The following is a 72089-nucleotide window of genomic DNA, read 5'->3' as shown; positions in this document are numbered from 1 at the left end:
ATACTATGCTCTCAGCCTTTCTGTGGGCACGCCAAACAACAGATGTCATAGGTACAGGCAGACAGCCAAAAGCTAGTGAGTCTCGAGTCTGATTCTGTTATACTGAAGAAGTAGGTTTTTAACTGAGTACAGACTCTTCAGCCAGCTTTCTTCCAAACCTGTCTCGGTCCTGTCTTTTTTAATGGCAGTTTTCCCTGCCACCTTCTCTAATGTGGTTCCAACACACGCTTCATTTAATTCCAGTTCCATTCCGCTTGCTCAGCCACATCCTTACTCTGTTAACTATAGTGAGAAGCAGCTCCTTTCTCCTGAATCCTCATCCAATCTCTTTTCTTGCCTGACTCATCATTGCGATTCCTGAGCCAAGATTTTTCATTAATGTCAGAGACAGATGGGTTTTGATGAGTATGCAGGATACAACTAAACTGGTTTTAAAACACATTTTTTCCCATTTTAAAAGGAGAATAAAACCTCACAGCTAAATTAACAATGCCTAGAATTTTCAACACAGAATGGCAGACTGAGGAAATATTTTTAAACAAGAGAGACATTTAATATAAATAAAGAGTCTGATACTGTGCTTACAAAATGTATGTGTTAAAATTATTGTGTTCAGCATCAATTTCAAATAATTTATTTATTGTTATGACCCTGAAAAAGAAAAGAGACAGAATAACTTGTGTTGAACTGAAATTGTGAAAATGCACAATCACAACTGACATCACTAATTTAAGTTACTTACGTTGATGTAAACATCATCACTGCTGTTTTTGTGTTGCTATACTGGACAGATTGGAACACCAGTGTGAACATAGTTTGAAGAGACTATCACTTGTGCGGAAGTCCATGTCTGCACATGTGACAGATACTGCAGCTGCTTCAAACCCTGCAACAAGCATTGCTCCACTGTGGGCTCCTGTCTCCATGGTGCCAAGGGTCCTGCCAGGTGCCTGCTCCAGAGCAGGCTTGCCATGGGGTCACAGCCTCCTTTGGGCATCCTCCTGCTCCATCATGTAGTCCTCCCTGGGCTGCAGCTGGATATCTGCTCCACTGTGAGCCTCCATGGGCTGCAGAGGCACAGCTTACCTCACCAGTCAGAAAATATGGATGCAGGCCACATACAACACAAAAAAAAAAAAAATCACTTGTGATAGTATAATCTATTTACTATGTTGAATAAGCATCCACATGGCAATAAAAAGAGACCTGCCAGCTTGTAACTGACTAAACCCTTACCAGCCCAGTGGCTTTGAACATATTTATTGACAGGAATGAAGTCCTTTTCCTTTTCTAATACAGACAATACAATGACATGTTAGACAAAGACCTAGCAGTGGTACAGGGTTATGATAAAGGACTGATTGATGTTCTCTTATTTCTTCATTTACCTTTTTGTCTTCAGTGTATATAGTGCCATCTGAGAAAGAGATACCATATACTCCAGCGCTTTTCAATCAATCTTACCTTTCTTCAGCCTCATTAAATCACTCAGTTCACTGCTGTGAAAATGATTCAAATGTCTCCATTTGTTAAAATCTATGATATCCCAACTGTGTAAGGTAACAGTTTCATTTTACTACAAATTGGTAGCTACTGTAGACTTCATTAATTTAAAACAAATTGTGTGTGAAGGTTATTTACTGCTTGGCAGATTGAACACGTTTTGAAAGGTTTCTCAGACTGCCTTATTTTGCCACCAATTTGTACTCAGAGACATGCTTTTGGATAGTTTGGTTTTTGTTTCTTTTTTTAGCTAAGAAATGACATAATCTTATCTTCACAAACAGAACCTTTGTTTAAAAACAACTGTAACTGTTTTCTATATGTCCAATCAGAAGGTGATTGCATGTAAGGATTTTACAACTTTTGCTACCACCTGATCAGAGACATAGAATGTTCCCCACCTAACATTTGTCTCTCCACACAAATTGCTCTATGCCCACATGCTATTTATGCTGTGAACAAAAGAGAACTATCTCAAGAAAACAGGAATATTCAATGTTTTCATGTATTCTCGGGTGCACCTGTCAAGTGGGCAGGTATTTTTTTTAATAAGTTGCTGTAAGTGCTGCCCAGCAAGCATTAATTCTTCACTACCACAAATACTGTAGGTTACAAGGAATGATAGCACAACCCCCCCCCCCCTCCCCCCAAATATTAGAAATGTTAATTTGGTTCATCCTCAATAGTCTGAATGTTTATACTGCAAGCCTAACAACCAATAGAAAAGTTATATAATACATGTAGGTGTTGGCTCAGTGGTATTAAGATATAGGAAAGAAACTTAGCTGGGAAACCAGTTAATCCTGGAAGCATGTTTTTTTTAGAGTTAAGTTAGGAAGTAAGGTAGGGAGGTATGGAGCAGCTGACAGTGAGTACTAAACTGATAAGAATCTGAGAGGGCTGGTTTTATTGCGAGGTTTTGTTTGTTTTTAATTATTGTTTGCACAGTTTATAACAGAGTGGTCCACAGACTCTTATAGAGTCTTTCTGTACCACACAAGGAGGGCAGTGTGCTCAAAAAAGAATACAGAGATTTGAGAAACTAGATGTGTAGAACTCCTGCACTTGTATTAGGCTCATCCAAGGACATTTTAAGAAGGGAAGAGAACAGCTGGGTTGGGATGTTTCAGTGGAAGGGGGAATTTGATTAATTGCTCAGTAATGGGGGTTCACTCAGTGTTAATAACAGAAGAAATCAAGTAAGCTGCCTGAAAATGAAAAAAAATATAAAATGTAGTGAAATACACTTGGAGTGCTGCAAACAGATTTATATAGTAATTGGTGTGTCATAGGTACACATAAGACACCATAGTTATCCTGCAGTATTAAAAAAAAAGACATTAGTAAATGTAAAATGATCTGACATTTCAAAGAATAACAAATCAGTCATTAATAACCAAGCAGGCCCTTTCCACTTTCCTGAGGATTGAAACACAAGTTCACCATTAGCCAGAGTATCTGCAGTTTGGGAGGATATCCAAATTTGAAATATTAATCATTTTACTGCCATAAAGAACATTTAAAAAACCATCTTATTCAGCCCTACAATATATGAGGCAGTGAAAGATGGTTGCTTAAAGTATAAATCTTTAGGTCTGTTGGTATGATTAAGTTTAGAATTGTATACATCTGTTTATGTAACTTTACAAACTTTCTGATAAAGCTATGCTAAACAGATCAGTGGCACTGTCTTGACCTGGTTATTGCTGTAATCATCAGCTGGAGTGATTAGACACAGACCGTGCTTTGTCTCTGCCAGCTTTAACACCCCCTCATAAGTGCAAATCCAAGAATAACAGAGACAAAACACAAAAAAAGATCTTCTAGTTCATCTAGTCTTCACCCAGTGCCAAGTTTGGTAAATCCACAAATGTGTGGAGACTTTAAACAAGGTTTTCCTATACCTTAGAGAAGAGGCCTTGGGTGACATGGTTTTGTGTGAGGTGTCCCTGCCCATGGCAGGGGGGTTGGAACTTGATGATCTTAAGGTCCTTTCCAACAATAACTATTCTATGATTCTATGATTATGCATGTACTCTGCCTGGAGATCAAACATCTGGGGAACAAACATCTTTGTCAAGAGCTGTTGGGAAGCTGTTCCACCTGATCTGCATTGACCTGGGAAGATGACTTTGGGGAAGTCAGGGTCTTGCCTCAAAGGTGGTTTTGCAATTATGCTATTGAATACAGCAGAGTATGGAGAGTCTGTATTTCATGTGTATTTGACTTGTGCCTTGGATATTCTTTGCTTTCAAGCGCCATTGAGAATTCTCCTGCTTATTACAGAGCAATAAAATAATTTTGAAGTAATAAAAAAAAAAGAAAGACAAAAACCCCAACCAACCAACCAAAAAAAAAAAAAAAAACAAACAAAAAAAAAAACCCAGCCTTGGTGCTGGTTGAAATGTTATATAAACCATCTCCATATAGAGCTGGGAAATTAGCCATTACAAAAAAATCCATGTGTGGATGTCAACTACTACCATTTCAAATAAGGCCTCTCTCTTTTTTTAGAACCGTGCTATTCTGTGTTAGTATCTGTCACTGAAGAAATAGGACAAGGCATCTCCTTAATTGGTGATTAAAACAATCCACATAATAGTTGACTAATAATGATGCAGAAAATGTTTTTTACAGGCAGACAAACAAATCTTTCCTGGGTTTGTAAAGCTTATTGTTGTGTGATTATTAAGCTTTGCCTTTGAAACTCCACAGCTCCTGCCAGGTGTGTAGGAAAGAAAACAACAGATTAGGAATGATGCTGGTTTGAGAACTATGATTTCAGGGTTAGTGGTTGGTCCAATATTGTATCAAATAAAGTTAGCAAAGATAGTAGTATTCAGCTGGGAAGAGGCATTTTAAATTGAAGTATTGACGAATGTTCAAAATAAATGGTTTTTATTCAGATTTCTCAACAAGGGTCAGGTCCCAGTCTCTCTTTTTAGAGCAGAGCAGTGGGATTCCCACTTTCTGAATAACAACCTTTTTAAACAGAATTTTCAGACAGCAGTGCAACTGGGAATTGAATATACATTAAAATGGGAAGAAAATATATCAGTGAAGAGGGTAGAGAAAAAAAATGATTAACAAAGGAAAGAAAAAAGAAATAACATTTCTTTCGAATCAACACAAGAATCTGCTTTTAGGGAAAGGAAATGGTTTGTGTTACATTCTGAAGCCAAAGCCATAATGAGCCTCACCTGTATTTGTGCAATCTGGCATATGTGAATTTATTGCTAAGCTAGCCAAAAAGTAGGCTTTCTTCCTCATAGAAAAATCACCCCTCCAGCAAGAGGGAACAAAACATCCTAATGCAGGTATAAAGTTGCCACTGATGTTTTAAAGGATAGAATAAGGGAATATGTGTAGAAATGTCCAATGCAAATTCTTTACCTAGAGAAAACAAGAACTATAATGATCTTAAGTTCTTAGTTCTACAGGCATGACCAAAACCTGATCTTGTGAGCAAAGAATAGGAGTTGGGTGCTATAAACTACTGTATTTTGTGTAAATCACTGAAGGGACAGCAGTGATTATTGCGTTAATCAGAACACTGTAACTAATCTGCTGGATATGTAACTGTTAGATTAACCTCTCACTATGTCCTAGTGGAGAAAAAGAATCTTTTTTACCTGAGCCTGCATGAGAGCAGGAACTGTGAAATCATTAAGTCAATATTTTAGGTATTATGCTTTTTTTTTTTTTTTTCTTAGAAAACCCCCACAAACCCCTAAATACAGTTCAGACTTTGGAAGCTTCTTTGCACTCATATTTCTCATTATGATGCCTCACATCACATTTTCAGAACTCAGAGTGAGCTCTTTGAAAGTTTTTTCACTACATGGAAACAAAAATATTTCACAAAGCAGCTAAATTGCTGCTTTCTAAAACTCCTGACTATAATCCTTACTACCTTTTCACAAAATAGTAATCTTTATTTCCTACTTTTATAATAAATCTGATTTTGATGTGAACTTCTTAACAGAAGAGTGTTTTCAGTTATTTATTACTATAATGATGTACACAGTTATTATTTCAGCTGTTACTCATATTTTCATTTTTAATTTTTAAAATGTTTGTTTCTAGGTGACACTTTTATTTCACTCTTTCACAACACTTACAAGAGTTAAAGTTCAGGAAAAGAAACTGGGGTAGAAAAGTCATGAAAGCTATAAATTTTGTATCTTCAGACTAGAAATGATAGGGCAAATCCTCTTCCTCCTTGTTATCACATGATTATGTTGCCCCCAGAAAGTGTCTATGTGATCTCTATGGGTGAAAGTATTTCTCTGTGTCTGCTCAGGCATTTTGAATGACAGGATGGACAGTTGCTCGCACATGAGTTAGGCAACCTAGAGGCATTCCTCTGGGAGACAAAAGTGTTCAGGGCATGCTCAGGGAGCTTTTAATCTCATCTATGTCAGATGTGTACTTTATAATTAGACAAAGCACTTGCTAGAAGTTCATAATTCTCTCTATAAAGGGAGAATATGCAATTGCATCTTATATTTGGTTGGGTGAATCCTACTTCAGATGTACAGGCTGGTAAAATTCGATTAAGGGTCTTGCTTTAGGCATAACCTGTCGCCTATTGCAGCAGGCATAGGAAAGGAATCACAATACCATTTTAAGTAAGAGAAAGTTTTTCTGATACCACAGGTGCATCTGCAGCTTCTTCAATATGTTATTTCTGAAGAAGTTGCCTTTTACAAGCACCACCTTCCCCAAATGGCTAAGGTTATAGACAGCAAGCAAACTTCTCAGTAATACACACATGGGCTTTTCTGTCTTCCTATGCAACCTCACTCTTTGCTCCACCACAGTCATTCCTTCTTGCTCTGCTGCCTTTGGTTATACCTTGGGTGGAGTTGCAGAAAAGATTCATTACCTGTAACAAACAGTTGTCTTTTACATCTCTCTGCCACCTCTCTCTGCCCAGCTCCATATTTCTCCATAGCAGTAATGTTATTTGAGCTAATTCTGTATCTCTGGGCATAAGAAGATCAGAAAGCATACTTATGTAAGTTATCATCATAGGCAGTTGCTAATTCTACCTATGAAATAAATTGGCTCTTAAAGTTATCAACAAATTTGCACCAGTTTGCAAGCCCCAGGACACCCCAAGAGAGAAGGAGCTGTCTGCTCCATCCATCAGGAAGGTGGAGGCCAGGCACAAGCAGGAATGGTGTTTATCTTCTTGCTTGGAATTCTTTCCTGTTTTCATGAGCCTGTGTCATCCTCTATCACCCTCCTGCATTCAGGAAACAGCAAAAGAAGTAGTCAGTACAGGCATGAGTTAAAACCAAGTAAAAAATATAAAAAATGCAAATTAGAAAACATATTTTTATGAAGCAGAAATATCCCTTTCCTTTCAACACTGATTTCAAGTATAAACTATATTTTATGGTACAGATTAACAAAATCTCAAGAATTATACTTTCTTTTTCATTTCAAGTTTTCAGAAGTGTACATTGATAATTACAGCTAGATATATGTTACAGCATGCTAGGAACGAGCAACAGCTCTCATCTTTCTGCTTTGTACAAAAAAGTCATGCAAGGAACACTAGCAAAATTACTTTTATAATTTTAAGACATATTTTAATTTAAACTGCACAACACAGTAAGTTTTTGACTTCTTAAATGGAGTACTGCAATTAAAAATCACGCAAGGACAAATAGCTGGACCAAAAATTCCACCCAGTTTCAGAATTACTCTGAAGTCATGACCAAAAATTATATATAATTACACATAACTACAAAAGTTTTTCTACTGGGTGCCACTTTATTTGCTGCTTCATTAGCAACAAGGCATATTATTCCTTAAGAGACAGTACAAACTATAATTATAGGTTATTTTGAGGCTTTCCTTAGAATCTCCTTATGTGCAGATAAATTTCAGAACAATCCCTCTTTGGGGGTAAAATTTTCCAAGTTTGGTCTCACCTAAATGTTTGGTTTTACTTGCTTTTAAAGGTATGAATATTCCAAAGTAAGTAACTCCAGGTGTTTTGGAGGGGAAAATAAATCTAACTCTTCAACATCATTATAAGCTGCTTTTTTTCTTAATAAACAGATAACCAGGAAATAAATGCCCTCCTAGGCCTTGTGGTTTGGAAGTGAGAGTTTAAAGAAATCAGAATGTTTAAACCATTTCTTTGTGTGTTGGCTATGCTGAGATGCTTTGCAGCCCACCTAGGCAGCATCACTGGCCATGAGCCTCTGGCAAGTGAACACATTCCTCTGGCCTGCTTTCCATTCATAACAGTGAATCTATCTACACTGACAGTTTTATAGCAGTCAGTGTCAAGAGAGTGGCTTCAGCTATCAGACCAATGCTCCAAGGTGGTTGCATCCATGTTTCTCAAAGCCAGCTCCCTGAAAGCAGGCAGATGTGCCCTTCTGGCATTGGCTAGAGTCTGTTCTTCCTTGCTCCCTTCCTTGTTTCCTTGTTTCCTCCCTTTCTATCCTCTCTCTTTTTCCTTTTGTTCCTACTGTTATTGTGTCCTCCTGAATTCTGGGTTACTCCTGCAAGGATATTATTCAAAGGATTTATGAGGCAAAAGGGGCAAAACCTGAGATTACACGGTCGGCACAAGGCTGCACTGCCTGTCTGTATTCCCAGACATAAAATACTCTGAAAACTGCACCCCAGTTTATATTTCAGTGGGAACCATGCAGTTCAACTAGTTGAGTAATAGAAAATAAATGACAAGGCTTTATACAATTCACAGAGTCCCCCACAAGCAATGTGAAGGGCAGCATATCCTCCTCATTTCTGCTTCTGTCTGTGGCACCAGGCATAAGACTGGTTGGTCCCTTGCCCTGAATCACTGCCACCAATTCAAGTCATGTCAGTGCCACAAATAGACAGAGGTCAGTACGCAAACAGCAAGTGGCATCACTTTCCAAGATGTGACAGGATTCCTCTGCAGGTATAAAAAAAACGTCACAAGGTTGTTTTTTATTTGTACAGTGCAGAGTTCAGCTTTTACTAATCCCTAAGTGACAGTGCAGGGCAAGATGGAGCACTGTGCAAAGATGGTGATTGAGTCCACAGTAAAAGAGACAGTCTTAGCTGCCCAAGAATAACACAGTTATTCCAAAAGATGTCTATTACTTCTTGTGCTGTTGTTCTTTTCCACTACCAAGCTCAGTTTCACAAAGATCTCTACCACAGATCAACCTTTATTCAGCTTAATTTCAAGATGCATTTGGGCAAAAGCTGTTTAGAAAAGACAGGTAATTAGACTGGCATGTCACATAAATTATACTGTTCTGGGGCAGGAGCTTGCCAGCACTTCCTCTGCTGCCTTGGCTGAGGCAAAGAAGGCCACACTTGCCGCTATCTGCTCCCTGAGAAAGCATCTCTCCAATATTGCTGTTACAAGGCAGGGGTTGTCAACTATAACACACATAGCCCCAGGCAGATTCATGTGGCCATTTAAAAGCTTCTGTTAGTGCATATAGCTCTCCCACTCCTTTGCAGGGTTGTTTCAACTCTTAAGTGGCTGTCTTAGGAAATGTATGCGTGTTTTTAAAGCCAAAGCTATTACAAATGAGGGTGAACTAACATCATAAAGATGATTCTCTGGAAATAATTACAGCCTCGTTTAGTCTTGCTCCTTTTTAAAATTGTCATATTGATGATTGGGCTGAAAGAGAAGGTATTATTGTATCTTTTAAAATACAAAATCTTTCTTGTATCATTGTTAGAGCCAAGAATAGAATAGGTCTGCACCTGAGATATCTGGAAAAGTCTAAGAAAAGGACTGTGAGTCTAATACTTTGGGGAAAGCCAAAGCCAAACCTAAGGAATGTTTGGATGCATATTTTGCATTTTGAGTTACTTTGCATATCAAGTACTATACTTTTCTATCTACACAAAGTGCTTGAATTCCTGAAAGTGATTTATCTTGACAGCGCCTGCGTTTTGTGAAACTCTTCCTTCACAGGAAAGCTAGGTTAGGCTTCATTCCCCTGTGACTTTCAGAGTTATCATGGGGAGCTTCTTGATGCATCTGACAACAGAGCACTGAACTATGGGGTTTCCTGTTATTTGAGGACATGTCTGAAGATTGGCAGAGAACAACAAAGTGTTCTGTTGTAAACTGTTACAAAGTCAAAAGTCAATAAGAATAAAGTATTATGTTCTTTGACCTCCTAACATGGACAGGGGCTTTATGTCCCATGCCTCCTGCCCTTGAATCTCCCAGCTTGTGCTGTACTCATTTTAGGTGGTCCAAATCCACCAGCATGATGCTGTGCCCCATGTGATCTCTAAGTCCTGTAGGAGCAGTTTAAGGAGTCTAGCATTGAGTATTTAACATTTTACTCATGACCCAAGGTATCTTTAAACTGCCATGTAACTTATAGACAGTTTTGTTCATTTATAAGGTGTATTTTTATAAGGGGTGGTGGGATAGTGTCAGGTAGTATATATGTATGATTCAAGAGGATTTATTGGAAAATTGCTGCAAAGAAGTTGTTAGTACTTTTGAAAATTTGTGCCCAAACAATTCTCATCCTGCACCACATAGAAATCTCTGGGTTGTTCTGATGTCCTGTATGAGCTTGTAGGGTGCATGTAGGTGGGTTGTTCCAGCCTAGAGCATCCTCACTTGCATGGAAATCAGGTGACATCTTGCATGGTAGTGTAGCCTTGGCTTATTTCATCTCTTTTTAGGTTTCCATCATTGTTACAACAATATTCACTGTCATTGTAATAATTATGATCTCATTAGAAAATATTATAAGAAGATACAAAAAGACTTACCTTCTCAATGTAGTCTGGTCCTTCAGGTCAATATGTTATCAGCATGTACTATTAATATCACGTGCAGAGGGCACTGGAAAGGCTGTTAATAAATCTTCTGGCAAAACAGTTAAATATAAATAAAACATGTTTTATTTACCTGATATATAACCTGTCAGAGATGTTCTAGTCTACACATTGTGAATATGTGTTCAGGTGGATCTTATTATTTTTAATTGTGTATTGCAAATATTTCTACTTTTAATGACTGACAAATTGATACCAGTTAAATACCTCCAAAGTTGTGACAGATGAAGTTCAGAAGAACGCTGGCCTAACAGTGACCTCATCTTCTACCTGAAAACAACAGCCTTTGAAAGTGTTGAGAAACAGTTCATTATTCATTTCTTCACAGGTTCACGTCTTGTTTCAATTTAAGTTGTCATGTTGGCTCTGCATGGTGATATATTCCTTTTTATGGCAGATGAAGAGACTGAGTCAAATTGATTTTATGAAGGTCATCTTCAGCCTTGAACCTTGATCTCAATAGTGGGATGCAAGTATTTTAATCACTGTGTCAGGTTGCCCTTCTCACGTACTGTGGTAGGACATATTTTTTTTTAACTGAAGTCAAACACTTCTGTGTCTGATGGCCTACAGTAGCCTGTCATTGGTCTGTGTATTAAAACTTTATTAAACAAGAAGCCAGAGCTGCCCCTAGAGCTTTATTGCAGGTAGCATATTCAGAGAAAACAATCAAAACTTGTTAAAACGTACATAGTGAAAAAATCTAGAAAGTGCTGGTCACAAAACAATGTTTCCAAATTAAATGCTCCTATGTTTAAATTCCTGCTTTTTTTCTTTTTTCTTTTTTTTTTTTTTTTTTCAAATTAACAAGGATGATAACCCATTTTAGAGGTGGCCAAATTCATCATGGAGAGGATGTCACTTGGTAGTTGCAGCTCTTTCATGTTGGTTCTGAATACGGCTACAGTTGTCATTTTCCATTTAGGCCATGCGCTGTGATCCACATGGGAGGTCTACTGCACCATTTCCCAGTTTGTTTCATTGTACTCTGAGTTACCAGATTCTTTTCTGCAGAAAGGAAAAACAAAACTATTTTCTTGGCTGAAACTAACTGCATTCTGGAACCCTGCTGCCTCCCATTGCTTTCAGAAGGTTTTCTAGTTTTTCATCTACTCAGTTGGTCTTTATAATTTGGTTTATTTTGGTGTTAAAGAGGAATGTGAAGCACATTAGTATTGTCTCCCAATTTTTGTCAATTACTGTTGACAAGCTACTATAAAATTCTGGTATTTATCAAAAATAGTGCATACATTTCAAAGCAACAAGAAGTTAATCGTCATATAAAATGCACTAAAGAACACAGGAAAATTTTGTGAGGAGAAAAATGCACTGGATTTTAGGATGTTTGTGTTTAATTTTTATGGTGTTATTTTAGATTTCCATAGTTTTGAAAACTGTTGCAGGAAATAAAGCAATAATGCCATTGCACCATAACTTAAATCAATCTTCTATTCTAATGCAAGAATCCATTAAAGTATGTGCACCCTTTAAAAAAGAAGTCAGTTTTGGCCTCAGAATAAAATAACACAATTTACTAATTACAATTTTATTGACAAATGAGAAGCAGAGAGAAAAATAGTCTTCCATGTGACAGACCTTCTTTTAAAGGAATTAGAAAATCAAACTTCTGTTCCTAAATCTTCCCCAAAACTCAGATTTTTGACAGTTTTAATGTCTTCTGATTTTTCTTTATAATGGAATATTCCAGATCCAAGGATTTAAAAAATACTGGTGTAATCAGAAAACAATAGGTCCAGCCAAGCAAGGAATGAAGTCCTGCATTCTGACTGAAGAAGCTCACCTTTTGTTTCAGAAAATTTCTTTTTCTTAGGTAGAGTTATTGTATGATTAGGATAGTTTCCAGTACTTGATTGTTATATTCAGGCATGCCATCACGATCTCAAGTTCTCTTTCTAAAGAAAAAGAGCAGGGCACAAATCCCAAAGTGACTGACTATTATGTGACTTCATAACTTGAATTCATGATTAATGTACCAGCACTGAATACACTGAGTGCACTGAAAAGTGTAAGTTAACTGCATTCAGGTAATTCAAACATCTGCCTTTTGGATGACCAAGTTAATAATAAATGTCCAGGCATATATATTTAACAAAAACCCCAAACCCACAAATTCAGACAGTAAAACCATCTAGCTCTAATAACTGCTAGGGTTTCCAACTCAGATATCAGCTATCGATGCTACGGAAAGGGAGAGTAGAGAGAAATATTCTTTTATGACGTGAAACATGAAAAAATATATAATTTTGATTTTTCTGGAAAGAATTTATCCTCCTTTTGTCTTGTGTGACCATAATGTCCTATATCACATGAAGAATGTCTTGACATAAAATGAATTGGCAAAGTACTTCTTGTGACAGAGAGGAATAGTTTACATTTGAAAGAATTTCCAGACCAAATATAAGCAGATGAATGTAGGCATCATTAGAACTATTTACTTGTTGGTTAATTAAAACTAGTTAACTGGACAAAAAAAAATCTTGTCCCACCTAGAAAGCTGGAGGTGTTTCTCCAGGAAGTGGTTTATTTCTCTAAAAGGATTCGATACAATCCCTTTGGGTAAGGAAATGTGAAAAAAAATTGATTTGCCTGCTGCATAACTCCTTTATTTGAACATGTTGTTGGGGTAGACATGAAGATCTGTAAGCAAGGCTGGATTTCTTTAACTAAAGCAGAAGTGCACCCGATACTGTGCCTGCACCAGAACTAAGGGCTTCTGTTTTTCAGACTGCCATAGATGTTTCTTGCATTTTTATTTTTATTTTTTTTTCACTTACTCACCAATAGTTGAGACTTAACCTGGAAAATCACTAAAACTTCTTTTGAGATCAGTGATAATATTGTATCCACCACACATCCTTTAAAAAATAGAGTCAAATACTTTTAAAAATCTGGGCATCCTAAGAAATATTTTATATATTACCAGCTTCCAAGCAAAGATGGTTAAAATCCAGAAGAAACTTTTCTGGGATACTCAGTTTTCCCTTCTGGGTCTAGAATTAGAAGCTGCAGAGTGTGAATGGCATTTATATGAATATACCTTATTACATTTACATTGTGTTTAACATTTTGAGGTGTATTTCTTCTGTGAACTCTTAGCCTAAGGCTGACGGCTGAAATGAAGATATGAACAAGGGAAAAACACAGGCTTCTTTTTCTGAGTAGCTGAAATATGTCTTTTTGCTTATTTGCAGTCTTTGTATTAATAAAAACTTACCAAAGAAAGCAGGCTTACCAGTTTCAATAGGAGAAAGAAAAAAAAACCCCAACAAAACAACCCAACAAAAACTCAGTGACTACTGTGAATAAGTATTCATCCATAGAAGCAAGATTTGCACAGTCTAGTTCAGTTAATAGTAAACTATTATAGGCATTTATTGACTATCTTTTGTATGATTCTTGGCCAGAAAGCCTTGAGGATAGAATACTCTGCTTTTCTTACTGGGGCAAAGAAGAGAAGCCAGTTCTGATCAGCCTTATTTGCATGTAATTTACCCATCATTCCACCTGCTAGCTTTTGATTTTTTGATTTATTTGTGCCAGCGGGTGGTTTGGCACCTTACTGCTCCCAGGAACAAGGAAGGTATAAAGTTGGTTTGGAAGCTACCTTTTCCTCTCAGCTGTGACAAGTGTAAACTCAGCACAGTTGAATGCTCTTAGTTAGCCCCACAAAAATACTTTGGCACTTAAAGTAGCATCAAAGTCCAACTTCAGTTTCTTGCTGCCTAACCTTGCAGCTCCCTCCATTTTTTGGGAATAAAAGCTTCCTGATGCTTGTCTAGATACTTAAATGTCTCCTTGTGGGCACTCCAAGAATTACCCACATGCAAGCTGTGCTGCTCGTTCGGTGCCTTGTTCATACCTGAGACCTAAAGAGTTACAAATTTGGCTTTTCTTTGACTGTTTCATTGTAGGATCTGCTTAGGAGAACGTGCTGTGAGCACAGTGATTAGTCCATTAACAGATACTGTGAGTGGATAGCAAGAGCCTTAGCTCCTGATCACTCTCTTCTCCTTCCTTTCTAGCATGCTGTCTTTACCTACATGTTCAGAGAGGAATGACTGAATGGAAAGGACAAAAGTAACAAAGTTATTGTTTCTACAACTAGGCACTGGAGTATTTATCAAAGGACTCAGAAGTACAGGGTAAATTCTCAGAGAATGGAAAAAACATTTCATCCCATATGCCAGCCAAACACTGTTGAATAAAATAGGAACACCATCAAGAGCTGCTGGCATATTTTGCAAGACACATGTGTGTGGCTTAGCGACAGTTTTCATAACTGTGAATTGAAAGTGGAAGGAGTTGCCTTCTTTCAGCCGGAGATTGCTGCCTAACTCACTATGAGTGGCTGCTCTTAAAGCTCTGTTTGAGACTGTGTCATTCAGCAGTCTGGCTTCCATGAAGCTGTTTTGGGCAGCTAACTCTGACCCTAGAGGCAGATTAGGGACCTAATTTAGGGTTTCAAGGCCCTTACCTTTGTACAGCCAAGTAGTAAGGTTACTTACTTATCTCGAGACACGTTTTGCCTCACTGCCCTAAATAAAAACAAGGTTTCCTGTTGCAAGCATTAGTAACGTTGTAACAGTTCAAATGTAAAGGTTTATACTGGAGAATTAGACTCCTCTAGTCCCCTAAGACATTCAGCTGCCAATTTTAATTTCCATAAAAATGCAGTTTCATAAACCTTCTATCTTCAAGAGAATACACTACATATAAATAAGTATTTGCTTTCATTATCATCTCTATTTTTTTTTCAACAAAAGGTTGTCAATATGGGGTTTTTTAGGACGTCATTGACATTTTGTTAATGGTTGCTGTGGCAAGTGGGCTAATATGTGTGATCATTTGGATAGCTCCAGTACTAAAGGTGGAAGAACAATCAAGAAATATTTCAAAAGTTAATGTCCTGCTCACCCAGATAGTAACCTAAAAAAAATCCATGAACAGTACGTTAAAAAAAACACAGGGATCAATATTTCTACAAGACCACATCTTGTCCTGCTCATACATTCTCCTCTTCCTACTGCTTTCTGAGGATTTTCAGCTGAGGCTTTGCATAACTTTGGTTGATCTTAAGTAAATGGCGCTAAATCCATTCACTTAGTTTTAGAAATAATTCTCCTTGACAGATTCAGTCTGCTGAAGACTGGGCACTGATTGTAGATTTTAAGTGAAATGGAAAATATAATTTCATTGAGGAGAAAACTGCATGCACAGAAGGAGCTTATTCCTTGCAAAAAAAAAAAAAAAAAAAAAAAAAAATCTGCTATGTACATCATGGGAAAACTAACTTGTTCAATGGCAAATCTGGAAATGGTCATTAGTACAACATTGCCTGTTTTGCTGAGTTTACACTGCTTGCCCAATTTTACACCTCTCTGATTTTCCTCTCTGCCTCATCAGTTGGAAGAGAAGGAAGGAAACTATGAGTCTACCTTATTTTGTGCATGAAGTTAAGGTGTTTGTAGTAGGAGGTTCATATTCTTAGACTTCCTTTATCCTCAACCTAAGAAAGATTATCAGTTAGATGATACGGAGTAGGAGCTTAAGACACTCAGATGTGTCTTCTGGAGAGTCTGTTCCCCATCAGCTGTAAGCAAAGCTAGAGTTTCTGTGCCTCTTAAGCAGATGACTATGACAGACACAGAACACTTTCAGTGTCTGTGGTTCTTTAAATCTGGAAGTCAATTTGTATGCCTCTCTAGGTTATCCCAAAGCTTCTTTTTTTTTTTCTTTTTTTTTTTTTTGTCGTTTGTTTTGTTTTGTTTCAAAATGAGGCAGACCATATTTTGATGTAAAGTTTAATTTAGAAATAATTTAGTATAAAATATGTTTCTTGTATCTGCTTATACTACAGGCTCACAGTATAGACAATTATTAACTATGTTTGCATTAGTTTTGTCAAAACAAAGAACTGCAATGGTCAAGCAAAGGGAAAAAAAGAAAAGAAAGCAAAACACAGTAGAAAAAATAATATTTAATTAACACAAAAGTTATTGGACAAGTTATTAACTCCAGTTCACTGTTACTGCTACACTTTTTGCACAAAAAATATTAAATCAAGAAAAGAATCAATGCCTTATAATATTTTTTTTTTTTTTCTTCTCTTTTTCTTTTCTTTGGGAGCTATACACATCTAGTAGGGTTTTTTAGGGTTTCTCAAGAGCGATCGGGAACCCTGTTTTCAAGGTCGGCTACAAGTTAGTTGGCTGTTTTTTCTCTTGTAGATGATCTATCTGAATAATAATGATTTTATTTTTTTAAGGAAGATACATCTTGCATCCAGTCTGCATGTCAGTTTGGAAGTTAAAAAGAGGCTTTGAGCAATTTGACTGCACAGGTATGGGCTTTATGTGAGCATGACAAAACTAAGCAGTAGCTGAACAGTGATTTGTATTGGTCACTTTAAAATGGTAGATGTAAGTGCACCTGAATCTTTTTGTGAATCTAGCTCTTTCAGTTGGTTTTGTGAATTTAGCTCTCCATTGTTAGCTATTTCAACTTGAAAAAGCACAGACGTATCGAAGAACCAAGGATATATCTAAGGATACCAGAGAATGTATTTTATATATATATATATATATATTAAAAAAACCCAAACCAAAACAAAAAAAAACCACACCCATCACTATATAGAATTTGAATTACTTTGTTAAAAAAACAAACAAAAAACAAACACAAAACAAAACAAAACAACAAACAAAAAAAAAAGGACAGAAAAAGAAGAGAGTACTTACTTTACAGTACTTTGGCAATAAAAGACAGAACTTTTAGTTTAATCTCAATATGCCTTTGTACATTGAGTGGACAATAAACAAAAAATAATGCCTGGAGTCACACATAAAATGAAGAAGACAAAAGGAAACGTTCACCTGTTGCTGGGGTGAGATAAAGGGCCAAAGGGGGGGCGGGGGGGGAAGTATACCATTATGTTATTAACTGTTTTACCATATGCAAATATACTAGTAAGAGACCTAATGTTGTCTGGGCAACTCTAATTTTGGCATTTCTTAACTTTTAAATGCCAGCTTTCCAATATAAAGCACGGTGCAATATAACTAAACATACTAGTTACCAGGAATCTGTACATGCAAACATCGTTTTGAATTTTATGTTTCTTGACTGTTTAAGATCAAACAGTGAGGTTTTAAAAGATACTTACATTATAGCTGTACTTGTGTATATTAGAGGATGGATCTCAGGTTGAAGGGAGAATTGAAAATTACTTTCATATGCAGTGATGAGGTGTGGCATAACAGTATTTCTCCCCTGAAAAGATGTAGCTGGTGCAGAGATGCATAAGCGTATGCCAGTTGTATCCATTCCAGGGAAGAAGGAATGACTGTGAGAAAGGTATACAGATGGCCAAGGTATTTCAGCTCAGCTAAGACTATCATTTATATCAAACTGTGATTTGGGAGACCTGCATTGGTACTGACATCACATATGAATGCTGAAAAGCCTGAATAGCTCATTAGGGAAAATAACCTTTGATGACCTTGTTGCTACTTGGACTGCAGTTCTGCTTCAGAGGAAGGGTTACGAAAAAAATGGGTTTCTCTAAGCCATATGCATCCTTGGCCTCAGGAAAACTCACTAAGGGCTGCCTGGCTGACAAATTGATTTATTCCCCAGCATCCTTTCCAGGTTCCTAGTGATTACCATGATTTTTTTGTAAAATCATAAGACTTGGCATTCTATTTTATGTTTTTTAAAAAAGATATTTTGGATATAGTAGAAATGATTGGCTTGATTTTTAGCATGGAGCTTTCTGTTACACTTCAGTGTACTTTTATTGCTTCTGTTCTTAATTATAATTTCATGTCGAAGAGCACAGAAATAATTTTCTCAGCACCAGACTCACCTAGCATTGGACATTACAATGTTTGAAAAAGGAATTCTATGTGCACGTCACTGTACAAAGCTTTACTGTGGGTACCTGGCAGTATCATGACTTTTACACTCTAATTCATGTACATTATGCACCTATACACTAAGCACTTAGTATTTTCATTTGATAGTTTTGGAAACTGAGGCCACAGAAATATAGCACCAGAACTTCTCTAGAAAGCTGGGATTAAAACTAGCTCTGAATTAATCTCTGAGTCACTGTGCAGTCAGTGCCTGCCCTGAATCAGCCGAAGCTCACAGCCTTTTTGAAGTGTGTGATCTCTGTGGGTTTTGAAGAACAGCTTTTCAGAGAAAAAAAAAGGTGCATGTGTGACTAAGGATTGAAGGCCAAGGAACAAAGAAAAAGCAAGCTTTTCTTTCAGTTAAGCCCAGAAGCAAGTTAGAATATTGAATAGATATTTATTGATATTTATTCATAGAATATTCCCTGAAAAAGTGACTATTAGATATTTATTGATATTTATTGACAGAATATTCCCTGAAAAAGTGATTATTGAACCCATATTATCTTGGGTCCTAGATGTGTTTGAATATAAGTCACTTCCTCTAACTATTAGAGAAGGAGAGAAAGTGCCAGAAGACTGCACAGCCTTTGTTTGTCCCTACTTCATTTGGTTCTAAGCTTGTACTCCGTCCATGTAGGGATTATCAAAGACCATTCTCAAAAAAACAAACTGCCAGACAAAATTTTTTGGCATCCTTCACAGATCGTTTCCATTCCCCAGCTAAGAAGAGCCTCAGAGAAGTGAAGAATTATGTGCCACTTTCTCCAGCCAAAGCACAACTCAATTTAGCTTTTGCTACACACACTTTCTCTTATATCCTTGTTGTCCACAGACGTTACTAATTTAAGAACTGACAAAATGTATCTCTTCATTGACACCTGGCTGTGCAAGATCACAGTCTGAGGACCATGACAGCAAAAAAAGGGTATGAGCAGCATTTAATAGATTCCAGTGGGTTTTGGATAAGGACCAGAGAGAGCTGGTATTCTAATGTAGTTACCTTGAGCTAGACATTCTGTCTGTCTATCCTTCACAGTATGCTGTGAATTGGTTATGAATAAAGCTATGTAAGTCACCACAAGTAATTTTTTACTTCCTAGCTAAAAAAATTGCTTCCTAAGGAGAAGATTACCCTCTGAAGCCAAAGTAACTCAGGAAGCACAGATTTCTACCTTCTTTGTGAGGTAGAAGTCTGTGCTCTTGAGGCTGGATATCATAGATTCTGTTTACAATGCTGAATGCATAAGGTTGCCTGACAGTCTTCCTGTTCAGAGATGAACACAGATCATTACAGTGGTAAGGATAGTCTTGTTTCAGAATTCTTTACTTCAGTGTAGTACATCATATCCAAATAGAAAGGAAAATTAACACTCAAACTTCAGTTTGAATTTCTCAGACAGAAGGCAAGGTGCAGTCTGACATTAATTCCATACATTTTCAAAAAGTTATAAAAATCCTCTTCACCTGTTACTGATTCTGCTGCTCAGCATTTCTATGACATAAAGCTTACTGTATAATTTCACTGATCTGACACATCTTCCTTTGGGTTTGGGTATAATGCTTTTTTTAGCTTTTCTTTTTTTTTTAAATAATGATGGAAATAGAAGCAGATTTTAAAAATTACTGCCATTATAATGGAAAAAATTACACACCATCTGGTTCAAACTGTATGCAAAATATGGCACAAATAAATGTGCCAATTTACAATGTGTTTCTGTGATTTGCTCCAACAAATAATCAATGAAAATTAAACAATTTGGGAAATTAGTTTCATTTTTGAACTTGAGTTCTAGGTTTTATTATTTTAAAACCTGAAAACTCCAGAGCACCATGTAGTTTGAAAGTTGCTGTCAGAGGCTGACACAAGCATTTTCCAGGATGACATCCAATTAGTGGCAACACAGATACGGTCAAACACTTTCCTATTGGTCCATCTATCTGTTGTATTTGTTTAATGACTTCATCTGTCTGCTGACCCCTCACAGTACAGTATCTGAGTGCCTCCAATTTAATGCCAAAATCTAAATAGTTTAAAGATTCTTTTTTATTGTCATGTGTAGGGAGAGGGTCCCAAAAGAGCCTTCAAGTGATGCTATGATATGGATGAAGAAAATTATTTACAAAGCCTGAAATACAGAAATAAATTTTGCAATTCCTTCTGAACTATTTTTTGCAAGAGTGGGTCTATTATCTAGGCCCACCTCCTCTGAATGTTTGTCTCATGCATTAGTCATCCCTTCATTTTTCAGGAGGAAAATAGTTGTCATGAGATGGCTTGATCCATTGACACAGATCAGATGCAGATCTTTAAAAAGAGACATTAGTGTTAAAGAGAGCTCCAGCTTTGATTTAAACTTTTCTTGGTTAAATTATTCTTTGCCTCAGGAAAAGTGGCAAACTTCTGAATGTAAGAAGAAAAAAGAAGTTGGAAGTCTTTTGATATGGGTCCCAGATGTTCTACATTGACATTTATTATCAAATGAAAGTATAAGTCAGCAGAAACACAGGTAACCTTTTTTTGCTGTCACAATTTTCATGACTGCATGAGCAGATGAAATTCTTGGAAACAAGTTTCTTGCCCTGGTCTCAGGGCCAACCAAGGTGAAGGAAGAAATGCAGTTTTCTCACAACAGATTCTCAGTACTGTGTTTGTTTCTGGAGTTGTTTGCATATTCTCTACCCTTCATAATATGTATATTAAAAGCTATGAGCTCATGCCCTAGAATGTGGATGTGTAAGTATACATATTGTTTTAATTTTGGGAGTGGTGTTCGGGTGTAGGTAACCTTACGGTATATAGTGCTTGATAGCTAATCTTAACAGACTTCTCGTATGTATTTGCCAAATTACTTCTCCAAAGGTCTCCAAGAAATTATAATATGGGGAAAGTAAATATTTATTGTCCTGGAAGTGTGGTTCATTAGCCCACAATCTAACGTCTATTATTTCACACATAGCAGATGATGATTTTTCATGGCAAGGAAATAGCTAACCAAATCATCTGCTATGTGGTAGGTTGAAATCTGTCATCTCCTAAAAATAGTGGAAGTGTTTTGACTGAGACCAACTGGTATGAAAGGCTACCATGGGAAGGTCTTTCATCAACAGTTCTGAAAATAAAAATGTTGTCAGGAGTTTGTGTAATGAAATGGAAGTATTGATCCTGTAGCTTACAGAAAACATGTAATGCAGGATCTACTTGCACTGAACCAAATAAGACTGGAGCCAATAGAACTGGTCATATATCAATCATACATACAGAAAGTGTGCTACCTCTTTAAAACACACCAAGGACATTTCAAACAGGCTAAAAATAAGCATAAGTTTTGCCTAAGAATAACTTACTGTCTGCAACACTGGGGGAAATGTAATGGCATAAAAACTCCAGAAAACACAAAAATAAAGCATTTTGAGGGAATGTTATGAAAGCAGTGATATATCCAGTACTTTGCAGCCATGTTACTAAGAATTTGAAATTTTGTATGTTTTTACTCAAGCATATTGAACAGTACTTTTGTGCCACAAAATCAATTTGTCAATGGCATATAATAGAATATTTAAAAAATCAACTTCAGTCATGCTGCTTCTGTCTTATTAGCAAGTATGTAAGTGAAAAAAAAAGAAAATAACATAAGTGCTACACATAGCAGTGGGTCACTGAATTTACAAATGGAAGAATTAAGTGAAGCGATGTATTCAAATATCTCTTAAAGCCAGTACAAATGCATAGGTTTAAGAAACATTTGAGAAAGTAATGAAGGAGCACAAATTTGGAACAGGTTAAAGGAAAACAACAAAGATACATGAATGTTGTTTCCTGCAATTCATAACTACATTATAACAAGCATCATCCTTTTAGATGACCCCTTAATCCTTTATTTCTAATGAAAAAAATAAAATCAGATAAGCATGGAAAAGAACCATCATTCTGCTTACCAATATTTATTGTGTTAAACAACTTGATATATGTTCTTTAAATACTTAACTAATATACATGTGTAATTCATTTACATACTAGCAAATGGCACACTGGAACAACATCTTAGCTTGACAACCTCTAGGAACATATGTGGTACTTTGCATATAAAAGCATGTTTCCTCTTGATAATAAGAATACCCTCAAACACATTCATTCACCTCTCATTTCCTTATAGGATTAGTAAATGAATTTATGTAAGGTCTAGTAGATCTATACCAGATGAATAGAAATAAATCTAATAATGCTATTTAAAATTATCTGTAAGATTTTATTTTTCAATGATAATTGCCTAAAAACCCTTTCTAATATTAAAGCTGCTGCTAAAATGATTTTCTAGCACATTGACCAATACTGTCTCATTAGTTAATGTGCCCATTTACTGTATCTTGATTTGAAATAACAGTGTTTTTAAGTTATAGTATTTTAATGGCATTGTCCTGATTTTTACTCTGTTGGAAATCATATATTAAAAATAATGAGGGATTGTGCTATTATTTCCTCTGATAGCTGAGCTAAACCGAACAACAGTAAATTGTGTTTCCTTGAATTACTTAATCTTAAAAACAATTTGTAGTCTTCAGAAACAAAAAAAAATCTAGCTGTAGAAAGATAATGTATCCAAGGAATTTGAAACTGTACCTCTAATCATCCAAAACACCAAATTCCCTTTTCATAAATTGCTGATAACTGTTTCTTTTAACAGTTTCTTTCTATTAACGCATAACAGTCCATATGCTAACTTTAAATATACACAAATGCAGAAGTAGCCTTGATTCTGAAAAGCATGTATTTTCATACTTCTCTGTGGTCACAGCAACCAAACTATGATTTTACTGTGCCATGCATATTTTTTTTCCCAACAGTCCACAGCCCTCATACACAGACTCTGTAATGAAGTGAAGAAACATGACATACAAAGTAAGGGGAAAATCTCTGTTTTAGAAATTTTAGAGTCCAAGGAAGTAGGTCTGTTTAGAGGTACAAGAGAGTGGAACTTGAGAGCACAGCACAGGAGTCTTGGTATTACAAAAATGGAATTAATTTTATAAAGTAGTGTGAAGTAAAGTGTCACTAGACAGCTGCATTCAGCTGCATGGAGCTTGACCTACAAACTGTGGGATTGATTCCATACTTAGGCATTCATGCCAACTCATTCTCTTGTACCCAGCACTGACATGGCACCAGTAAGGACAAGAACAGCTGCATATACAATTCCCTATGCCATCCCTTTCAGACTCTATGAAATATTAAAGATTGCCTAAACTGAGAGTAAACCTCTATATGTGTGTGTGTACAAAGAATCACTGTCTTAAAAGATAAAATTGCTTGGCTTTTTAGACAAATAAGGTGTCTTGTTATGATGGATGGTATTGCCACTTTGCTCAGTTTGCTGCATGTAACATTCTGACAAAAAGATGTCTTTGGGCTGCAGATATGAAAGCTGCCAGTTTGCCTTGGACAAGGTTGAAGTGAAACCCTGAACTGGGAGGAAACTCCTACTATAGGAAAGTGAGGTACTGCATGCCCAGCTACTGGGCATGGGGAGCTAGGGTAAAGCACTGTCTGGACTTTGGGATGAGGCACGTCGAGGGTGAGAAAGGCAGCAAGTGGGCAGCATGAGGAGAGACAGGAACCTCCTAACAACACATAGACAAACTTCCGAAAGGGCAGAAAGAAAAAGATGTCTTTTTCTAAAGTCCATGAGGATGCTGAGTGTGGCTTGCTTGAACTTTTTGGAACCACAGAAAGGTACTATATTATGTAATGAAAGAAAATGACTGGCTTTATAAGGACTGAGGGGAATATTTGTTGACAAAACCTTTTATACTAATCCATGCACTGAGCAGATCTGAGTCCTCACTATTTAAAATGTATAGAGTTTAATAATCAATAACATTAGGTATTCAGATGTCTTCAGCTATTTCTAAAGAACCAAACTGTGGCTAACACAATGTCCCATAACAGATAGAAAATTTTATCTTTATTTAGCTTATTTTGAGAAATAAAGATTATTCTGGTGCTTTCTAATACCTAAACAAGAGCAAAGAGGAAAATTGCAAGGGAAGCTAATTGCTATCTCTTTGTCTTCTGTGTTACTTTAGACTGTTACTGTCCTCTGGCTCTGTGCATCAATTACAAAATATTTCTCCTGTGTTTGTTCTTTTGACAAGTACACATGTTCTTGTGGTACACGTCTACTGCCTCTGTCAGCAGCAGCACCAGCTGGTGGTCAGCATGATGTTTAAAAGTCAAAAGCTGTACTCTAAAGATTTCTTCCTACAATGGTGACATGCTGCTAATTAATTGTCATGAGATGCAGAAACTACCTTCGAAAACTTGATTTTTGGATACTACATGGAAAATGAGTACTTCTTAAAAACCTGGAAAAAACCCCAACAATCCAAGCATTAAAAACCTGAATAAAATTGTGAGAACTGGGGAGGCTTAAAAATAGGCTTTTTGCATTAAAAACCTCATATCTTGTTTTTTAAATTTTTTTTTTAAATTCACCATAACTGCAAAAAAAAAAAAAATTTCAAGAATAAAGTCTCAAAAGATTATAGTTTAATCATAAACCCTGCTTCCCAAAATTTTATTTTGAATTGTTTGGAAGTAATTTTTCTAGCATATTTTAAAATAACTGATTAATATGGTGGGGTAAGTTGACCATGGCTGTCTGCCAGAGCCCCACCCACTCTCTCATTTGTCCTCCTTAAGAGGTCAGGAGAAAAGAAGATGAAAATCCTGTGAATATAAAGAGCCTTTTTATAAGATAAAGAGAAGAAGATCAGAAGATCACTTCCCAATTGCTGTTGTGGGCAAAGCAGACTCGAACTAAGGAGAATTGAAAGTTGGAAAATTAGGTTTGTATGAGACAAAGACAAATTAAACTGACACCTCCTCCTCCCCCCCCCGGTCTTATCTTTACTCCTTCATTCCCATATACTCTACCTCCACAAGGAGAAGGGATGAGGAATGGGTGTTGCACTCATGACAGCTCCTCTCTGTCTCTCTTTCTTCCTCACATGTTTTCCCTGCTCTAGTGTGGATCTTCAACAGGTCACAGCTCCTGCTAGGAGCCTGCTACTGCATGGGCTCTCCACAGGCTGCAGGGGAATCTCCTTCTTCTCTGACCTTGGTGTTCACAGAGGTGATTCTCAAATTCCTCGCTTCCTGGCGGAGTTTTGCCCCTTCTTAGGTTGGTTGATGAAGCAACATCAGCTTGGCTATGTCCTGTGTGGGCTCAGATGTGCCCTGCGGTGGGTCTGTTGGACCCAGCTGAAATCAACTGTGTCCAGCATGGGACAGCGGTTGGTCTCCTCACTGATGCCACCCCTGTAGCACCTCATTACCAAAATTTTAATCTTGTGAGAGGAAGACCACAGAAGTTTCAAGGCTTTTTCAGGCTGCCTCCTTCCTAACTAAGGCAGACAGCATATATCTAATTCTAAAAGACTGATTTACTCTCAAGCAACACGTAATTTCTGTGAGTGTTTAAAATAAGATATTTTATTCATTTTGGAGAAAGAAATTTATTTGGATATGGCTGAAAATGACCAGAACACACTGGCCTGATGGTGGAAAAATTAGGGACCTAAGTTCCAAGGTATTGTGGAGCTGCACACAGATAAACCTACATTAGGTCTTTTGGTCTTTCCTCTGCTTCTTTCTTGGAGTACAGAATAGCTTTCATATAATTTGATCTTGAACTCCACTGGGATTAGCTTAAAATTAGAGGTATTACTTTTGTAGAAAGCTTTTTAGGTGTAGAGTTCTCTCAGAAACTGTTACATTTCTATTGTAAATAGTCTTCAGACCAAAAGTAAAACCACAGAAAACATATATGATTATTTCGTAGTGTGCTTTCCCTTCTTTAGCTTCATGGTTTTTATCTGTTTAAAAACCTTCTGTGGATGTCTCTCACAAGTATTTTTCTAACCTTCTCCTGAAATCATTATGTTTTTTATCTTTGACATCCTTTGGTGAAAACCTCCATGTATTTTCCCTTTATTGTTCAAGGAATGACTTCCTTTTGCTTGCTCTGAAATTAATGCATAAGATTATCAAACTCCCTTAAAAAATAAAATTTGTGCTTTATTAGAAGGCTGTGCAAGAGCTTCTCTTGAAAGACGATTTAAAAATCTTCCAGTTGCCATTCTAAATGTACCAGTGGCTAATTCATGCCTATTTGTTTTGTGTTACTTATCTTGTAGTTAATCTGTTGATTCTTTCAGAAAGACTCACTGTGTCCCTTCTCATACATGGTTTTGCTAGACTAAACAAACCAATCTTTCTAGCACTGGCCCACAAACCATCTTTTATTTAACTATCTACCCTGCAACTTTTCTAACCTTAATTAATGTTTGTTGGGGATTAAAACAGAGATGGAGAAGCAAAATAAATCCATGTTTTTGCTTCCTACCTCATCTTTTTATAGATGTTATTCCTTTATGTTTCTTTTAACTGTGATATTAGCATGCTTTGTGTAGCTGGTGAAGGCATCACTCTCTTATCAGAAACTTCCATTACAGATGTTGGAGAAATTGAACACTGGATCATCATTTATCCAGAGATCTGTAAACAGTGCTGATTTTACAGTTAATGAAAGCAAGAATATATACACAATACACAAGATATAACCCTCAGCTGTAGTTAAAGACAGACCTGAGTCATACTTATCGTATCTCTGAAAACTTGGGAGAAGCTCCAAGCCCAATGTCAGTCCTGAATTTTATGTCTCAATCCTTACCAAGATGCAAGAAGAACAGTGTCTTATAGGGCTCAGAGAGTAACCTGGCATCTGAAGTCTGACAGAAGTTCCCAGAAGTCTGGGTCTATCAATGTTATTGGCACCCACAGGTGTCTATATGACTCTGTTTCTCCATTTCTTTTTTTAACTGCTGGTTTCCCCCTTGGGGCAATCACCACACTAACGTCAGAACATTGCCCAGCACCTCATTTATGTCTGAAAAGAGAGGGAAACAGTGTTGAGAAGAGAGCTCAATGGAAAAAGTAATATTCAGTGTGTGTTAAAAGCATTGAGGGAGGAGGATTAAGTGGAAGAGAAGGGAAATTTTAAGTCAGTGTATTTATGTTATTCTAAATAACAAAACCCCCTAGTTATTTCTGGTATAAATAATGCATTAGTATCCGAGAATATAGTTAGGCAATTTTTCTTTTAATAGCTGAATACTTGCCTATACATGGAATAACTTGAAGATGCTTATTTTTTTCCTTCATTTGAGAATATTCTTACAGCCATTAATCGAGGTTCATGATAAATCTATGACATCTTTTGCTTTCATTTCATGTGCTTTTCTTAGCATATTCACACAACTCTTTACAGCCGATAGTAGATATTTATAGAACTCTATCTTGTTAGTCATAACATCATGTACTTATCTGAAACTGCTGTGAGCTCCAGATGGAGCTAGACAGTATCTTGTCCAATAAACTCTGGTGTTAACATACAAATTAGGCAATCTATGCTCATGTGCCTTCTTGAGTCAGATAATGACAACAGAGTTGTACTGTGTGCATATATTTGAATTCAAGACTTAATGTCCAACAGTTAGAATCATAGAATAGTTAGTTGTTTGGTTGTTTTGTTTTTTTTTTTAATAATGATTTGACTATTTCAGTGAGCAAGAATGACTTTTAAGAGAATTTTTTTTAGCATCTTTGTGACCTAAAGCAATATAGGCAAACCACCATATCACACAGCATAAAAACTGCAGTCTCTTTTACACCTCACCTATCCTTTTTCCCTCTTACTGAACTTTACTATCAATTTGCACGCTCATTTCCTATTCTATAATTTTATGCATTCTCATTTAACTCTCTTCCTTCGCAGTGCTGCAGTCTAGTGGGTAACTTAGAATCCTGGAACATAGAACTTCTTGTTCTTAAGATGGTGGATTAGGGCCAAGTAAACCCAAAGGAAAATGTATTATCTATTGTTATTTGAAGATTGTTTGGTTTAAAAGCTGGTCTTTTAATTTGGAGAGACTGGTTTCATATTTTCTGAAGGCTTGTGGTTGGCAATACTGCATGGAGCTTCTCCAGCCTTGGGCATCTGTAGAGACACTGATGACAAAAGCAGTCTTTGTATTTCTCTGATCCTGGACACTGCTTGCAAATGTAGCTGGATGATATTTTCACGGAAAAGCTGAGTTTGGTTAACATTTTCATTTTTTTACCGAAGAAGAAGTAAGTCTCTGTCCATACTCGTTTCTGCATTCTGCTTTTGCAGCTTAAGGACAAAGAGAAACAATATCCTGACTTTTCTGCTCTTCAGTTAAAACCAAAGCAAAATGCCTGGTTTTCATTTTGTTGGTTAAATGATGGAATAATTAGGGTTATTAAATTTAATTAATTATACTTAATTTATTTATTTATATTTCATTTGTTACCAGACTAATAAATGATGGAATAGCAAAACAAAATTTTATTTGAAATGTGGAAAGTTTGTTTTCCTCCAAACCTGTAGAATACTTGTCCAGGGTTCCTTAAGTTTCTGGACACTTTTGTTAACCATTTTCATTGAGTCCAGACCTCTGATCCTTCGTGCCACTAACAGCTGACAACCAGGAAAAAGTAATATATATCTTTTCCTCACAACCCAAAAGATCCCTTTTGCTGTTCTTTGGGATGCACCGAGCTTTGCTGAGAGACATTGCCCTCTACAGCCTGTGCTGGTAAACAGCAATTCCTTGTTGACCTTCCTCTGGGGCCTTGGGTACCAGGAAAGCTTAGCTCTATTTTGGTTACGCTAGCTCTATTTAACCAAAAGTGGAGGGTTTTGTTGTTGTCATTGTGAGGAGTTATTTGCTTCAGGTTTTTTTGTTCGGTTGCTTTTTTTTTACTTGAGTGTGTTTTTTTAAAAAGAAAATGGTATAGACTGTGTAATAACACAGCAAAAGTCAAGAGACATTAGTTCTGCAGGTTAAAATAAAAAGAAAAAAAAAAAAAAAGACTTATCCCTGCTTGTTTTTCTGAGGCAAAGCTACAGTTGTTTATTAGGTGTGCAAAGAATTCAGGATCAGCCTCAGTCATTAGCACTAAACCCTGAGACACTAGCTAGTTAGGTAACCTGGCAGCCAAGTGTTGGAAACATCCAAACATGTCTCAAACATAACACAAAAGAGGTTGATTTACTGCTTTCCCTGCAGCCAGAGCTTGTTTCCATAGAAATAGCTTTGGGCTGCTTCCTGGTTTCATGAGTCCTTTATATACCTCTAGTACACTGTGTTGCAGCATGAGGGAAAAATGTGGAGGCTTGATTCATCTCTCACTTGTAACAACTTTATGCTGGTGCTAATCAAGAAATGTGATTAAATTATTCCTGATCCGTAGAGCAGTTCCTTTTAATGGACTAATATTGTTTATTTTCCTTTAAAGATATGCACTGGAGTTCTATTGCTTATAACATATTCAGAAGATATTAATGTGAATTCTTTACATTAAAAATACTTTTTTACACTAAACATTTACAATTTTGCATGTAGAAGTTTTACCATGTTAATAGCAACTTGGAGCTATGGGGGCCTACTATATTCGGAATAATTATGGCAGAGCTAATTTTAGAAACAAGAATAAGCAGCATTTTTCATTGTATTTTTTTCTTTTCCCTTCTTAGTTTGAATATGAACAATTTCTCATCAAAATGTAACATTTAAAGTTATCCATAAAATAAATACACACTCATGTATTAACCTAGTGGTTTCTTAAGCCTGCTTGCAATAAATTACCAAAACTTAAAGCAGTTGTCAGTATCTTCTTTATTTCTATAAAAACAAAGTCAATAATGACTGGATAAATCACGTATCATGCTGATAAATATGTAAAATGATGGCTATAATTTCTTGGCAGGCAGAATAATAAGGTGTGTAACAAATTTATACACTTCAGAGACTCCAGCTCTTCTTATAATTTTAGGTGAACTATGTCCTAAACTTATAGCAGACTAATGATGGCATAAGATATGCTAATGGTTTGTAACATTCAATGCCTCTAAATTCAAAATGTCTGTATTTTTTTATTTGTGTGATATTGTGGTATTACATGCTAAGGTTGCTAAGAATGCACCTGAAATCATTTACACACATGACTGTTTCAATACGTACTTACTAGAGTCCTTAAGCACGTTCCTCAAACCCTCTTAAAGTCAACAGGAATTGCACATGTACCTAAACAGTAAGAGTTTGAAAGGACAGCCTTCACTGAGAGGAGATCTGGTTCAAAACTTAATGAATTCAAGGAGGACATTTCCTTTGTTTGAATTGGATTAGGTGGTATATGCAAAAGAACAAAACAGTGGCTGCTTCAAAACAACTCACCATGTGAAAAGACAGCAATCCAGATGGTTAGGAACCAGTGGGTCAATGGACACAGAGATTTAGCTTTGCTGAAATTCAGCAAAGCTTTTCTTACACACATGATGTGTCAGGAAGAAAGCACAATACTGAAATGAGCAATGGAGTGTAAAAAGGCCTTACTGCTACCAATGTGGTTTTTAATCTATCCTACTTCAAATCGTAGTTTTTATCTCAGTTGTTTCTGTCTCTTCCTCTTATACCTAATAGAAGATGTAAGATTGCAAATACTTTTCCCAGTTCCATCTTACCCTTTTACAGTGTATTTTTTTGCCTTACTGAATTTATGCTGAAGACTAATTGTGTCTAAGTCGCTCAGTGTCTGTCTTCATCCTCAGTATAGCCTGCAGATTATTTCATCACTTTTGACCAAACTCTTCTAAAATGTGGCTTCATGGCAAATTCTTCCTTCTGCCAGTGCTCTTGTGAATCTATGAACCTCAGTGCACGCTTCACAGAAATTTCCTTATAAATTGCTTTCTGAGGTGGTCTCCCAGTGACAGATTTTTGGGCTATAGTCACCAAGGCCCACCTGTGACGACTACCAGTGGTGTCATACTCGGCCATATTTTTCATATCTTATTGAAACGTGGGCTGCATTATATCTGTGTTCTAGGTATTTCTCACTTTTTATGCTTAATCACAGTGCAACCTTCATAGCACATATAGATTTAGCTCCTGTCTTTGTACTGCTCTATTTAGCTTTTCTTTCCAGAGTAAAATATTGGCCTCTCTGATATTTATGCATGGATTAGTTTTAATTTTTATTTGAGCATGTGCTGAAGGTTCCACAGACCAGTATGTTTAATAAATAAGAAATGTTGGTAGAGTTTAGACTATAAATAAGTGAAGCTATAGTTATAGGTTATAGTTGTAGGAGGTTATAGTTGGTGCACAGGTGTACAATGAGAGTTTCCACCTCCACCCCATATACTTAATTACTCAAGGTGCTTGAAGAAACAAACAAAAACAACAACAGAAAACACACCCAAAACAAAACAGAAAATAGTTGAATTCTTGGTGATAATCATGCTACAATTAGGAAGAATGTTGATGTACAGCTCTGAAGGAATCTAATAGCTTGCAGTTTGAAAATCATAGTAGTATATTTTTTAATTCCTGTTTTCAGTGATCCTACTGCCACATGGAAGCTGGCTTCAGTCATGCCGTTCTACATGAAATAAAAGATCATCAATATAAAAAATAATCTTAGGACATGTTTCCTTACAAGTGAAGTTAATGGAAAAAGGAGCTGGTCCTTCGTCAATAAGGAAATGAAGGATAATTGTAGAAAATTCCTACCCTGTATTTCTGCTTTTGTATCTACTTACTGGGCATGGGTGGTGGTTTCACAAGAATTACTCCCAGTTCTCTTTAATTATTGTGCTTTTATTGCTACACCTCATGCTGCTTAACATGGTTATAATGCCAAGTGTACTCTACAGATTTGTTCATATGTTTATAGCAAGGATTGATCAGTGAAATGTGATGTGAAACAGTGTTCTACCTATTTGTTCTATTATTTGTTCTACTATTTTTTCTACTATTTGTTAAAATAATCCAACTCTGTTAGATCAGAGAATTTATTTGAAAAATGTGGATTTATTCCTTCGTTAAACTAAACAGGTCACATGAACCTTCTCCATCTCCTTTGTACTGGGAGAAATTCATCTAGGCAATTATTAGTTGTATCTAAGATTTATTAGGTCTGCAATTCATGTCTGATCATCCAAGCAAGGTTCTTGGGAGACAGATAGCTGTATTTCTAGAACATCTGTTTGGTGAGCCATTCCTGATGCTAAGGAATTCCTGACTCTGAGGCAATCAGGTGTTCCAACATAAAGGTAGCACTAATAGTGATGGAAGAATAGGCTTTGGGTTTGCATACAAAAATAATATGGGGGAAAATAGAGATTCTGTCAACCAAACTACACCAAAAAAAAAGGTAAACTTCACCTGTATCTCTAAAATCATGAAGTGTCTCTCTTCTGAAGTATATGCAAATAAATATGTCCACATGTTTTTCTCAAAACCAGAATATGTTGAGCAATTTTCTATTTTGCACATATGACTTGTTTGCTATTACTGTTCTGGCAGCAGTTAAGCTGTTGTTTTATAATTTTCATAGTGTTTATTTAAGCAGAAGTGATATTTTCAGGTGTCTAATGTCTGTCACTTGAAGCATTTTACATGCATTTTAGGAGCTGTAGCGGTGTAGCTTCAAAGTAGCCATTTCCTTGGTTTTGTGATCTCCGCTGGATGTACATCAGACTTGCCCAACCGTATTTTGAGAGCAGCGTAGTGAAAGTTAGTGTGGTTTGGGGAAGAATTTTGAAATGTGGTTTCATTCCACTTGGGAAAAAAAAATAGAACCTTTGATGCGCCAATGAAAGGGAATAGCACCCTTACTCCAAGGCAGTCTGTCTAGTGGGCTGCCCCCAGCAGAGATCACAGAATCCTGGTATTTCAAATTGCAGACAGTCTGGCAGACAGGTTTGCCAAGAAAGTAGGAAAACCTGATAGGCAGGTCTGAAAAAGCTCCTGTCCAGATTTCTTTAGTTGAATTTTATCACGGTCTCTTTCCATGAAACTTTATCATTTTGGTTAACTGGGAAATTCCAAGGAAGTAGAATTTTCTTTTAAGTGTATTTTCAGCTAATAGAATTCATAGTTTATTCCTGTTGTTGATACTTGCTATAATATCGTGATTTCAGTACATTTCTGGTATAATGAAGAGTTGAACAAACAGAAAATTAAGGAGATCTTCCAAAAATAGTTATGCTGAAACTTGAAGACCAATATTCCTGTAAATGTAGAATGAAAGTGTTTGGGTACTGTTTTGATAGAAAGATATCCACTGACAATGTTTTAAATCAGGACCAAATCAGACTTTAAATCAGATCAAATCTTGCCTTTGTGGTTACAAGAGTACCTGAAATATCAAATTTCACTGTAGGATGAAGTTTCATTTTGTGATATGTTCTGCAAAGGAGGTTACTGTCTGGGTTTGGAAAACACTTTGAAAGTAAACAAACCAAATAGTAGGGAATGAAGCTATTTTAGGATAATGGTTTCTGCTTTCTGCAGTCACTGGGGAATACTTAACAAGAAGGGAAAAATAAGTATGAAAAGTAAGACTGAGCAAGACTGCTGGGAAGGAAAATGTTGATATGCTAACTACTTCAGTGAGCTTCTCAGACAGGGATTAAAACATTCTGCTGTTTGTTGCCACCAACAACAGAAGTAACTAAGTAACACTGAGAGAAATGACAGAGATCCCTCTTTACTTTTCCCCAGAGAGCGCATACTGTTTGGGAGCCCTCAATTTTGAGAACTGGTTTAATTGCAGTCATTTTTAGTTTGCACAGCCATTGCATGAGCGTAAGCAGTGTGTAAAATGACTGGAATTTTTTTCTTTTCTTTGTGTGACGGTGGATCCTGATGTACATTTATTTTGTTTTTACAAGGTTTGTAAAAGCCCAATAGCAGGTGGTGGTTTTATTGCCATCTACTGCACGTAATAGTAATAATCTATATTGATAGTCTAATATGGAAATGTTGTTATGTCCTGTTAAAATGCAATAAATATCATGTTTTACAGAGAAGTTAAAGAATTGCTTGGGAATATAATCATGTGCATATGCCAAAGAAAAGTAGGGGAAAGGGAAAGGGGACACAATTTAGTTTTCAGGCAGTTCAGATAGATGGGCTTCCAAGAAGTAAGAATATTTAATTCACACAGAATTGTGTGCACATCCAGAGGCTTTGGAGATGCAGAAGACACCTCATAAACCTCTGCACTTACCCTGCTTCAAGAGCAGATTTTCCAAGTTTTGCAGGAGACTTATGTGCTGAAGGGAAGGTCACCATAGTGTCTTGGAAGAAAGATGCTGTTAAAGTTGACTGTTTCACGGTCTCTCTGGAAGAGTAAGATTAGCAGCAAGAAACCCACACAAGAAAATAGATACATAAATAAAGTAAAAAGCCCAGCTTGCATTAGAAAAATGAGTCTTGTTAAATGTAAATCCCACCTCACTGATTAGCAGTATTTTAAGTGAAATTAGCCGTGTAGAACCCAGTATCAGTGTCAGGAACTGTGTCAGGTACAAGCTCACTGGGAGATGATTCTGACATTTTGTGAAGGTTATGTGGGCACATATCTTTCAGGGTTGCAGGATTGACAACTTTTTTCTTCTTTCTGCATGTTTTCAATTAGGGTACCTTTTGGCTGGACCACGTCAGGCTTGAGCCATGATATGACCAATAGAACATGACTTTTGCAACACCCCAAGATACACTAGTTAGATCCATCAAATTACATTATTGTCCTGTTTGGTTATCATTTGCACAGATTTTATATTAACTTCAAAGCCATTCTGGTTCTGAACATCAGTTTGTGTGTCACTACCTGATCCATATCTAACCCAGGTTTGAATGCATATCAAGGCTGATAACTTGAGGGTGCACTTTAAATGGATATATGTGAAATATCATACCAACATTACTTTTTCTTTTTTTTTTTTCTTCCTGATACAGATTTTTCATCTCATTTTAGTTACTATGAGTCATTACAGAGACTGAGAGGCAAAATTTAATCATTATCTGTTTTACAGTTCTCACACTTTTTAATCTGAAAGCCTGTCACTCACCTTTTTCTCCATTTGCTAATGCACTACTGTAGCAAGGTCAAAGAAATAACGAGAGCACAAGCATAGTAGTACAGCATGAACTGTTCCTGTCCTATTATTTGGGACTAAAGCCTCTGAAATGCAGATTATAGACTTCTGTCTTTATTCTACCAAAAAGTTACTTCAGCAAACAAGGGCTTGTTATCCCCAGGATCAATTTTTTTTTTTTTTTTAATACATCTGTTTTAGTTTCCGAACTCTTAGATATTGGTGATTCTGAAAAGAAAATCAGAGGGTTTTTTTTGTTGTCAACTTGTGTATAAAGCATGTAGTCCTTTTTAGAAATACTTGGCAACTGGCCTTCTGGCTATACTCAATTAGGTCTTTGCTAGAGAGTCAATATATGTGAGGAAGAAATTGGTCTGGTCAGTAATATTTCATCACTGTTTCCTTTCGAAATCACATTTAATTTTTTGTTCCCACTTTTTGTCTTTTCTGTACATAAATTACCAGAGAAGCAACTTCATTTCCACTAGTTGAAAAATATGAAAACAAGTGTTGTAGTTTAACCCCAGCCAGACAGCTTTTCACTCACTCCCCCTCTGCTCCTTCTTTCCCTCTCCCTGTTCCCGGACGGATGGAGAGGAGAATCGAAAAGAATGCAACTCCCAAGGGTTGAGATAAGAACAGTTTAGTAACTAAGGTATAACACAAATCACTATTGCTACCACCAATAATAATAATGATAAGGGAAATAACAAGGGAAGAGGGTACAACACCTCAGCACCAGCTGACCAATAAATCCCCCCCCAACCCAACCAAACACCAACCGATACCTCCTCCAACCCTGCAGTCCCCTAGCCCTTCCAGGTAACTCTCCCAGTTACATCCTGGCCTGCTACTGCTGAACCCAGGACATTATCCAACCCTTATTCCATACCATTCACGTCATGCTCAGAACCTACATTTTCAATATACCATCACTCTTATCTAAGTGCACTCTTATCTTAGTGCATGGACCAGTCCCTATAAAGCTGCGGAGTCCATCTGGTCTATAATGTCAGGCTCCATCTCTTGTAACAGTCTTTCAGAGCAGAAGAGACTGTGTGCAGCGTTCACACTTGTGAATAACCTGGGCATTAGTGTCCATTGCTAAGTTCACCCCTCAATCATGAGTCCATCTCTATGTTGCATCTCTGCTCTGGTGGTCTTAAGGGTCATGGGCCCACCAGGCTCAAAATAATTCACTGTCCCCTTCAGAAGTTTCTGCAGCTTGTTGCTGGGGACTCCATACAGCTGCCTTCCATCTCCAATGCTTCCAAAGCACTGGAGGGACGCAGTAGACTAGATACTTGCTTATACTCTCCCACACACCCTGCCATTCATGGCTGTCCAGCCTTGGGGGAAACCTCTTGGTCCTCCTATATTGTCATCTAATCCCAGACAAGACCCAAACCCAACTCTGCTGAAATTTCGGGATCAGACAAAATGGTCGTGGGTAAAACACAGTCTGTATGTGTGCCAACATGCTGATCCCCATCACAATCAGCAGGCAGGTCTCAAGACTACTCAAAGGCCATTTAAAGCCTTCAGAACTCTCAAGCAGTGCTGCTGTACTTGTCACTGGGGCTGGTGCAGCTTCTGTGCTTGCCGGCTCTCCCACTACCAGCTTCTCTTTTTCTGAGTCCAGACCTTCCTCCTCTAACTTGCTGGGAAATGCTGCGGGGTCTCCTGCATCCTCCTGGGGCTCAGTGGGCGGCTTCCTGGGAATGCTCTCGGCTGTCGCGGGCCTCGGCTCCTCCGCCGCCTTCTCCCGCTGCTCGGCAGCCGCCGCCTTCCGCTCCTCGACCGCCCTGACCTCCTCCACCGGCAGCCGCTCCCTGCCGGCCTCCGGCCCCACTCCCGCCGCCGTTTGGTCCCTGGGGCCGCTATCCTGGGCCGTTTCAGCCACTGCCGGCTCCTGGAGCTGCTCCCCCTCCACTCCCCACAGCCTCATGCAGACAGAGGAGAGGGCGAGGGCCAGGACGGTGAGGAGCAGCCGGACGGACAGGTACCAGTCCACGGCCACGTCCGTCTTGCCCTGCTGTTGGAGCCCGCCCGTATTACAAGTCATTGCCATGAAGTACAGTGAGACAAAAAACTTAGCCCAAGCCCCACACTTGATAAACACTGACATAGCAAACACCGGGTCTAAGTAATGTACTACATTATGAACTGTGAGATCAAGAGGAACAACTTTGAGAGACAATAAATCATCATTGTGACGAGTGACTATTAATCCGGTCAGATCTGTCGTTATCTCAACCCTTCATGCCCCACACTGGGTGCCAAAAAGAACTGTCATGGTTTAACCCCAGCCAGACAGCTTTTAACTTACTCCCCCCCTTCTTGCCCTCCCCCTATTCCCGGAGGGACGGAGAGGAGTATCATAAAGAACGCAAGTCCCACGGGTTGAGATAAGAACAGTTTAGTAACTAAGGTATAACACAAATCACTACTGCTACCACCAATAATAATAATGATAAAGGAAATAACAAGGGAAGAGAATACAACACCTCAGCACCAGTCGACCGATAACTTGCCCCCCAACCCAACCAAGTACCAACTGATACCTCCTCCAACCCTGCGGTCTCCTAGCCCTTCTGGGTAACTCTCCCAGTTATATCCTGGGCATGACGTGCTGTGGTATGGAATACCTCTTTGGTCAGTTTGGGTCAGGTGACCTGTCTCTGCTTCCTCCTGGCTTCCCCTCCTCCCTGGCAGAGCATGAGGCTCACAAAGTCCTTGGCCAAACCAAAACATCATTGTTATCAGCTCTGTTCCCAGGCCGAAAGTCAAAACACAGCACTGCACCATCTACCAAGAAGGAGAAAAATGGCTGCTACTGCTGAACCCAGGACAACAAGATAGCTACTGTTTCTGGGAATCTGGGTGTGACTTGAAGAAGTATAGCTGCAGATATTTTCAGGATTTGATGGTTTAGTCTTTAAGTAGTCTTCAGGCCTTCGGGAGATGCAGAAACTTGATTTTTCAGGGTTAATGAAAAGTTTTATATTGAGACTAATAAACTTGATGATAAATAAAACTTTTCATTAAAATTATAGTGCTGTTTGTGAGAATAAGGGCAGAGTAATAAATGGAAAGGAAAATAAAGAAAATTATGGACAGAAGGAAGAAACAAAACCTCTGTCAGATCAGTATGCTCAAACAGGGAAGTCAAAGTATTACCTACCCTACCTCTAAAAGAACTGACTCATAAAAACAGTCCTGGAAGAAGCCTACTCAACAAATATATCTAGTTTGGAGTAGCGTTCTCTGATGTTTTATCCGTAATTAAGAAGGAGATTAGAGAAATTTATCTCAGAGGTTATACAGCCAATAGTGTGACTTCTGTACAGTTTTAAGGTTAAGGCTAATAAAGGCCATAGATATGCATGCAAAGTGATATAAAATACAATGCAGGTTTGTTAAAAGTAGACCACACCTTTGATGTGATCATTCTTTGATAAAAAGCTCTACTTTTCTAGACAGAAATATTTCAGTAAACCTCACCCTTCTTAACAGAATTCCACAGGAAAAAAATACTAATTATATTGTGAAAGATTGTGATTAAGACAAGAATTGCAAAGAAAACAAATAGAGTAAAAGAAAGATAATGTGCTGTGCTGAAAGAACAATTTCAAGTTGGGAAAGGCTTCTTTCAGTGTTGCAAGTGGTTTCTTCTAAAGAACTTTTTACGACTGATACAAAATGGAGGAGTAGGTGATAGAAATGTAAATAAACCTGTTCTTTTTTCTTTAAATATCAAATAAAGACAGTTAATACAGTAATTCCTACCTTAAAAAATAATTATTTTTTGATTTATGACTGTTGCTTGCATTATGCTTTACTGTACAATAAATTAATCTTATTTTCTTTGTCTGCTGCATTTCATATAGACAAGCCATCCTCAGAACATAAAAGGAGTACTAACATCATTCAACTTACACATGAATATTTTTTTTTAAGGTAAGTCCTTCACATTACAGGAAATTTGTTGAACTTGCTATATATGAATGCTAGAATCCAGAGTAATAACCTTCATGTTTTCCTTGTTATAAGTCTTAAAGGATGAATTAACAGTGATTCAGTGATGTTTCACCCATGCATTTCTTAGTTACTGTTACTTCTATGGAATTATTTAAACTACTTTTTTGTTTGTTTGTTTAGTATTTGATAAACTCTACCACTCTCTTGGAAAATCTTTGTTTCTCTTAAGAATGAAAAGGACAAAAAAAAAAAAAAGAAAAAAATTACTGATCTTGACACAAGTTTTTTAAAAAAAGAATGATGGATAAGCAAAAACCCCACTCTACCCAGAACCCCCATAGCACGTAATAAATCATCAACGTAATCAAATAATGTAGTAAAGTTAGTGGCTGTTTCATGGTAGATGAAATGTATTTGAGACCAAGTTTCCCTCTGTGGTGAGTACCACTGGAATTTCAGATAGCAATCTAATATTAGATATAAGAGATGCAGAATTATAAAATTATAATTGGAAACTTCTTAAGCTTTCCATCAGCACTTCAGAGAGAAGGATCTATTTAAAGAATCATAAAATCATTGAATCATCTTGTCAAGGATAAATAAGAAAAGCTTCTATAGGTACATCAGTGATGAAAAGAAGATGTGAATTCTCCCTGGAAGGAAATGTCTGAAAGACCTGGTTATCTGAGAGATGGAGAAGGCTGAGGTACTCAGTAGTGTTTTCCTTTGGTCTTACTGGCAAGATACCTCCTACTGGCAGAAATTACCTTTAGGACATGAGCTGTGCTTATCACAAAATCTGTGTATTTTCATAGCAGACTCTTTCAGGCCAGAAAACTGCTGCTTGCTCATGAAAGTAGACACAATAAGTGCAAAATGTAACACCCAGACACACTGACCAGATATAAGAAAAAAAAATAAAAATCCAAAATCTGAACTTCGGCTGCTCAGCAAAAGAATAGAAGATATATAAAGCAGTTCTGGTTTTAATTTTTTGCAAGTCCCAGAACTTACAGGTGGAGCTTTTTTTGAACCTCTTGTCAGGCTTTGGTGTCTAGAAGTACTGAACCTGGATTTACATACCTACTGATTTTGTAACTATAAAGCCAAAGCACTAGTTTTCCTTTGAAGAGATTAAATCAACATAAGGCTAATATTACCCCAGGGTACCTTATAGAATCATAGAAACATAGAATGATTTGGGCTGGAAAGGACATTAAAGATCATCCAGTTCCAACCCCCCTGCCAGAGGCAGGGACACCTTCTACTAGACCAGGTTGCTCAGAGTCTTAAACTCTTCCAGGGATGGGGCAGCCAAAATTCCCTGGGTAACCTTGAGTGTTTTGGTTTTTTTTTTCCCCAACTCCATTACTTCTGGAAAACCATAAAGGAAAAAAAAAAAAAAAAGAAAAGAGATGAGTGAATACGAGTAATCTCTTGTCTGGGTCCATTGATTAGCTCTAGGGTCAAACTGTCTTCATGTTGCTGAATTCAACATGGCTATGCCTTTTGCAGTGGAGATATCTCTGTCCCTTTTGCAGGCAAAGGAAATCTTGTTGATAGGAATCTTCAGAGAGTCCCTCACACTGAGCACTTTCCAGTGTAAAGGAATGGAAAAATCCAGCCTGAGTCCACAAAAATCTTTTCACTTGTTTAAAAATATTGTAATGTATCTACAGTTATATCTTACAATTTGAAATTCAAAACCATTTTGACTGCAATGTGTACCGAGTTGTTCATTTTCCCCTCAATTTTCACAAAAGTATGATGAGTGGTAGAAAAAAATTCTGATGGTCCAAATCTTTTTTTGAAGTGTTAGTTTAGCTGAATTTGCATTCCCAGATTCTCCCCTACTACAAAAGTTTTCTTGAAATAAATCTGTTATAGTTCTGTTAAAGATTCTTTTTCAATTACTTTATTAGAAGAGCTAGAAAAATAATGAGTATTTGGAAAAATCTTTAGAGTAATGTAACAACTCCCACAATGACATAAAAGTATTAACTGGGATGCGCAACATTTCACTGGATTTTTCATGTGGTTCTCAGTTCTGTGTCATGGCCTGTTCATAGAAAAAATTGTGTGTTAAACATAAAGAGGTTCTTAGTGTCAAAGGTGTAACCACAGAGGAATGATGGACTCTCTGAATCCCACTAAATCTAAAATATGTTCTAGATTAGACTAGTGCATCCTAAATTAGCCATCCTAAGTGGAGGAAATATCACCATCTAGAAATATCTGTACCCCTCTACATTGATTGTACAGATAAAAACAAGATTTAAAGAATAAGCTGACTAAAACTTTTACTGGAACACTGAAATGTTTAAGCTAATTATTTTCACCATTTCTATAATAAAAATATTAGAAGTATCAATGTTAAAATGGAATTTCAAAACCAAAATATTTTTAATTAAAAATGTCAAAATACAGTCACTTTTATAGTCTGTTACTCTGGTTTCAACTAACTCGCAAATTTGATCTGAAATTAAGTTATAATCACATAAGAATGTCTTTTTCAGAGTGGAAATTAATTGAAATTTCTTAATAAAGTTTTCTAACTCTGAGGAGTACCTTGCTGCAGGTCTGAGAAATACGCCTGCATGAAGATGTGCTGACTGGACCTTTTCAGGTAGTGATTCATGAACCCTCTTCATTGACTAGCTGAGAAAAACCTAAAGTTCCCTTCATTCTATCCTGTTTTAACACATGCATGATAATTTTAATTCATTTTAAGGTGTGAGGTCAGTAGGCATCTGGTCCCACACTTGCCAATAAATTTTTAAATCATGCCAGTCAAAAGTACCCATATTTTTAAAACAATACAGTGCATAAATTTTTAAATCATGCCAACCAAAAGTACCCATATTTTTAAAACAATACAGTGCATAAAAGCTTGAGAACTATGGTCATTGATCAGCAAAAGGTATAAATTCACTGAGAGAAGAAATCATTGTTTATGGTTTAAATTCACTGTCAAAACATATTAACAATAGAAAAACTTTAAGGACATTGTAAATTGTCTTGTTTCCTCTGAGATAAACAAAAAAGTGATCCCTCCATTTACTTTGTTGGTCTTTCTTTTCTGTCTTTTTTTTTGTTTGTTTTATTAAAAAATTTTACCATTAACTGTTACTCTGAGCACCAAAAAAATAATTAACTTTTGAGGCTGTAAGGAGCATACTTTTGATCCTTATCCTCAACTTACATGTAGAAATTCTGCCCTGTCCTTGACTGTATTGGGTTGGGTTTTTTTCTTTTTTTACTTTCTCTCCTGGGATACAAGCCTTAGTAATCTCAACTCACTTCAGCACATTCAACTTTTTCTTTCATCCTCTGGTCTAAAAGTGGCAATACTTGCATTGGTGACTTTCACCTGACAGTGTGGGCCAATGAAATGACCAATGAAAATTATTGTGTTTTATTTCCAGAAAAATTACTTACAAACAAAAGGGAAAACTCTTCTGGACATTTTAGATGCAACTGATAATAGTGCTAGCCAAAGACTAGCATCTCAAGAAAGAAAAATGTCCTTTTTTCGTCACATTGGTTAAAATAAAAATGATGCTTACAATTTTGGTGGAAGAAGAAAAATATCATTCATTGTAGCTGCAGAAACAGCCTGTCATGGTTCTCCGAAGAAGTAACAAGGGGTGGAAAGAGAATCTTCGTGCATTGGTTCACTTTCTTCTGTTTCAGTTTTTCTGCTCCATAGTAGAGCTCCATGCAGTTAAAGGTGCACTATTTAGGGTGCTGTGTTCCCTTAATGTGAAGGCTCAATCCATACAGCAAGGTGTCATGCAGTAAGATACTACCCTTGCTTAAATAAGCTGTTTCGGTTTTATTCATTCTGTTGCAGGAGTAATCTCAGGCCCTAATTGCAGTGCCTTACAAGTACAGATGATTGAAAGACATTTTCTTCAGCTGAAAAAATTAGAGTGATATGAAATGGGGAATCTAATTCAAATTTCATCAATCTCTGTAAGATGCTTCTGTAGATGTAGGGAAGTAATGTAGAAGAGTTAGTTTCTTTAGATCTGAGAACTGAATACAGAATATAAGAACTAAGATATTTGTTACCTTAAGTTGCATACACTTCTTAAGAAAAAACAAAATTTGAAAAACCAAAATTTTAGAAAAGAAAGCATTTTTTAGTCTATGTCAATTAAGTTTACAATCATTACTAAAATAAAAGTACATTTTAAAATTACATTACTTTTTATGAAACAGTACAGTTTGGTGGTTTTTCTTTTCCTTCATTTCCACCTAGACCTACTAAGATTTACTACCATCCTGGTTTCAGCTGGGATAGAGTTAATTTTCTTCCTAGTATCTGGTACACTTCTGTGTTTTGGGTTTGTATGAGGATAGTGTTGATAACACACTGATGTTTCAATTGTTGCTAAGTACTTCTTACTCTAAATCAAGGACTTTTCAGTGTCTCATATTCTGCCAGTGAGGAGGGGAACAAGAAGCCAGGAGGGAGCAGAGACAGGACACCTGACCCACACTAGCCAAAGGGATATTTACGACATACACTGCAGCTACTCCAACCCCCACAACAAGCACTGTAGCTACTCAGACCAGGGAGATGATGATGATGAACACCAGCCTGTGTTAGTATCAGTTGTCCTTATACACAAGAATAAATGTACATGGAAGACAGTTCATTTAGTAAAGGAGGAATGAATCAGGGAGATCACAAGAATAGGATAAAGAGGCAGAACAAGAGATAACCTCCCTATCCCTATCCCTGGCAGCTACAGGACATGCAAAAACATTTCAGCTGTCACCCAGGTGAACACATCATAACCTGGATGCTCCAACTCTGGGATAACAGGGCTATCAGTTCGGAATTAGAGGTTAAGGAAGCCAAGCCACTGGAATCACTTTCTAGGGAGGGGGAAATTGACAGGGCAGCTGGGAGAGGGACACAAGTCCTCAGCATCTGGAGGTGACTCCTGTCAAGTATGAAGGAAAGGCACGTTATGTGTCACCCAGGCAAGTGGGCCACCATGGAAAGAGGCATCCTGTACATGAGGGAATTAGCCATGCCAGAGATGATTTATGATGACTCACACAATGCACAGTTACGCACAGATCCAGACAAAGTTCCACCAGCGGTGGATGAAGTTAATCACCAACTCTGGCAATACAATGACAATCTCCCTTCCTTGTCTCAGCTGTGGAGAAACTGTTCAGGGAGTTCCAGCAACTCAAATAGTTGTCTTACTCCCCACCTGTAGGTATCAGCATCTCAGGTATTAACAGCAAGTGTCCTTTTGCTCAAGAAAGATATTTTTGCCATAAACCAAAGTAAGGTCAAGGAACCTGCACAAGAGATCCGGTTTTGGGTAATAGAATGTCAAGACAAATGTCAGATCCCAATGAATGTGATCAACTACATAACAGTAATGTCTCCACCAACTAGCAAGAAAGAAACACAAGGTTTTCTGGGTGTTCTGGGCTTTTGGAGAATGCATATTCTGTATTACAGTCTGATTGTAAGCCCTCTCTATTAAGTGACTCCAATAAAGAATGATCAATGACAAGCCTTTGAACATATTAAATGAAGCAGCCCTTTGGAAAGGCCAGGCAGGACAAGCTGTGAAAAAAGTGGTTTACACCACAGCAGGGGAAATGGTCCTGCTGGGAGCCTCTGACAGAAAACTCCAGGGGACACTTGAGGTCTACCCCTCGGCTTTTGGAGTCAGGGATACAGAGGATCTGAGGCCAGCTATATCCCAAATGAAAAAGAGATGCTGGCAGCCTATGAAGGGGTTCAAGCTGCTTGGAAAGTGATTAGCTCTGAAGCAAAGCTCTTCCTTGTATCCCAGCTGCCAGTCCTAGGCTGGATGTTCAAAGGGAAGGTCTCCTCTACACGTGATGTGGTTAATGATACATGAAGCAAGTAGGTGATACTAATCACACTTGGATGTGATCATGGACTGGGCAGAAAGCAAAGAATTTGGAAATTCACCAGAGAAAGAAGTGATATGTGCTGAAGAAAACCCACTGTATAGTGAATTACCATAAAATTAGAGGCAAATGGCCTTGTTTACAAATAGGTCCTGCACGTGGTAAAATTAGAAGCAAATGGCCTTGTTTCTAAATGGGTCCTGCACGTGGTAGGTAATGTGGGAGGATGGGAAAATCTGGAGTGTACCTCCAGGGAGTTTGTCTTCAGGTGAGAATAGGCAGTGAATTAAACAGTATGATATTAATTGCTATATAATATTGTATATTATCACTTCTATGTTGGCTATATGTTCGTCACCATACTGGGTGCTTTGTGGCACCTGTCTCCACTATTACATATTTGGGTATCTGAACACAACTCTGTTTCAATTGTCACATTACTGAAGAATGAACTTTGATGAAATTCAATAAGTTCAGAAATCATAGAATCAGAACTGGTTTCAGTATGTAATAACTAACCCCACACACCATCTTCCCTGCTTTGAAAGACTGCTATGACAGATGGAGCCCAAAGTCATGGACTAAATGATTCAACTGACTGTTACAGTAATAGTCCATAGACTGAGGAAATGGTATCTGTGTATATATCTCAAAAGACAGAAAAGGTGACAGTACATTGGAAAGTCTGGGACCTGGCATGACATAAATGGCACGGAATAAGGGTGTATACTGTCCTGGTTTCAGCTGGGATAAAGTTAATTTTCTTCCTAGTAGCTGGTACAGTGCTGTGTTTTGTTTTCAGTGTGAGAATAATGCTGATAAGGCGCTAATGTTAGTTGCTGCTAAGTAGCTTTTACCTTAATCAAGGACTTTCTCATTCTCATGCTCTGCCAGTGAGAAGGGTCAGAGGAAGCCAGGAGGGAGCAGATACAAGACACCTGACCCAAACTAGTTAAAGGGTATTCAACACCACAGCACATTATGCCCAGTATATACACTGGGGGGAGTTGGCTAGGAGGGGATGATTGGGAATGGGATGAGCATCTGTCAGCAGGTGGTGAGCAGTCATACTGTGCATCACATATGTCACTTGGGTTTTATTTCTCTCTCTCTCGTTCTATTATTATTATTAATAGTAGCATATTAATAATAATAACAAAAATAATATTTTTTACTTTATTACAATTATTAAACTGTCCTCATCTCAGCCCACAAGATGTGTCTTTTTTTTTTCTCTTATTCTGCACCCTATCTCATCAGGGTGGGGAGAACAAGAGAGTAAGGTACTTAGGGGTTAAACCATGACAGCCACTTTAATGGAATTTAGCTCCCATTCACAACTATGAAAACCAGCTGCACCCCTATGTGTTCAGTTAGAGGGCTTTTTCCACTCTCTCCCAGTGTCAAGCAGAGCACAAACAGCATGGTGGGAGGCCTTTATTTTATTGTTAACAAAATTGGAAAAAAAAAATCAACCTCTTTTCTTCATTTTCAACAAGTAAGAATCTGAAAGATTTGGAAAATTGCTATTGTTTCTGTCCTGGGTTCAGCAGTAGCAGTCATTTTTCTCCTTCATAGTAGCTGGTGCATCAATATGTTTTGACTTTTGGCCTGGGAACAGAGCTGATAACACTGATGTTTTAGTCTGACCAAGGACTTTGTGAGCCTCATGCTCTTCCAGGGAGGAGGGGAAGCCAGGAGGAAGCAGAGACAGGACACCTGACCCAAACTGACCAAAGAGGTATTCCATACCACAGCACGTCATGCCCAGGAGGTAACTGAGAGTTACCCGGAAGGGCTAGGGGACTGTGGGGTTGGACTAGGTATTGGTTGGTGCTTGGTCAGGCTGGGTGGGGCGAGTTATCAGTCAGCTGGTGCTGAGGTGTTGTATTCTCTTCCCTTGTTATTTCCTTTATCATTATTATTATTGGTGGTAGCAGTAGTGATTTGTGTTATACCTTAGTTACTAAACTGTTCTTATCTCAACCCGTGGGAGTTGTATTCTTTATGATTCTCCTCTCCGTCCCTCCAGGAGTAGGGGGAGGGAAAGAAGTGGGGGAGTGAGTGAACGAGCTGCCTGACTGGTTTTAAATCACAACAGTTTCTCAGCACGTCTGTGATTCGTTCTTCACTATCTTAGGTAATGATTGAAATAAAGGAATTAAGCTTCAAATCTTGAATATATGAGTCAAATATCCTCATCTGCCACATGAAGCCAACCAAGAAAACACATGTTTTATGTGTTTGTCTTCATGTATTAAGCAAATATTAGAAAATATATTCTGCTTACTTAGTGTCCTATCACTACAGCCCCTAATGAAGAGCCCCTCCCCAGCATCCTTATAGGCCCCTTTCAGATACTAGAAGGCTGCTATGAGGTCTCCATGGAGCCTTCTCTTCTCCAGGCTGAACAGCACCAACTTTCTCAGCCTGTCTTCATACACTACATTCTGCATATTCTACTACTCTACTCATATTCTACTGATTTTTTTTATCAAGGTACCTTCCTGCAATATATATGTCAAATGACTTTCAATACTGTTAAAGGGCTCTTCAAACTGTGAAAACCCAAGACTAATCACTAGAAGTTATATTGGAAGCAATTTTTAGTGAATGAGCCCTTTTCACCCTAAGGAATTTTAAAGGAAATTGTCTTCCTAGGGTTATATCCAATATGATTAATTTCATAAAAGGTGGGCAAACCTTACACATCTCCGTACCTTGGCCTATTAATTATTTCCCCTATTCTGGCATTGCATGAAAAAATGTAATCAATTGGCCACATCACTTTGCCCAAAATACTAAATTATCACTATTGCATTTCTACTAATTAATCATTCAGACAGTTGTGACAACGCACTTTGTTTTCTTCTAAGTCAGGTAACCTCGCTGCAGCCTTCCAAGTTGTACCTGGACACACTTCCAATCTGCAGTTTGTGGTCAGCAAGACAAATGTAGTCTAATACTCATAGAATCAATAAAAGTTAGCGTGTGTTTTCTGCTATGCTTGTGCTTCAGGATTCTGCTGGATCAGCTATGGAATGATGAGAATTTCTCATGGGCATTTTCTTTCTCTGTAAAATATGATTGATGATTGTTTGCGAAATGTTATGATTATTTTCCAAATGCTACAATTATAGTGTAAAAAATAATCAAGTAACCCCCCATGCATATTACATTTTCACTTTTGCTTTTTGAAAACATTTTCAGTAGTGTCCATTTTTTTCTTACACGACCACTACAATATCTGTCATAATTCTAGTAGACAGTTTGGAAACTGCAAAACGAGCCTTTAAATGCTTGGGGAGGGAGAGTCCAGTTGCCTTATTTAATTACATTATTATTATGATTATTACTACTCCTCCTCCTCTTCTCACTACTACTCTGGAAAGTTTCTTGTATCTATGAAGTCAAGTTTCATGTAAGATACCCAGTGAATTATGTTTCTCAGTTTGTTCTCTTCTTACATACATAGAATTCTCATGCTACTAAGTACACGAAAATAAGGGTAGAACCAGGTAGGAAGCAACCTCAAGGATCACCTGGTTCAACAAGACATAGAATTATGAGTTCTTCTTGCTTTAAATACTATTTTTGTGCTCTTGAACAAGACATACAATTTAAGGGGTAGATACAAAACATAACATGCAGGAAAATCCTCACAAGGAAAGGGACAAGAAATAGGTATCTAGATCCTGACTTCACTGATCTTTAGATGCATTAGAAACCACTGTCTCACATCAAGCAAGAAACACTGATTTCAGATCTCCATAGAGCCTAGGAACTTCATTGTTGTACAGATATTGTCAACCTTGTCTGCAAAAGGAAAAAATACAGCTTGGAAGACTCTCTGAGCTGTCAGCTCCCACATATACCCCATGGCAATGACCAAAGAGACTGCCTGTGCGTGATGTGCTCATGTATGGAATAACTCCTTGGTTAGTTTGGGTCAGGTGTCCTGTCTCTGCTCCCCCCGGGCTTCTTAGCAGCAACTAAATCATTGGTGCGTTATCAGCATCATTCTCATACTGAAAACAAAACACAGCACTGTATCGGCTACTAGGAAGAAAATTTACTCTATCCCAGTTGAAACCAGGACAAACCCTTACTGACAGAGTCTTCCAGAAATTTGAAAAGCACTCCCAGGAATTGCTGCACAATGTTTATTTCCAAGTTCTATTCCAGAAGTTATCAGCTGAAGCTAATATTTTCTATACAGTGGTTACTTCAAAAAACAAAACTTGGGAAAAATTATTTCCTTGTTTTCTGTCATTATCCTGAAGAAAAAAAAAATTATAACATGTTTTATATTTTTTTAATAAATATATGAACAGTCCGAGACATATGCTGCATTCCCAAAATGTCAACCTAAACTTCTAAGAGATTTGTGATCACAAACAAAAGGCAAAGAGATTTTCTGCTTCTTATCCACAGGAAATGCATATTCTCCCTGAAAAACAAACCAACAACAAAAACAAAGAGAACAAAATGAGAAACAAGGCACTTGGGTTTGAAATCAGGTACATTTTTTTATCTAACATGTAACTGTTAAAAAAACCCAAACTAGTGATGTACCTACAAGTTCTTTGAAATCTGTTTTCATGTTTTAAGGTCTTATGGGAATCAAAAGCCTCTGGTTATCAAATGGTGTAACATTTGCTAAAGAAAACAGATCTGCAGATTCAGCAAAAGTGGAAATGTTTCTTAGTTTAATTAAATATGATGTGTGCTGGGGAAAAATCCATGTGTCCTTTGGTTCTTTGACTGTAATGGAACCCTTGTCCAAGCTGAATCCACTGGGAATGTATATAACAAAATATTGCAGTCTGAAAAATTAATCCCTTAAATTCTGCTTTAGATATTTCTTTGGAATATTTTTAGGTTTTCAGTTACTTCAATTTTAATATTAGTTTATTCTCAAGCTATTTTAACTAGATGATGTATAAAAATACTTTTTTTTTTTTTAACCTTTGTTTTCACTTAACATTGCTTTCTTCAGTAATTCCTGATGTTTTTCCAACTTACTCCTTTTTCTTTTATTTTTTCTTTTCTTTTAAATTACTCCAAGGCACATGCCTAACAAATTTTAATAAAATTCTTTTTTTCAAATTATCATATTGTCAAAAACATTAAGTTTTTGACTTTCAAATCTGATTTGAAATGGGAAAACTTTCTGTTGATCTGGACCATTTGTCATTCACATAAAATTCTGTGCTAGCAAATAGAAAGTAGGCACCTGAACAGATAGGTTCCAATATGTGGTCATGATAGCCTTTTCCTTCTTTAAATATCTGATTTCCTGTGATGATAACAGCTTATAGAGAGTATTCTCATTTGCTGCTTGAAGCTTGTCATTATGACATTGGAGTTTCTTTTCAGCAGCTATATTTATGGATGGTTTTCCTGTCTATTGCTAACAGACTTCTTGGTTTTAGATTGCTTGATCTATAAAAATCATTATACTGAAACCTTCAATTTTACTGACATTTAGAGTAGTTGCTAAATTTATTGTTGGTGGGAAGATTTCTGTGGCCTTTTGAAATTTTCTTTCTAAAGTGACAGTTTGCTTTTACAGTTCTGCTATATTCATGCAGGGTAAAGCTAAGCAGCATCATATAGGAGCTGCTTTATCTTGATATATTCTGTATTGAAATAAGAAAGTTTTGCTACAGAATCACTGGGGACTGAAAATCCTTCTACTTGTTTAAGGTCAAGTAGTGTTTTTAATTATTTATGCAAGTGGTCTTTACAAGGTCTACCATTAGATATTTCTTTTGCCATGTAATTTGCTTAGGATCCTGGAACCTAGTTTGTAATGCATTCTGTAATATTTTGAAGCACTGAAAAAACAGTAAGATTTAGTAGTTAGTTGGTGTAAGTTAAGGGTAATTTCATCTGATAAATCCTTGCCATGCATGTATATATTAAACCAAATCTTTTTCCTGATGCTAAATTTTAACAAAGGGAGCAGCTGGGACTGATTTTTGATTCTGCAAGAGCTGAAGACAAAAACTGCATGACACAGTTAGAGATACAGAGGAGCAAGTTAAGACAGCTTCCTAAAGTAAAAACTTCTAAATTAACATTGCATACAAAGGTGAAAATATATAGGGTTAGAAGGACTGGCACTGGTTCTGTTGTGCAAGGAGCCTAAACCAGAAGGTACACAGATAACCTGGGTTTCTCTCACCAAATCAAAGGCAGGTTTTACTACAGTTCCCAGAGGACATGGTCTCCAGGTCTGCAAAATGTAAGAGTGCTGAAGCAATAAAGCCTTTTTTGAGTCCCTGAAAATCTCAAGGTTATGTCAGTGGCTTTCAACAGTAGGGTGCAGGCAGGTGGCAATGGAAATTATTAAACTCTAAATGTCATAGCTTTGGAAATTACAGCATTCTAAGTAACACAACAGTGTCCCACATCAACCAGCAGAAGCAATGGCTTATGACAGGGCAACAAATTAGCTTTAAATAGTTCAGGTGTCATACCAGCATATTTCACTACCACATCCCTGATTACCTTTCATTTCGCTAGACTAAACAAGTCAAGCTCTCAATTTTCCCTCAAAAGTCAAGACCTCCTTTTTCCCAATAGTCTTTTTTTGTACCTATTGTCATTCAAATTATTCTTTACATGATTAGAAGTGCCACCGCCCTCTAGGCATGTGTTCACCAGCTATACATCTTCCTGGTGTCTGCTCCTGAATGACTGGCTTTATGTAGTCCAGAAATAACTTTGCCAGTTTACCTCTCAACTCCGAAGGGAACGTGGGTATAAAATAGCAAATGGAAGTCTCCCACACTCTGCTTCTGTATGGAAGGTGGCAGAGCTGAATATTAGCTGGTCATGAGAGAAGCATAAAGGCTATGCATTTTGTGGCTGAAATTAATATTGTGACAGGCATCACGCACGTAGCGAATCACATGCCATCTAATTATTCAACTAAGCAGCATGTATAGCTCTAGCCTGAGTTGCATGAGACTCAGTTGTGTGATAGTCAGTTGCCCGGAATTTCTATTCAATTTACTTAACTGATTGACTAATTCTTCAGCAGAAAGGTAAAGTGTTGCTCTATTTTATAAGCCTCATTACCCCAGCATTACAGGAAACAGGACAAAGGAAGGAGTTATCCACATCTGAATAAATACAATTGGAATCGGGTCTCTGAGCATTTGTATCAGCCACCAAGCTGAAGAACAGTGTTAAAGGATGAGGGTATAAAGCCTGTGACAGCCATAGTGGAAAACAACATGAAGCGACTGCTGCTTGCAAGCATGTGGCAGGAAAAAGTTGTGGATGTGTGTAAAATATGAGACTAACAAAACAGTGAAAAAGTTAGAACACAGGATAAGTTTATTGATTGGAGCTACCATAAAGACTAGAAACTATATTTCTTCAAGAGTGAAAAAAAAAAAAACCACCAAAAACCAACCAACACAAATCCCAACATATTTTGAACGCTTTCTATATCACGTGCAAAACAAAGGCATTATGGACACTAAAATAAAGTGGCTTGCCATATTGCTGACTCTGCAAACTTATGTGCAATGTCTTTGCAATAAGTGTATAGAAGACTTCATTTTTATTTCTTCCCATTTTTCTGTTTAGTTTGGTTAGGCATGAAGAATTAACAGTGGCACAACACAAGTTTATTGTTATTAATTTGGACTCATAGTCAATATGATATCTGATGAGGTTTAATAGACTTAATTAGATGGGGAAAAGTCCAAGATACACACTTCTGTAGAACTGGAAACACTGAAGACAGCTCAGTGCTTAATGCAAAAAATGTTATTATAAGCATCAAAGAAGAAAGGAATATTATAGTTGAATTTCTAATCAGGACACATGATAACACAGCCTTGGCTTTCTACATTGATATTCTAAGACAATCTTTCTTAGTATAATCTCATTTCTTTGAATGGCTTGTTCTTTTTCACTTTTTATATAAATCACACACATTTCTTGCGACAAATCTCTCTTTGTACAGACAAATGGTCAGGGACCTTCCACTCTGGTTATTGTGCTTTTCACTGGCAAATAATTATTTCAGTTCAGTAGTACAAAAGAAGTATTTCTTTAAAACTATGATGCGTTATATGCTCACAGCATGATCATTAGAAGTAGAACATCAGTCTGTACTGTGCTATGTGTTATGAACAGAGCTGCATGAAAATTAAATTTCCCTCCCTTTCCCATCTATTTGAATTGCAATTGAAACTGCCTGTTCTGCTGGAAAGCCATCTGTCTTCCAGCATCCTATTTGTAAGCTGTGAGACTTGTTTCAGTTCCACCTGATTTCAGACATTGCTTAAATTAGGAACAGTGTTACCCAAGGCACCTTTTCTGTCAGGGAACAGGGTTCTGTCTGAATAGGAACTTCCAAAAGGTGATTGAACCCACTTAAGAACTGAAGCACATTCTGGAGATACAGACAGCCCAAGGCAGCAATGCATCTGACTTAGACTGCACAGTTAGATGCCTCAAGTTAAATGGATTGGATGCAGGCTAGGTTGTGCAACAAGGACATAGATTTCTGTGAAACAGATCATGAAAACAATGCTTGGAAAGTGAGAGGCAAAGAAAAATATCCCAGCATGACTGACTATAGTGTACTGAATTGCATGCTGGGGGAGAAAATAGGGAAATGAAAAAGCAAATTATACAAATGTGAAGATACTGAATGTGAACCATGGAACATGGAAAGGACTCCTTGTGTGTGTTCATGCATGCATGAACAAGAACCTTAGTACATGGTAATGTTGTACAGGTATGTTCACATCTGTCCGCATTCTTTCATGAGACAAAGATTGGCTTAGTGGAGGAAAAACTGACATAGATGTCTACAAAAGTGTTTAGAGGAAAAAGAAAAGGTTCAGAATAGGACAATGTAACAAGACAACTGGCTCTTTACCAACATCACAATACATATATAATTGCAAAAGAAAAAAATAAAAATATTTTAATGGGAAAAAGATTAGTTTAGCTACCAAAGAGAAGAGAAAATTAGTGAAGTGAGGAGTTAAAACTTGATCCTCTTCTGTAAAGGTAAGTTTTTTAAAACGTATCCTATGTAATACAAGAAGAAAAGTTTTTCCCTTTGCCTGACAGTACTTTGAAATTCCTAGGATAAAATTTAGTCAAAATTCCACAGTCAGGATAATGAGACTAGTATGCAAGCAGTATGATTATCATTTGGTCATAATTGCACAAAATGTGTAGAATAATTACATACAACCCCTCAGCATCAACAAACAAACCCAAGATACAAACTCCCAGTCTGGATATTGTAAAATGCTACTCACAAAACACAGCTTTACCCTTTTAAAAGTGGTTATGCCAGCATATTGCTGTGAATAAGGATGCAAACTTTGAACTTTAATTGATCTCAAACCAGAGCCACACCCAAAGAACTTCAAGAAATTAGAAAAGAGTTGTCCATTTGTGTGTCTTGTCAGAATCCTGCTACACCAGCTAAAGGCAAAAAAAGCAACACAAAACATAAGTACTACCAATACCTCACGAACAGATATTTGGTAGGAGGTTACTCTGGAGAATGGTATTCCAGAGCCTTCAGTATTTCAGACATCTCCCTGGAACAGCTGGGTTCTGCTGAGGAGAAGGTACTTGATTAACAAGACCACTGCTTCAGTCGAGGGTAACAGTTTGTAAGTGCCTATGACACCTTGCACTGGAGTCCCTTTTTAAGTCTACATGCTCAGGAGTGAGTTTAGTGTTACTAATGTTTCTAACTGCAGCCTAATGTCTTTATTTAAAAGCCTCAGTAGGCTTCTCTCTTTCCTTCTTTCCTGCTCTCACCCTTTACCTTTCCCTGGCTGTCAGCATGTTTTGGCCCAGAATCCCTCCCATCCCTTTTTTTTCCCCATGTCTTGTCTTGTTCTCTCTCTATTTGCTATTTTCCACATTTTAAAAATAATCTATCATCAGTCTTATCCATCCTCTAAGAACAAGTTTTCCACTTTCATTTGTTCCCCAGGAGCAAAAAATAGCAAAATGAAAAAAAATATTTGTAAAAATTCATAGAATGTTGTCAAATGAACAGTAAACTTCAGACAAATAGGTAACTTTAGCCTGCTTTTGGTAAACGGATCCCATATTTTCCCTCTAACATGCATAGGCATATGATTTTCTCTGCTTTCCAAGGCTGACCATTAGAATGAATTTTCAAAATCTGTAGGAAATAAGTTATTCAAGAAAAAGTAAACAAGCTGTATTTCAGCTGTGACCTTCACTTCTACATGTAAATCACAGTGCTGAGAAGATAAACACTGGTGAAAAGTGGGGCAGTTAGAGAAATTAATTATATAGTGGATTATTCCTCCTACAGACATAGGGATCCAAAGCATCAATGAAGCTTTTTTCATTACTTTTAAAAGGCTTGTAAATTATAGCTGGGACTTTGTAAGAAAGCATTTGTATCCTCCACTTAATATTTACTTAAGCACCTAAATAGATATAATTCAGAGTATCTAAAGTTTGGGCTCCAAATTTCCCTTTTGATGTTCTCCAAAATTCCCTTTGCAGTTGAAGGAAGAGGAAGACACTAGAAGGCAATTTAGAGGGCCAGGGTTTCACACTTTACTATTACATGGTAGGAATACTTTCTCTATCAGTGTCTGTTTAAAATTTTTTCTCTTGTCATGCCAGTGACTCTTAAGCAGCTTTGGTATGAGAAGAGCAGAGCCTGGAGGACTAACAGCCTGTACTGGGGGTTTTGTTAAAATGGGTGTGCTCTAAACAACTCAGCCAAGATAGCATTTCCACTGAAATCTGAATCTGTGTCCACCTATTCTGGGGCTCCGCCATATCTTGAATGCGGTTTTGCTGAACAAACCCCATCTTTGAAACCCTTGTCACAATCTACTCTTGTGTCATGACATGTTATATGGGTTTGCAGAGTTTTGAACAGTACCAGTTTACTATTGGTGAAAGTGCCAAATGATACAGACAGATAAGGATTCAGATAAAATGAATTATGATTTAATAGCAATGACATAATAGTGAGGAAATAAAATAATGATAGTCAAAATGGAAGTCTTATGGAGGGAGGTGATGGAAAGCTACACACTCCTTTGAAAAATGACCACAGTCATAGATCAGAGTGACTAGTGTGGGTCAAAAAGCAGTTCTGGCTCATTGTGTTATACATTTTTTTGAAGTGGCTATAAATTAAAATTTTCTTCAAAAGTATAGCAACAAAAAACATTTTTAAACTTTCCATGAACAAGGGATAATGTGAAGTGATAGAAAACAACCATTAAAAATGACATCACTGAGAAACATGGAAGCACATTTTTGCTGGAAATAATTTTCATTATTTCAATTTCATATCAATTCTCTTGGTGATTACTCATAAATGTTAGTCTTGTGTTAAATACAGTTAGTATATCTAAATACCTATGCCTTTAAAAACAACTTGTCAAGGTGACTTAGCTATAACAAAATAGAAGACATATATTAGGAGAGTGACACTATACTTGAAATAACTTTGAGTACCTCAGTTTGTCTTCACTACAGTGGACAACACAGTCCAGCTCAGGAGGCTTGATAAAAGCATTGCTTAGGGTACCATTGCTTTTATGCTAAACTAGTTCCAACAGAAAGCTGTACCATAAAAATTACCTAATCATCAACCAATTTAGATAAGACCATTGGATTATTGTTCACTACATGTATCTGACCTTTTGTCAAGGGTGAAGCATTTTAAATTAAAGTCGTCAGAAAAGAGTGTTATACCAAAGATGATATCAAATGTTTCATAATTCTCTCAAACTGACATTTTATCACTTACATGTCATGTATTAGAGCTGTCACCTAGACTATTTGTTAAGCTGACACATTTTGCTGCATTTTTCATTAAATTCTTACATCAAAAATAACCAGGAGATGTCAGACCCTAAAACTGGTTCTAGTTCAAAATGAAATAATTTGAGTTGTACTAAAGAAGTACATTTGTGTAAAGGCAAGAGAACTTCCTGCTGCCAAGTTGACTTGCACTCTTCTAATAACTCTGAGAAAATCAAGTCAGCTGTACATGGTAGTTCCTGCACTATATTCCATGATCCATCATATTTCATATCACATGTGTAAAATACAAATGGTTTCAAATGAAAATTTGGTGATCTTCTATGATGGGGCTATGGTGCTGATGCTTATGGTAAGAGCACTTGGCATCTCCTTACCTGAATCTGTGCAAAGTGCTTGACAGTGTTCTGCATGACATCCTTGTCTCTAAATTGGAGAGGCACAGATATGACAGATGGACCACTCAGTGGATAAGGAATTGGCTTGGTGGCCACACTCAGAAAGTTGTGAACTGTATAATCTAGTCTATGTTTTTTTACTTGGTTCTTTTTAGTAAGTATGAGATGACTGGAAATGTGTTGTTACCATATGGTAAAATGTAGCTCAACGAGCCCTGGAAAGCTCTATTTGTTACCATGGAACACGGCAGTCCCCTGAAGAGATACAAACTTGAGTCCTGCAAACGTTTCTCTTCTGTGTGAAGGTGCCTACTCTTTTTCTGGATCCAGAGTTTGTGTTTTGCTCAGAATTCTGCTTGGAACAGTATTGTGCATTGCAGACATGTCCTAATATTCAGCAGAATGTATGATAATTACACAGGGTCTTGAATAATGTATGTCCTTAGAAATTCACAAGCATAACTTTAACCTTCACCTTAACTCCTGCCAACCCTTAGGTAGTCCATGTTACTCTACTATCAATCAGCTGGTAGCAGACTTATACTTTTCCACTGAAATGTTGCAAATATCATGTAATCCTCTATGGTACCTACACGTCTGTTTTGAAAATTGCTTTTTATTGCTGTAAATAATTTCATCTACTTTTTTTTTTTTTGGATGAAGAACATATGTCCACTCAACATAGAGAAGGTCACAAGAAGGCAAAAGGAGCTGTAGTGACACCCCTCCTCTTCCCAATTCCATCTAGCTACTATGACAAGGTGTGCAGATAAATACAGAATATTACAAGAGCACACAAACGCAATACTTAACCACATACTTTTCCAGACCCTTATATATAGTCACCTTTCTCTAGATTTCTCTTCTGTTAACTTGCTAAGTCTCCGCATGAAACCATGTGCTCTTCCAAAGCAATGCATATTTCCCGATTGAAGGAGTAGTTCTTATTTACTGAAGAAAACTTTACTTGTGGGGTTTACTTGCACAGCAGTCTGTTCTCATATTCCACGTTTATGATTCCACTAACCTCAGTATAGCTCTACTGGATAATCTTATGATGACAGCTTGCAGGATCTAAAATATCATTTTGACACCTAAGCCATAATCTTTCACACATTTCTATGATAGCACTACCTTTACATGGATCAAAATTAACTGGAAGACTGAAAAAAAGGTGTTAACTAAATATTGAGTTTAAAAACCTCAATATTTGGAATATTTTTCAGAAGTGTCAAAAAGTAATATAAGTGTTCCGTTTTGCTTTACTTTTCATTATTTGGATATTTTACAGAAATAATTATTTCAGTATTTCTGTTTTAAACTGTAATCTGTATATAGCTTTACTAGAGATTGTGATTAAAAAAAAATAACAAAGTAAAGGGGAGTTTCGTAAAGAAGGTAAAAGACAAATGGAAGACATATACTGTTATCCCTTTCTGGCATTACTGTTTCCTTTGGGATTCCAGACGAGTCACATAGAACTGGAGCCACAAAACTGCATAGGAAACATTGACACTTTTAAGTGTCCAAAACCAATAATCAGAATAAAACCTCTCTCATGCTCAGCTCACCTCATAACAGCTTATGGAACATATGAAAATATTCTGAAATACTTTTATGTTCACTCGGCTTGTTGCAGTTTCTCACATTTCTGTTCAACCATTCATAACAGGAGACAATGAGTTAGGTCCTTGCTTGGGCTCGAAAGTAAAGGAATTTAGGGTATGTGGATATATGTATCTAACCTAAACTTGAATGGTTTTCTGTTTTGAAATGTACTATTTACATGTTAAAGGAAAATATTTTGGATGTAACACTGGTCCATCACCCATCAGTCATTAACTTGTAAGAATTAACCTTCCTTGGAAAGGGAATCAAAGAAAAGGTTAGAATAAACACAATTTGAGAAGTGAGCAGGAGAGACAAATGTTTGCAATAAGAGGCACAATAGGGTAGGCTTCTTGGATTTCAGAATTAAAGACAGTCAGCTGCTCTGTTATCTGACAAACAGAGATTTCCTAAACTGAAAACTTGACTAGAGAAAACATGTAGGTGAGCAACAGATTCAGGTTCCCTTTATAAAAGCTGTCTTGTTTAGCTATTATTTGCTGTGTATCTCTTGTAGGGAGTTTAAATGTCTCTTTCAGAAATTATTCAGATCTCTATAAAAGATCCATAGGTGACAAGTTAAAGTGTTGACACTTTCAGGTCCAGAGTCAAAGTTGGAGTGTCTGAGACCAGGATCATGCAATACATTTGCTCGAAGGATCACCCATGTGAGAGCTGGGACTTAGAAAAGAAATGTTTCTGCACACATATGAGTGGACCATATTTAGATTTAGCCCAACATTAATAAGGACTTTAACAGTAGGTTGTTATTTATAAGATAAACTTGTGTTTCATGCCAAGTACATTACTGTTTATTAATACATATTCTTGGCATGGTCAGAAAAGGTCAGCATGAAAATCATTATTTTTCTAATATCTATTTGGTACACATGTTGCTGTTTGACAGTGATATGCTTAGTGGGTAATTAGCAGTGTAACCAACTGCTATTGTGGAATTAATTTACAAGTACAAGGAAAAAAAAAAAAGGTAGTATTACTAGACTGCTCTGGGACATGCTCATATAATAAGCAGGGTTAAATACTGAAATTCCTCCTCAGGTTCCATTCTCTCTGAAAGAAGACTGAAGAAGTTTATTGTTTAGGAATTTTGTCACTGTCCTAATTTTGGTGAGGAGAGAGTTAATTTTCTTCATAGTAGCTGGTACACTCCTGAGTTGTTTCAGTATGAGAATAATGTTGATCACCAGTGTTTTAGCTGGTGCTAAGTAGCCAAGGACCTTTCAGACTCTTGTGCTCTGCCAGTGAGGAGGAGTACAAGAAGCCAGGAGGGAGCAGAGCCTGAAGAGCCTGAATAGCTGAGATGAACTAGCCAAAGAGATATTCTGCACCATAGAACATCATGCTTGGTATATAAATTGAAGGGAGTTGGCCGAAAGCCACTGATCGCTGATTGGGAATGGGCTGTGCATTGGTCAACAGGTGGTCAGCAATTGTATTGTGCTTCACATGTGTTTCTTGAGGTTTTTTCCTCTCTCTTTTTTATTTTATATTATTGTTATTGTTGTTATTATATTTTACTGTCTTTCAATTATTAAACTGTTCTTATCACAACCAGCAGGTTCTTCCTTTTTCTGATTCTTCTCCCCATCCTACTAGGGGCAGGGGAAGTGATACCTGGCTGCCAGCTGGGGTCAACAATCATGTAGTGACACTGACTTTTCAAAGACATGATTATCAGATTGCTGTTTAAACCAGACTGTCAGAAGTGCTAATGAAAACCTCTCCTGCTATATAACTGGCCTCGAATTAGACTGGCAAGTTAGCTGAGCTCTGAAACCTGCAATGTATCCCCATGTGCCAACTATTTTGATGAACATTGCTGTCACATGTAATGGGATAGACAGGGGTGGTGGCTTCTGCATAAGCTGAATAGGAATATATAGATTTGGAGGAGATCAATGATTCAAGTGGGGACCTTCCATTTCTCTCTAAACCCTGGGTTCTCAGTTACTTACATACCATGATGTTCCCATGAAAGTCTTTCCTGAGAACTCTTCCTTGCTCGGGCCCTGCTCTCATGATATTTAGGGGAATACTTGGTTTCAAAACACCACCAATACATAGATTAGCAGATAAGTTACTCATTAACTGTAGGCAGCTCCTGGCAGTCACACTTCCAGTAAGATCACCTTGAGTTGGCAGCAGAAACCATGGCTCAGTTTATTTGCTCTTGTGTAACTGCTGTCTCATCTAGAAGGGAGAAAAAGCTTTCTGGTGATGTGAATTTTGAACAAAGGTACATGTTAGTGATGTACATAAAGATGTGTCACATTTTGTGGTGAACCCTACAGTGCGCTGTTCCCAAGCTGCCAGGGACAGAAGCTAGTGAATTCATACAGTACTTTGCAGAACCAAGGAAACAAGCCATCCTGGGTCTGTAAGCCACATAGCTATATTTGTATGATGCTGTTATTCAGTTAATAACGCATGTCCTCTTTTCACTACTTCCAGACTTATTTTACATTGCTGTCCTTAGACCATGCTCCCAGACTTATTTTGCAAGGAGCAAGTTAAAATGTATCTGCATGCCTGATGTAGATTCTGCCCTGTATAATTTTGTAGATCCAATTTCTTCACCTTATGCATTATTTAAATACATTACTTATTTTACAGCCTTTTTAACAACTCCATATTACTTATAGAAATGAGGACTGTAATCCCATTTAGAAAAAAAAAAAAACCCTAACAAAATGAGCAAGAAAAAAAGAATCATTATAATTCTGGAGCATTTAAGATGTTCGTAAGAAGAATATAAAAATACACATCAACAAAAACATCACTATCTACTTTCTGTCGTCTGTCTCACACCCACAGAAAATATGGACAGTAATGTAATTAGCAACAAGGATTAGTTTCTAAGAGTATCTTACAGGCATAGGAAATGCTATCCTTCATTGCAAGCTGAGAAGACAGAATGGCAGAAGACCGAAGCCTTTAATTTCAGACCACATACCTTTATGTAAGTCTGCATTAAAATGAGCACAAGTGAGACACATAGACAAGTCATCAGATTACACAATTTTGATTTTTATATGTCTGTCTACATCTCTATTACATGTATCTTGGTTAACAGTGCTATAAAAAGGCAATTGTAGTAGCCAAAAGTACCTTAAAACACAGTGTTACAAACTCTAGTATTTTGGAACTTGGTTAACTCCATGTCATTTAAAGACAGTGGCAGACTTCTGATACAAAGTTTGGTCTGAATCCAAACTTTTTCAGAATGAAGAGGTGTTCATACTTGATTTTCTAATTTAGTGCCTTTCCTAATTATAAGTCAAGAAATAACACCATTAGCATGCACCAAAAGTATCCATGACTGTTTCACCAAAAGAACAGCTATTCTCACCAAAATAAGGTGGAACTACCTGAAAGGAATATTTGTTACATGTTGCAATGCGAAGTAAACCACTGAGATTTGCAGGGCTCTTTATATCATAGAACCATAGAATTATAGAATGGTTTGGGTTGGAAGGGACATTAGAGATCATGTAGTTCCAACCCCACTGCTACAGGCAAGGACACCTTCCACAACACCAGGTTGCTTAAAGCCCTATCCAACCTGGCCTTGAACACTTCCAGGGGTGGGCTTCACAACTTCTGACACTTTCCAGTGTCTCACCACCCTCACAGGAAAGAAATTTTTGCTAATATCTGTTCTAAATCTACCCTCTTTCAGGTTAAAACCATTATCCCTTGTCCTATCATAAGTTACTTTTGAATACAGAAAGCAATCTTCCTGAATTGCACTTTTCTTCCTGTTTTCTGCACTTACAGATATAGTTTAAAAATGTAAAAGCATTTCTAAAATTTCAAGATTACAATAAACATATCCTTGTGTTTGGCAGCATTGTCCAAAATGAGAATTATGAAGTTTTCTAGTCCTCCAGAGGGCTTTGGAGGAAATACTTTTTGAATTGTATTTCTAATGTTGGAAGCACCTTTTCTTTATTTCATTAATTGTGTAAAATTAGAAAGCTGTCATCAAAATGATACTCAGAGTTGCTGTGGAAATTCTCAAGGTTTAAATAGTGTTTCTAAACAAATGCATATATGCCAGATGTGAAATAAGTTTTTAAAATGAGATTGATACATAAGCAAGAGAATGTGAACCAGAAATTCTAATCTTTCTTTTCAGTCTTTACTGTCTAGAACCAAATTTTTGTCAAAATCTGATGTTTTAAAAGGAGAAAGATACTGCCACAACTTTTACTCCATCTGTGTGATTTTATGTCTATGCCTATCCAAACTTCATCATAAAATTTCATTTGGCAGGTAGCCTAGAAAAATAATATTTTCAGGTTTAGATATTTAAAATTTTATCACACATTTTTCCATTTAAACATTATTGTCAAACTGCATCTTTGTTAATAAACTGAAACCTCCTCTTTTCATTATATAATATCTTGCCTGTCAGTAGAATATATTAATGTATTATTGTCCCAAAATTCACTTACAACTATAAGGGGAAAAAAATGATGTATTGATACCAGATTAAACATATAATGCACAAGCCTAAGGCTTTTTTTTTGTCTCAGGAGGCATTGCATTTTCATGGCAGTACCAGAATATAGAATAAACAAATGAAAATTTACAGTCTGCTAGTAAGGCATGCTGGATTGAATCTAAGGCATATTAAATACTTCTGGAGTAAGCAAATGAATATTGCTGATGTACTAAAAGAGATACAGGAGGTATTCTAGGATTTGATGCGATTTAAGCTACTCACTAAAAAATCTAGTAATAAGATTGTATTTTTGAAGAGACTTGAAGCTATTTGAACTTTCTCAAGTTTTCTTCTTTTTTTTATTATTTAATATTAAAGAAAGTTCTATCAGAATTCACAGAGAAGCCCATAAAGGACAAAAATAAAATGCCTTATATTTAAAATATGAGTTCACAGAGGAAGAATGAAAAGGGACATCTTGCAGCTTCTGTATATACATGCTGTATTTGGGGACACAGCCTCATTTTTATGTTAAAAGTGATGAGTCAGTACAACTCAGAAAACAAGATAAAAACATCTGTTGCGAAGAACAGATTGAAAAGATGACCTGTAGGCCAGGCAGGATGACTGAATTTGTGTGGGAAGGGTGATGACAGTCTCTATAGGAGCATTATGAAGATGAGGAATATGCAATTCCTAAAAAGCATTGACATTTGAAAAGTGTTGGATAAGACTGTCCTAAACCCCAAACCATTTGAGAGATGTCCATCCTCAATTTACAGTAGTCAGTGTATTAAACAAAAGATACAATAAATTAGAAAATTCTTAGACTAAAACACTTCTCTGTCTGGCTTGATTGATAAAGATACATCAAATTGCTTTATTTTATGCTATTCTGAAATTGGCAGGCATTGAATGACTTCCTTAAATTTAAATTGTGCTGATTAGCCAGTTTTACCTTAATAACTCTCTGTGATAGCAACCACCTTATCTTGCCCTTTAATTTTAAAATTAATGAAGTAATCATTTATCCTGGTCTCTTTCTGTGTTCTGCCCAATTACTTTAGTGCTGAATGGTACTTTGCATTTTTGCTGGTCCATTAGTCCCATATCGTCCTCTTTCTCAACTTCTTTGTTCAACTGAGGGATAATTAAATAGTGTCTTTTAGAATCTTTATAACCTTGGCACATAAATTTCCTTTGCAAACAGTTTAACCTAAAAGATAAATGTCACTTAAGAATTGGTACTTATTTTTGCTTGCTTCTGATTAAAGTACCTAACTCCAAACCATGTCAAATAACAATCAGGCTTGCATCATTATTTTGATTTTACATATAGATCCACTTCTGACTCTAACCCTTCTAGAAAACCATCCCTACATTGAGGATTCATGACAAAAATTTGTACTTTTTGACTCTATAATGTGGCAGACTTTGGACTGCCTACAGAGAACTAATAGGAATTTTGCAGTGTTGGACTGAAAATGAATGAAGCAAACTTAACCCTGGGTAGCTCACCGTTCAAAGCTTGAAACTTATAAATGCAGAGCAGTCTGCTGTGGACTTTATGAAATAGGGCTGCAGTGAGCTGTTTACAAAAGATTTGCACTATTAAGAGCCAGACTCTTTCTGCTTGCTCAGGCAGGCTTACAAGTTCTTTGTTTGCCCTTTATGGTCTGAATGAAAAGCAAATTTTAAAGCTTGATGGCATTTATTCAAAGTATGTTCTATACTGGGAAATGTGGCTGCTTTATCTAGGAATGGTGAGGAGCTCTGTGAAGAAGTGAGATGTGGCGCAGAAAGAAGAAAAGGTTTGCTTTTTATAACATTTTCTTGTGTCTTTAAGTTTTTCTCCATTTTGGTTTAATTGAATTCTTCCTAGGTTCGTAAGTATAAAGAGCTGCTAGAAATTATGTTTTTTGGGAAAAAGATGATGATCTGCACACATAGCAAGTTCAGGGATTAATAGGTTAAGATGAACCCTCTTTTGAATGCAGCCTACAATATATTGAGATGCTATTAACATTCACATTTTAATAAGTGTAAGTGATGTGATTGACATTTTCTGAATTTTCATGCTTATGTGAACAAATACAACTGCATTGGCAGTATCTTTAAGCTCAGGAACCTCTATTTGAATACTTTCATTTTATTCAGTATAAAGTTTTGTAGCAAGCTACTTTTTTCCTATTTTTCACCAAAAAAAACCCTAATGTCTGCATTGATATAGTACTTATACATTGAAATAAGCAGATGTGGAAAGTTTCTAAGAACACATAATGTAAAGATTCTGGAGAAGAAATTCAGCATGCCATTATGTTCCATATAATGGTTTAACGTAACATTCTGCATGTGAATCTAAAAACTAACTAGCAAGTGCGTATTTCCTGTGAAATCATATAATTTCTCTATCTTCAGGAAATTCATTATTTGAAATACTGGTCTTCTATAGACAAAGGCAAAATCTGTTATTGACTTCAACAACATCAGGCATTCACTGCTACCTTAATATTTTCAACTAGTGATGTGCACTGAGCTAGGAGTGAGACTCAAAAACTTCTCCCTTACCATTTCTCTCTGGCATCTTTCTGGATGACAAGGTTCAAAATGCTTTTAATTGATTGACAAGAAACACCGACTAAAACATTGAGATATGCTAGTCTAGTCTAGTATGACTCTCACATAACACGCCATAGCATTTCTTCAAGTAGTAACTGGATAAGGCTTCTGTACAATGCAGAACCCATGAAAGGTTGACTGTATTAATTCTTAAATGTACTTCTTATTACTTCAGAGTTGTGTTTCTGTTTAATTGAGTAATGTATGCCCTGCATAGGCAATCAAAAAAGAATACAGAGCAGCCTAGTCTGTTCTAAAATCACTGTATATAACAGATAGCAGTGATTCTTTTGTTATTGTTTCATCAGATAATCGGAATATTTCTCTCTGTAGCTCATTATCTATATAGCACAGATTTTTTCATTATAAGAGATGATATTTAAAGGACATATCTGAAAAACCAATTAATACCTCTCAGTCATTCTGTATCAGGAATGTTAATTCACAACTGGCAGCCATCACAAGTCCATTTTGGTAATTTAAACCAATCCATCCTCTTTCTCCATCATTCATAATTTTTAACTGGAAATGTTCTCTTGGGTAAAGCAGTAGGTAAATATATTTAGATTTAATTCAAAAGAAAAAAAATAGAAAAACAGGTAAGTAATTTTTTTAATCAAAATAAAATTCGTAAAAGATATTAAAATAAATTTAAGCAGAACAAGAATCTGTATTATCACTAACACCTATTAAATAGTGTAAGGTAAATAAAAACCTGCACTTAAGCAGTATGGATTTGCTGCTGCATTTTTAATTCAAACTGCTAAAGTAGAGCCATTGAATCAAAGTACCGAAGAGTATGTTTTAGGAGGGAGCTTTTAAGATCTCAGGCTACTCCGGACCTATCCAGCTGAGCTTTGAAAACAAAGGATAATTCTCCAAAACCTATTTGGGCAACCTGCCTCCAGTCATCTAGCATTGCAAAAACTGAATTTTTAAAGTAATAAACAATTCTTTTGACAGCCCTACCTACTCTACAGACACAGTTTTAAATGTCCTTTATTGATGTTATTTGGTTTACAAAAAAGAATTATTTCTGAGAAGTGACATCTAATAATTCTAGAAAACTGAAGGGCAGTATGACAAGACACAATACCCAACCACAGATATTATGGTGTTCATTTTATAGATAATTTTATTTATGTTCAAAACATTTTTTTTCTTTCTCTATCCAGCAGAACTAGGTGTTCTTTTATTGATTTAATAAAAACAATTTTAAAATGCTGATTTTCTACTCTTAAATTGAATTCCCGTTTCCATTTAGAATCCATTTGATATAGGCAATGAGTGGAAAATTACTTCTCTGTTAAGGAAGAAATTATATTTATTACTTTTTAACATAATAAAAATTCAGAATTGATTTAACTTTACGTAAAACTGATTAAATGTGTATATACTATAACCTGCTTAGGAAAACATAGTACTACTTCTGTTGTATTGAGCTAAATTGTAAGACAGCTTGTCTCCATACTCATAAACTCTCAAGAATCAAGTTCTGGCAAAGGGCTAAAACAGTACAAATGCAAAAGTAAGTATCTGAATCAAGGCTTCTTGCTCATTGATTTAGATCAAAGTCAAAATCACTGAATTGCATAACTTGAATTAAGACTCTATATTTGGAAGCAGACTGGATATTTAATACATTATTTTGTAAAGTACTAGGCTAACCAGATGAAGAATTCTCTGAAATTATTAAGGAGACATTCTATGACTATGAGGACCCTAAAATACACCGAGGAAAAATGATTTACAAGACATTACAGTAGTGGGATAGTATTACTTTTGGAAGTTACTTCATAACTATTAATAACTTTATTTTCTGTTTCATCTAGTCAGATGTAAATGCAATCCTTTCCTTTATTACATTTCTGTTAGCAACTAAGAACTTGCCAGGACTGCCATGCAAGTTCTAAACAGTGGATATGGACTAGTATGCTCACTCCGACAATACATAGCACCAGTACCTCAAAAAAAGTGAACAACAAATTCAACTCCATGCACCACAGGAAGGTTAACAGACAAGCTACAAATCTGACAGTTTAAGCTTAAACTTGTAAGGTCTGTCATCTCTGTGAGTTACTCTCCTCCTCCAGCCAAATGTCTAGTATGTCCTTGGATGTTTGCTATCAGTCCCTGTAAGATGTAGCTGAAATGTATGAGGAAACTGTGCAGCCCTCCTTGTACAAGGAGTACACCAGGTGGCAGAGATAGGCAAAGGTGTTGTAGGGCTGTATCACCACTGCACTCTGCAAAAACATACAACTTTGTCACTAAGGTTAGTGTGTCATGGAAACAAATATTTATAACCAGTTTGAGCTTCACCACATTTCAGTATTCTGTTGTAATCCTTTGACAATGTGATGTTTGCTATTCCCCTTTTAAATGATGAAAGCTCAGTCCTGGCTACCATTTTTACTATATCCATTTCTGTCATATTGCCTGTCATTTACCATCTGTATAAAAACACCAGTCGCTTTCATGTTTCCCTTTTTTTTGACATCAAATCACATTTAGTAAGTCAGACCATGGCCTTAGGCTGCCCTTGGAAACCAAATGCAGCACCCAGAGATTGGTTCCTTTGCTGCTCTATTATATTGGCAACCATGACCTGTCTCTTTTCCATTCATTTTTTATCTCCAGAAGTTTAGATACTCTCTGAAAAGCTTGGTACTGCAATGTTTCCACCCGTTTCCATAATGGAAATCTGAGGTAAAAATGGAACTAACAGTCTTTAAGGTCAGAACAGTTTTTAACCAAAGAGGAGAGGAAATATTTTCAAGGATAACTTTTTGGTTAAGACCAATAATCAGAGTTAGTATGGATACTGTCATTATGAAAGGAATGAATGAATCTGAGAATCATTGTGCTGTCCACTTGCAGGGTACTGAAAATAAAATAAAGCTTTTACACTGATCTGTCATCCTATTCATGGTCACTTTCCTTTTAACACTGACTTTTTTCATCTTTTTCCTTTCACAGATCAAGCAGTTGATATTTTATGTATTTTATGCCTGTTGCCAGCAAAGTAAACTGCCACCCACTTTGATCGTGGCAGCAGAAAGCAACATTAAGTGGAAAGTACCCGTGTAGAGGATAAATGATCCCTTTCAAGGCTTCTTTATCTTGATTTCAAGCTGATGCTGGGGGACAACAAATTGCCTCTTTTGAACAATTGGCACTAATTGACATCCTGATTGCCAGTCTAGAGGCAGAGCACAGAAGAGAGGCTTGAATGAACATGGAGTCTGAACTGGCCTACCATTAAAACTAATTTCTGCAACAAGAAATAAAACACACTCGTGAAGGACATGAGGAAGCTCATATCGATGACTGGAAAAAGGATAACGACAACTGGAAAAAGGGTAATATAACCCCCATTTTCAAGAAGGGGAAAATGGATGACCCAGGGAATTACAGAGCAGTTAGTCTCACTTCCATGCCTGGCAAAATATTGGAGCAGATTCTCCTGGAAAGCATACTAAGGCACGTGAAAAACAAGGTGCTTGGTGAAAGCCAGCATGGCTTCACTAAGGGGAAATCCTGCCTGAGCAATTTGGTGACCTTCTATGATGGGGCTATGGAACTGATGGACAGGGGTAGAGCAGTTGGCATCAACTACCTGGACTTGTGCAAAGCATTCAACACTGTCCCACATTACATCCTTGTCTCTAAATTGGAGAGACGTCAATTTGAGGGATGGACCACTCGGTGGATAAAGAACTGGCTGGATGTGCCACATGCAAAGAGTTGTGGTCAACGGCTCAATGTCTGGGTGGAGACCAGTAACGAGTGGTGTCCCTCAGGGATCGGCATTGGGACCGGTCTTCTTGAACATCTTTGTCGCTGACATGGAGAGTGGTATTGAGTGCGCCCTCAGCAAGTTTGCCGATGACACCAAGCTGTGTGGTTCAGTTGATACGCTGGAGGGAAGGAATTCCATCCAGAGGGACCTTGACACGCTTGTGAGGTGGGCTGATGCCAACCTCATGAAGTCTAAGCATGCCAAGTGCAGAGTCCTACACCAGAGTCAGAGCAATCCCAGTCACTGATACAGGCTGGGCAGAGAAGAGATTCAGAGCAGCCCTGCAGAGAAGGACTTGGGGGTGCTGGTTGATGAGAAAATGAACATGAGCTGGCAGTATGCACTCGCAGCCCAGAAAGCCAACCATATCCTGGGCTGCATCAAGAGGAGTGTGACCTGCAGCTCGAAGGAGGTGATCCTGCCCCTTTACTCGTTTTTTGTGAGACCTCACTTGGAGTACTGTGTGCAGTTCTGGTGTCCTCAACATAAAAAGAACATGGAACTGTTGGAACAAGTCCAGAGGCGGGACATGAGAATGATCAGTGGCCTGGAGCACCTCCCATATGAAGATAGGCTGAGAAAGTTGGGGCTGTTCAGCCTGGAGAGGAGAAGGCTGCGTGGAAAGCTCATAGCAGCCTTCTAGTATCTGAAGGGGGCCTATGAGGATGCTGGAGAGTGACTCTTCATAGGGGACTGCAGTGATAGGAGAATGAGTAATGGGTTAAAATTTAACCAAGGGAAGTTTAGATTGAATATAAAGAGGAAGTACTTTACTATACAGGTAGTGAGGTACTGGAATGGGTTGCCCAAGGAAGTTGTGAATGCTCCATCCCTGTCAGTGTTCAAGGTCAGGCTGTATAGAGCCTTGGGTGACATGGTTTAGTGTGAGGTGTCCCTGCCCATGGCAGGGGGGTTGGAACTAGGCTATCGTAAGGTCCTTTTCAACCCTAACTATTCTATGCTTTTTTGTTATTGTAACTATTTCTGCTACATCAGTTCTCTCAGAAAACAAGGGATATCCAGACCTGTCATTTCTGTAGCCTTAATAGTCTGAGTTTACCAAACCAAATGTTCACTAATGGCCTTTCTTACTATTCATTTAAAAAAAAACAACCACAAAACAACAAACCAACACCACACAACAAAGATTTGGTATCCTATATACACATCTTATTGAATGACTCAGGTTAGTACTTTTTCAATAGAAGAATACTTTCTTCACAGAAATTGCTGACAGTCACTATAGAAATTTCCAGAGATTTTCTTTTGTGATATATTTGACCAGATGATTTTATCAGACAGTTTCCCTTTTACCTTGGACAATTAATTGAAACCTTTTTCAGAAGTTTTCACCATCACAATCTAATCAGTCACATCTCACTTAAATCACTTTAAGTCCTTATTTTAATGGCAATACTAAACTTATTTACCAATCTTCAGACTCTACTTCTGTTAATGCTTTCATTTATATTATGATGCTAGGAAAATTCAATTAACACTGAACTATTCCACCTAAACATTGCTTAACGTTAGGTCCCAAGCCTAATACTTACTATCAAAGTGCACAAGTGGGACTAAAGAAAAAGTTCAAATCATTTCTTCAAGGTTACATAATCAGCCTATGTCTAAGCCAAGAACAGGAAAAAAGTTCACCTGACTGCCTTATCAAAGTGTTCCTCTTTCTGAAGTTGCCACAATGGACCAGGAGATATTTCAAATCCACAGTTACTTAAAAAGACCTGTGGGGAAAGCTAACAGCATGTACTGCAGACCACAGTCACAGGAAAATAGCTATCACTTCAAAGGATTTGAGTCATATGAACAATGGAAGGTTTTGCAAGGAATTATTGATATATTACTTTCACATATTGCAAACAAATTTTTTATTATTTTATTATTTTATATAATGATCCAATTTTATAGAACAACTGCATTCATACAATTGCTAGTAACATACAAATGTAGGACTAAGTTGCTCAGAGAAAGTAAAGTTAAAGAAAAACCTAGCCTAAAATCTGTTTTTCAAAAGTAACTTTACGAAAATTACTAGAAGAGAGTAGGATAGATGACACTTCTTTAATATACTTTGCAAACTTATGCGGCTCAATGACTTTCTAAGTCAGAGATGTTATCTTCTTGTCTAATAGAGGGGGGTGATAGGAGAAG

This window comes from Neopsephotus bourkii, unplaced genomic scaffold, assembly GCF_033783945.1.
Source record: "Neopsephotus bourkii isolate Nb327-2 ecotype Australia unplaced genomic scaffold, CSIRO-AGI_Nbou_v1 NB_1630, whole genome shotgun sequence".
NCBI lineage: Eukaryota > Metazoa > Chordata > Aves > Psittaciformes > Psittacidae > Neopsephotus > Neopsephotus bourkii.
This window is presented reverse-complemented; position numbering follows the sequence as displayed.